The sequence below is a fragment of the Oncorhynchus keta genome, chromosome 19, assembly GCF_023373465.1.
Source record: "Oncorhynchus keta strain PuntledgeMale-10-30-2019 chromosome 19, Oket_V2, whole genome shotgun sequence".
Lineage (NCBI taxonomy): Eukaryota > Metazoa > Chordata > Actinopteri > Salmoniformes > Salmonidae > Oncorhynchus > Oncorhynchus keta.
The window spans coordinates 27,876,561-27,937,508 of NC_068439.1; the positions used below are offsets into that span (position 1 = coordinate 27,876,561).

General features: G+C 44.0%; 1 protein-coding gene and 1 non-coding gene across 2 annotated transcripts; both read left to right on the forward strand.

Moving 5' to 3' along the window:
• The first annotated feature begins 16,852 nt into the window (after positions 1-16,852).
• Positions 16,853-16,926, forward strand: trnaa-ugc (transfer RNA alanine (anticodon UGC)). Its single transcript has one exon. It is a non-coding gene; the product is annotated as a tRNA-Ala (tRNA).
• Positions 16,927-33,277: 16,351 nt separating this feature from the next.
• LOC118398029 (thyroid hormone receptor beta) lies at positions 33,278-57,453 on the forward strand. Its single transcript, XM_035792986.2, has 8 exons — positions 33,278-33,605; positions 37,661-37,761; positions 37,980-38,127; positions 41,519-41,724; positions 42,728-42,754; positions 45,203-45,349; positions 48,488-48,746; positions 52,696-57,453. Exons 1-8 carry the CDS (start codon positions 33,293-33,295, stop codon positions 52,935-52,937), a joined length of 1,443 nt encoding a protein of 480 aa, XP_035648879.1. The 5' UTR covers positions 33,278-33,292; the 3' UTR covers positions 52,938-57,453.
• Positions 57,454-60,948: the final 3,495 nt, after the last annotated feature.

Genomic DNA, 60,948 nt, shown 5'->3' on the forward strand with positions numbered 1-60,948 from the left:
CGTTATTTCGCTTTTGTCTGTGTTGCTGCTTCTTTTTAGCAATTTAATAGCCTTCCAAAGCATAGCTGGATTGTCACGAAGGTCAGAAAGGGAATAAAATTAAATAGATTGACTTTCTATAGACCTTTCTATAGAAGCAGTACATTTGTTTCTAAGGTCAGCCAGTCAGCAGTGCTACCAATGTGTCGGTCTTGCTTCAGACCAAGCTTTGTTCCTTAGCTGATTTAACTCAGCAAGATCTGGCATGAACCATGGGTTGACTCTATCTTTCATTCTTCATCTCTTCATTGGAGCATGTTTATCAGATACATAGATAAACATACTAGTGAATGGTTCAAGGGAAAATTGGAATGGCAACGGTCATTAAGGATCGTTGCTCATGGAAGGGTTTAAAGTTTCTCTAAGTGATAAGGCGTGGTTTCGTTTTAGGCAACTTTGTGTTCCTGACACAGACTATGAGACAGTGATCACTGAGGTCCGTTTCAAAGACACCACTAGTTCTGTATTTATGAGGGTTATTTTTTGAAGTATGAGATCGGAGTTGATTTAGCAGGATTCTTTATATTCAAACGAGTGGGGTCAGCAATCAGTTGAACTAAGTTCAGATCAATAAATGCTGATTTAAGACCATAAGACGAGAGAGTAATAAGCCAATCGATCTCCCCAATATCACTATATCAGAATAAGTGGAACCGAGTCAAACGTGGTTTCCATATGTTTGATGTGTTTGATACTGTTCCATTAATTCCATTCCAGCCATTACAATGAGCCGTCCTCCTATAGCTCCTCCTACCAGCCTCTGTGTGTGTGTCTATGTGTGCATGTGTTTAAATCAGTATTTGGTTTATGCTTTCTACGAAGGAGGAACCATATGGGGCGGGGAAACATTACAGAACGCTTCGATAGAAATGTCTTCAACAGACATGATAATCTACCATTTTATTTTATTTTACCTTTATTTTACTAGGCAAGTCAGTTAAGAACAAATTCTTATTTTCAATGACGGCCTAGGAACAGTGGGTTAACTGCCTGTTCAGGGGCAGAACGACAGATTTGTACCTTGTCAGCTCGGGGGTTTGAACTTGCAACCTTCCGGTTACTAGTCCTAACCACTAGGCTACCCTGCTGCCCCAACCATGTAGAATAGGGACTGTGCCAGCTCTAGTCATTACATTTCTACATACATTTCTATCTGCAACGTATGTTCCAAAGTTTGAACGATTAATCTCACTGAGTAGAATTCACCACCTGGTGTGTTTGGTTAACACACACACACGCTGGCTGGGTGGCGGGGTCAGGCAGTTCTCCTCAGTCTCTGAAAGATGAGGCCTTCCCAGTCAACTTCCTTATTCCGACCTGGGCTGCTCTCCAAATGGCACCCTATTACCTGTAGTGAACAACTTCTGACTAGGGCCCTTAGGGCTATTATGGACGCATACCTAGTTTAGGGCCAATACGGATGCAGGCCTAGTTTAGGGCCAATACGGATGCAGGCCTAGTTTAGGGCCAATACGGATGCAGGCCTAGTTTAGGGCCAATACGGATGCAGGCCTAGTTTAGGGCCAATACGGATGCAGGCCTAGTTTAGGGCCAATGCGGATGCAGTCCTAGTTTAGGGCCAATACGGATGCAGGCCTAGTTTAGGGCGTCTAGAAAGGGCGTCTCCAAATTCAAATATTTTCAGCATTATTTAGGTCGGATGTGGAGGATTTAGTCATATTATTAAACATGAATGAGCTCAAGAATGACAACTTTATTACAGTTGAATTAACTTAGTATCCATCTTTAGGGAAATGTGTGGCTGTGATCGACAGTCTGGTGGAATTCTGTTAACCACAACTGGAACATTCAAGTTGTACTCTTTCAGAACACACAGCAGGGTTTGTCTCTACTGCATGAGGCGATTGTGGTGCTTTGGTCCAACACACACACACACACACACACACACAGTGTGTTTTTCCCCTAGTGGTTCAACTCCATCTTAATGTAATGTAAAGTGCAGTCCAGAGGATTATTTTATCAGCCAAATAGTTTTTTATTATAAACACCATCTGGTGGCCTTTTGTGCGTGTGCCTTTATTATGGTTCCTCCGCAGTTGGATGATGATGATGATCAGGGCCATATTCTTCTCCTTGTGTAATGTTTTGTGTGATAAAGCTTGAAGTATGTTATCAAAGGGCCATGTTAGATAAGGGGCACAAGAGACGGTTATGAAGGCTCTGAGAATACAGCCATGTATTTAAGTAATTACATTCATTTAATGTCATGATGCATGATGACATTTTGCACTAATAACTAAATAATTACCCCGAAGGCAGATACCACACAATTTATACAACTGGAGGCTTAGCTACGTGTGTGTCATTTATTTTCTCTGGTGCTTAGAACTCAAATAAGTCTTGACTCACTATGTGTGTATTTACTGCAGTTAACATCCACCTAGTGCACCATTTAATCTGATTCAGTTTGTTTCCACCTCAGTCCCAAACCCATTTCATATTGGCTAAAGCTTTTACTGCGTGGGTAAAGGGATCGGTAGGAGTCTTGGGTAGTACATCAAAATGTACAAAGTATTCAGTTGTACAGATTTCTTTGTTTTCCCAAGATTACCATTTGTGGGCATTTATTCAACACTTATTTCATATTGTTCTGGCTAATAGTATCCAGTGAAATGACTAAAATGTACTGCATTGTAAATGGACACGGTCTGTTGGCCGAGCTTCTCTTTCTCTCTCGCCACTGTGCCTTGGTTGCTGAGATACGGGCAATGTTTATTTTTAGATGGATATATTGGTAACCTACCCAGAACATTTCAAAACCTTCAGTCAATCTCAAAGGTATTTTATCCTTCTGCACACATTTCTAAATTAATAAATAAACACAATAAATGTAATATTATGACTTTTTGATCTGCACTGTTTAACATTTCAGTTACACCATAAAACTTAAGCCTGAAACTCACTTGCTTGTGATTTCTGACACCTAGCTCTCTCAAAATCCATCCTTTACACCTAGCTCTCTCTCAACATCCATCCTTTACACCTAGCTCTCTCTCAAAATCCATCCTTTACACCTAGCTCTCTCTCAACATCCATCCTTTACACCTAGCTCTCTCTCAACATCCATCCTTTACACCTAGCTCTCTCTCAACATCCATCCTTTACACCTAGCTCTCTCTCTCATCATCCATCCTTTACACCTAGCTCTCTCTCTCATCATCCATCCTTTACACCTAGCTCTCTCTCTCTCATCATCCATCCTTTACACCTAGCTCTCTCTCTCATCATCCATCCTTTACACCTAGCTCTCTCTCTCTCTCTCTCATCATCCATCCTTTACACTGTTACGAATCCCTTTTGGCCCGACAGTCTAGGGGGGATGGTAATGAGACCCGTAACATAACTCATGCAAATTATTATTGTGACAAAGTAAAAGTGTGAACGAAATAACCACGACAACAGAAATCTACCGTCAAACTCCAGGTTTATTTATAAACACATGGTAATGGGGGGAGCAGGAAAAGGGGCTGAGCTGGACCCAAGGAAAGAAACAATAAGTATACAAAAACACACCCCTAAGCTAGACTAGCCTACTTTAACAACAGCTAACTAACTAACCAAAAATACAGTGGGTGGTCCGCCCAGTTCTAACTAGTGTATTTAACAAAGTTCACCTACGGGTAGTGTATGCCCATGGGCGATTTGTCTTGGTTTCCCCCTTTTCCCACCAGCAACAAACAAACACCATAACCAAAAACAATACTCACAGGTGATGACAAAGTGCTATGAGGTGCTTAAACAAAAGAGGGGTTAAGACACAAAGCGAGAGTGAAACACAGAGACCTACAAACATGGCATTACAGAGAGATTGAGCTCTAGAACAAACAAATGATGGGGTTTTTAAACCATGGGGAAGGAACTGTGATAGGTTAGGAAATAGGAGGAGGTGTGTCTTCTGATTGATGATTGATTGTTGACTGATTGGGGAGTGATGATTTTCACCTGTGAGGGGAGAAGGAGAGAAAAGAAACACACAGGATACCCACACACACAGGATAACTGTATCCGTAACAACACCTAGCTCTCTATCTCATCATCCATCCTTTACACCTAGCTCTCTATCTCATCATCCATCCTTTACACCTAGCTCTCTATCTCATCATCCATCCTTTACACCTAGCTCTCTATCTCATCATCCATCCTTTACACCTAGCTCTCTCTCATCATCCATCCTTTACACCTAGCTCTCTCTCATCATCCATCCTTTACACCTAGCTCTCTATCTCATCATCCATTCTTTACACCTAGCTCTCTATCTCATCATCCATCCTTTACACCTAGCTCTATCTCATCATCCATCCTTTACACCTAGCTCTCTCTCATCATCCATCCTTTACACATAGCTCTCTATCTCATCATCCATCCTTTACACCTAGCTCTCTCTCTCATCATCCATCCTTTACACCTAGCTCTATCTCATCATCCATCCTTTACACCTAGCTCTCTCTCTCATCATCCATCCTTTACACCTAGTTCTCTATCTCATCATCCATCCTCATACCTAGCTCTCTATCTCATCATCCATCCTTTACACCTAGCTCGCTATCTCAACATCTATTCTAGTGCTACTGTATTTCTGTATTGCGCAAGAGTTCACCCGAGATAGAAGTAGCTAGGTTCACTTCTCATAAATGCATGGGTCAACTACAGTGTTGTGTGCATGCGTGTGTGTGTGTATGTGTGCATTCATGCATGCAATGGTACTTCTCTCATGTTGCCCATATAGGTGTTTGAAGGGTATCCAAAGATGTGCTGTTTTGATGATGTAAGTGAGTGGCATGTGATCCAGCCAGCCGAGCAGGAAGTTGGCCCTGGAGGAAAAGAACTGTGGTTGTGTCTTAATAGACTAATGTAACATCCTCTCCTAGTCACATCATCTCCTTTCCTTCAGCTGCACTGATGTGAAAGAGCTGGAATAATGACAGAAGATACTGGGTAGACAAGACCATAATGATTTCACTTGTCCTATGTTTTCAGACCAGTGTAGATGGTGGAAGGTGATGAATCCACAGTAGACTAATGAGACACATTAACTCGACCTACATGTATATTTTACCTGTATATAGCCTGCACATTGACTCTGTACCAGTACCCCCTGTATATAGCCTGCACATTGACTCTGTACCAGTACCCCCTGTATATAGCCTCCACATTGACTCTGTACCAGTACCCCCTGTATATAGCCTCCACATTGACTCTGTACCAGTACCCCCTGTATATAGCCTGCACATTGACTCTGTACCAGTACCCCCTGTATATAGCCTGCACATTGACTCTGTACCAGTACCCCCTGTATATAGCCTGCACATTGACTCTGTACCAGTACCCCCTGTATATATCCTGCACATTGACTCTGTACCAGTACCCCCTGTATATAGCCTGCACATTGACTCTGTACCAGTACCCCCTGTATATAGCCTGCACATTGACTCTGTACCAGTACCCCCTGTATATAGCCTGCACATTGACTCTGTACCAGTACCCCCTGTATATAGCCTGCACATTGACTCTGTACCAGTACCCCCTGTATATAGCCTGCACATTGACTCTGTACCAGTACCCCCTGTATATAGCCTGCACATTGACTCTATACCAGTACCCCCTGTATATAGCCTGCACATTGACTCTGTACCAGTACCCCCTGTATATAGCCTGCACATTGACTCTGTACCAGTACCCCCTGTATATAGCCTGCACATTGACTCTGTACCAGTACCCCCTGTATATAGCCTCCACATTGACTCTGTACCAGTACCCCCTGTATATAGCCTCCACATTGACTCTGTACCAGTACCCCCTCTATATAGCCTGCACATTGACTCTGTACCAGTACCCCGTGTATATAGCCTGCACATTGACTCTGTACCAGTACCCCCTGTATATAGCCTGCACATTGACTCTGTACCAGTACCCCTTGTATATATCCTGCACATTGACTCTGTACCAGTACCCCCTCTATATAGCCTGCACATTGACTCTGTACCAGTACCTCCTGTATATAGCCTGCACATTGACTCTGTACCAGTACCCCCTGTATATATCCTGCACATTGACTCTGTACCAGTACCCCCTGTATATAGCCTGCACATTGACTCTGTACCAGTACCTCCTGTATATAGCCTGCACATTGACTCTGTACCAGTACCCCCTGTATATAGCCTGCACATTGACTCTGTACCAGTACCTCCTGTATATAGCCTGCACATTGACTCTGTACCAGTACCCCCTGTATATAGCCTGCACATTGACTCTGTACCAGTACCCCCTGTATATAGCCTCCACATTGACTCTGTACCAGTACCCCCTGTATATAGCCTGCACATTGACTCTGTACCAGTACCGCCTGTATATAGCCTCCACATTGACTCTGTACCAGTACCCCCTGTATATAGCCTGCACATTGACTCTGTACCAGTACCTCCTGTATATAGCCTGCACATTGATTCTGTACCAGTACCCCCTGTATATAGCCTGCACATTGACTCTGTACCAGTACCCCCTGTATATAGCCTGCACATTGACTCTGTACCAGTACCCCCTGTATATAGCCTCGCTATTGTTATTTTACTGCTGCTGTTGAATTATTTGTTACTTTTCCCCCCTATTTTTTTACTTAACACTTATTTTTCTTAACTTCTTAAAGCATTGTTGGTTAAGGGCTTGTAAGTAAGCATTTCACTGTAAGGTCTACTACACCTATGGTATTCGGTGCATGTGACAAATACAATTTAATTTGATTTGTATTCGTAAGCTGCAGACTCCTTCCCTGTCAGTGGCTGGGAGGATCGTGTTCTTTTGCATAAGGCAGCCATTCAAGGTGTTCGGACATGTGAACACTGACTAAACTGCTTGACTTAACCCTGGATTGTAAACTGTCATGGTGAAAACATATTGATACAGTAGTAGCTAAGATGGGGAGAAGTCTGTCCATAATAGAGAGCTGCTCAACAAGACAGGTCAGTCGTGTGGTCAGGTGCCACAAAGAGGGACCTCTGAAAATTACAATTGGCTCAGAACAGGGCAGCACGGCTGGCCCTTAAATGTACACAGTGAGCTAACATTAATGATATGCATGTCAATCTCTCATGGCTCAAAGTGGAGGAGAGAGTGACTTCAACACTACTTGTTTTTGTAAGAGGTGTTGACATGCTGAATGCACCGAGCTGTCTGTTTTAAACTACAAGCACACAGCTCAGTCACCCATGCCTACCCTACAAAACATGCCACCAAATGTCTCTTTTTATTTATTTATTTCACCTTTATTTAACCATGTAGGCTAGTTGAGAACAAGTTATCATTTGCAACTGCGACCTGGCCAAGATAAAGCATAGCAGTGTGAACAGACAACAACACAGAGTTACACATGGAGTAAACAATAAACAAGCCAATAACACAATAAACAAGTCAATGACACAGTAGAAAAAAGAAAGTCTATATACAGTGTGTGCAAACGGCATGAGGAGGTAGGCAATAAATAGGCCATAGGAGCGAATAATTACAATTTAGCAAATTAACACTGGAGTGATAAATCAAATCAAATCAAATGTTATTTGTCACATACACATGGTTAGCAGATGTTAATGCGAGTGTAGCGAAATGCTTGTGCTTCTAGTTCCGACAATGCAGTAATAACCAACAAGTAATCTAACTAACAATTCCAAAACTACTGTCTTATACACAGTGTAAGGGGATAAAGAATATGTACATAAAGATATATGAATGAGTGATGGTACAGAGCAGCATAGGCAAGATACAGTAGATGGTATCGAGTACAGTATATACATATGAGATGAGTATGTAAACAAAGTGGCATAGTTAAAGTGGCTAGTGATACATGTATTACATAAGGATGCAGTAGATGATATAGAGTACAGTATATACGTATGCATATGAGATGAATAATGTAGGGTATGTAACATTATATAAGGTAGCATTGTTTAAAGTGGCTAGTGATATATTTTACATCATTTCCCATCAATTCCCATTATTTAAGTGGCTGGAGTTGAGTCAGTGTCAGTGTCAGTGTGTTGGCAGCAGCCACTCAATGTTAGTGGTGGCTGCTTAACAGTCTGATGGCCTTGAGATAGAAGCTGTTTTTCAGTCTCTCGGTCCCAGCTTTGATGCACCTGTACTGACCTCGCCTTCTGGATGATAGCGAGGTGAACAGGCAGTGGCTCGGGTGGTTGTTGTCCTTGATGATCTTTATGGCCTTCCTGTAACATCGGGTGGTGTAGGTGTCCTGGAGGGCAGGTAGTTTGCCCCCGGTGATGCGTTGTGCAGACCTCACTACCCTCTGGAGAGCCTTACGGTTGTGGGCGGAGCAGTTGCCGTACCAGGCGGTGATACAGCCCGACAGGATGCTCTCGATTGTGCATCTGTAGAAGTTTGTGAGTGCTTTTAGTGACAAGCCAAATTTCTTCACCCTCCTGAGGTTGCTGCGCCTTCTTCACGATGCTGTCTGTGTGAGTGGACCAATTCAGTTTGTCTGTGATGTGTATGCCGAGGAACTTAAAACTTGCTACCCTTTCCACTACTGTTCCATCGATGTGGATAGGGGGGTGTTCCCTCTGCTGTTTCCTGAAGTCCACAATCATCTCCTTAGTTTTGTTGACGTTGAGTGTGAGGTTATTTTCCTGACACCACACTCCGAGGGCCCTCACCTCCTCCCTGTATGAGCCGATGATGATGTGCAAGTAGAGATACTGGTGTGCAAAAGAGCAGAAAAGTAAATAAAATAAAAATAGTATGGGGATGAGGTAGGTAGATTGGGTGGGCTATTTACAGATGGATTATGTACAGCTGCAGTGATCAGTTAGCTGCTCAGATAGTTGATGTTTAAAGTTGGTGAGGGAGATAAAAGTCTCCAACTTCTGCGATTTTTGCAATTTGTTCCAGTCACTGGTAGCAGAGAACTGGAAGGAAAGGCGGCCAAATGAGGTGTTGGTTTTGGGGATGATCAGTGAGATATACCTGCTGGAACGTGTGCTACGGGTGGGTGTTGTTATCGTGACCAGTGAACTGAGATATGGCGGAGCTTTACCTAGCATAGACTTATAGATGACCTGGAGCCAGTGGGTCTGGCGACGAATATGTAGCGAGGGCCAGCCGACTAGAGCATACAGGTCGCAGTGGTGGGTGGTATAAGGTGATTTAGTAACAAAACGGATGGCACTGTGATAGACTGCATCCAGTTTGCTGAGTAGAGTATTGGAAGCTATTTTGTAGACGACATCACCGAAGTCGAGGATCGGTAGGATAGTCAGTTTTACTAAGGGTAAGTGAAGTGGAGGCTTTGTTGCGAAATAGAAAGCCGATTCTAGATTTGATTTAGGATTGGAGATGTTTAATGAGTCTGGAAGGAGAGTTTACAGTCTAGCCAGACACCTAGGTATTTATAGTTGTCCACATATTCTAGGTCGGAACGTCCAGGGTAGAGGTCGACCGATTATGATTTTTCAACGCCGATACCTATTATTGGAGGACCAAAAAAGCAGATACCGATTAATCGGCCGATTTTAAATGTATTTTATTTTCTTTGGAATAATGACAATTACAACAATACAGACTGAACACTTATTTTAACTTAATATAATACATCAAAATCAATTTAGCCTCAAATAATGAAACATGTTCAATTTGGTTTAAATAATGCAAAAACAAAGTGTTGGAGAAGAAAGTAAAAGTGCAATATGTGTTATGTAAGAAAGCTAACGTTTGAGTTCCTTGCTCAGAACATGAGAACATATGAAAGCTGATGGTTCCTTTTAACATGAGTCTTCAATATTCCCAGGTAAGAAGTTTTAGTTTGTAAAAACGCACGAAAGTGCTGTTTGAATGAATGTTTACGCGCCTGCTTCTGCCTACCACCGCTCAGTCAGATACTTAGATACTTGTATGCTAGTATGCTCAGTCAGATTATATGCAACGCAGGACACGCTAGATAATATCTAGTAATATCATCAACCATGTGTAGTTAACTAGTGATTATGATTGATTGTTTTTTATAAGATAAGTTTAATGCTAGTTAGCAACTTTGCTTGGCTTAGTGCATCCGCGTAACAGGCAGTCTCCTTGTGGAGTGCAATGAGAGAGAGGCAGGTTGTTATTGCGTTGGACTAGTTAACTGTAAGGTTGCAAGATTGGATCCCCCGAGCTGACAAGGTGAAAATCTGTCATTCTGCCCCTGAACAAGGTAGTTAACCCACCGTTCCTAGGCCATCATTGAAAATAATAATGTGTTCTTAACGAACTTGCCTAGTTCAATAAAGATGTATATAAAAAAACAGCAAATCGGCGCCCAAAAATACCGATTTCCGATTGTTATGAAAACTTGAAATCACCCCTAATTAAATCGGCCATTAATCGGTCGACCTTTAGTCCAGGGTGGTGATGCCAGTCAGGAGGCCAGGTGCAGGCAGGGCACGGTTGAAAAGCATGCATTTCATTTTACTAGCGTTTAAGAGCAGTTGGAGGCCACGGAAGGAGTGTTGTATGGCATTGAAGTTAGTTTGGAGGTTAGCTAGCACAGTGTCCAAGGAAGGGCCAGAAGTATACAGAATGGTGTCGTCTGCGTAGAGGTGGATCAGGGAATCGCCCGCAGCAAGAGCGACATCATTAATATATACAGAGAAAAGAGTCTGCCCGAGAATTGAACCCTGTGGTACCCCCATAGAGACTGCCAGAGGTCCGGACAACAGGCCCTCCGATATGACACACTGAACTCTGTCTGCAAAGTAGTTGGTGAACCAGGCGAGGCAGTCATTAGAAAAACCAAGGTTATTGAGTCTGCCAATAAGAATACGGTGATTGACAAAGTCGAAAGCCTTGGCCAGGTCGATGAAGACGGCTGCACAGTACTGTCTTTTATCAATGGCGGTTATGATATCGTTTTGTACCTTGAGCGTGGCTGAGGTGCACCCGTGACTGGCTCAGAAACCGGAGAAGGTACTGTGGGATTCTAAATGGTCAGTGATCTGTATATTAACTTGGCTTTCGAAGACTTTAGAAAGGCAGGGCAGGATGGATATAGGTCTGTAACAGTTTGGGTCTAGGGTGTCACCCCCTTTGAAGAGGGGGATGACTGCGGCAGCTTTCCAATCTTTAGGGATCTCGGATGATACGAAAGAGAGGTTGAACAGGCTGGTAATAGGGGTTGCAACAATGGCGGCGGATAGTTTTAGAAAGAGAGGGTCCAGATTGTCTAGCCCAGCTGATTTGTACGGGTCCAGGTTTTGCAGCTCTTTCATAACATCTGCTGTCTGGATTTGGGTGAAGGAGAAGCTGGGGAGGCTTGGGCGAGTTGCTGCAGGGGTGGGGGGGCGGAGCTGTTGGCCGGGGTTGGAGTAGCCAGGAGGAAGGCATGGCCAGCCGTTGAGAAATGCTTATTGAAATGTTTGATCATCATGGATTTATCAGTGGTGACTGTGTTACCTAGCCTCAGTGCAGTGGGCAGCTGGGAGGAGGTGCTCTTGTTCTCCGTGGACTTTAGTGTCCCAAAAGTTTTTGGAGTTAGAGCTACAGGATGCGAATTTCTGCTTGAAAAATCTAGCCTTTGCTTTCCTGACTGCATGTATTAGTTCCTGACTTCCCTGAACAGTTGCATATCGCGGGGACTATTCAATGCTATTGCAGTCTGCCACAGGATGTTTTTGTGCTGGTCAAGGGCAGTCACGTCTGGAGTGTACCAAGGGCTATATCTGTTCTTAGTTCTGCATTTTTTTGAACGGGGCATGCTTATCTCAGATGGTGAGGAAATTACTTTTAAAGATTGACCAGGCATCCTCGACTGATTGGATGAGGTCAATATCATTCCAGGATACCCTGGCCAGGTCGATTAGAACGGCCTTCTCGCAGAAGTGTTTTAGGGAGCGTTTGACAGTGATGAGGGGTGGTCGTTTGACCGCAGACCCATAGCGGATACAAGCAATGAGGCAGTAATCGCTGAGATCCTGATTGAAAACAGCAGAGGTATATTTGGAGGGCAAGTTGGTCAGGCTGTGTGTTGAGTTATTTTGAGGGGACAGCTAATTTACACTGTTATACAAGCTGTACACTCACTACTTTACAGTGTAGCAAAGTGTCATTTCTTCAGTGTTGTCACATGAAAAGATATACTCAAATATTTACAAAAATGTGAGGGGTATACTCACTTTTGTGATATACTGTATGTTGAAGAGGGTGGGGCTTAAGCTGCATTCCTGTCTCACCACACGGCCCGGTGGGAAGAAATCTGTTTTTGCCTATTTTAACAGCACACTTGTTGTTTGTGTACATGGATTTTATGATGTTGTATGTTTTTGGCTCAACACCACATTCTATCAATTTGTATAGCAGACCCTGATGCCAAATTGAGTCAAAGGCTTTTTTCTCTTTCTCTCTCTCTCGCTCTCAAACTCTCTCTTTCTCTCTCTGTATGAGGTTTATGTAAGCTTTGTAATCTCTGATTCTGTTCTCTGTGCTCAGTGCTTTTGATGGTGAGCTGGACAACATCACAGAGTGTAGAACCCCTCTATCACATGCAATCTTATTCATTAGAATCTAAAAGGCAGAACTGATTCTAGGTCAGCCTTCCTACTCAGAGATTCTTTATGAGCACACACCAGATCTTAGGGTTAACTCTTCTTGACATTATAATGGTGTCATTCTTGCTCATGGAAAACCTTGTAGATGGTACTGTACTTTTCATTGATACTTCTACTTGCTTTCTACTTTGCTTATATCCTTCCCAGACTAATGTGATGAGAATATGTTAGTTTTGATAACGGCATGAACATACTATTGGACAACTTTAGGTGGATACTGTGTTATGTATGCAGTGACTATTGCCAAACTGTATTTTGTATTCCACCACGTTAGGTGGCCCACTCATCCCAGCCACTGGGTGTGTCACAAATGGCACCATATACCCAATATAAACTCAGCAAAAAAAGAAACGTCCCTTTTTCAGGACCATGTCTTTCAAAGATAATTCGTAACTTCACAGATCTTCATTGTAAAGGGTTTAAACACTGTTTCCCATGCTTGTTCAATGAACCATAAACAATTAATGAACATGCACCTGTGGAACGGTCATTAAGACACTAACGGCTTACAGACGGTAGGCAATTAAGGTCACAGTTATGAAAACTTAGGACACAAAAGAGGCCTTTCTACTAACTCTGAAAAACACCAAAAGAAAGATGCCCATGGTCCCTGCTCATCTGCGTGAACGTGCTGCACGGAGGCATGAAGACTGCAGATGTGGCCAGGGCAATATATTGCAATGTCTGTACTGTGAGAAGCCTAAGACAAGGCTACAGGGAGACAGGACGGACAGCTTATCATCCTCACATTGGCAGACCACGTGTAACAACACCTGCACAGGATCGGTACATCCGAACATCACACCTGCGGGACAGGTACAGGATGGCAACAGCAACTGCCCGAGTTACACCAGGAACACACAATCCCTCCATCAGTGCTCAGACTGTCCGCAATAGGCTGAGAGAGGCTGGACTGAGGGGTTGTAGGCCTGTTGTAAGGCAGGTCCTCACCAGACATCACCGGCAACAGCGTCATCTATGGGCACAAACCCACTGACGCTGAATCAGACAGGACTGGCAAAAAGTGCTCTTCACTGACGAGTTTTGTCTCACAAGGGGTGATGGTCGGATTCACGTTTATCGTCGAAGGAATGAGCGTTACACCGAGGCCTGTACTCTGGAGTGGGATCGATTTAGAGGTGGAGGGTTCGTCATGGTCTGCGGGGGTGCGTCACAGCATCATCGGACTGAGCTTGTTATCATTGCAGGCAATTTCAACGCTGTGTGTTACAAGTAAGACATCCTCCTCCCTCATGTTGTACCCTTCCTGCAGGCTCATCCTGACATGATCCACCATGACAATGCCACCGCGCACAGAACGAGCAGTATGGCTGATGTCAGTGTTCTGCCATGCTCAGCGAAGAGCCCGGATCTCAATCCCAATGAGCACGTCTGGGACCTGTTGAATCGGAGGGTGAGAGCTAGGGCCATTCCCCCCCAGAAATGTCTGGGAACTTGGTGCAAGAGTGGGTTAACATCTCACAGCAAGAACTGGCAAATCTGGTGCAGTCCATGAGGAGGAGATGCACTGCAGTACTTAATGCAGCTGGTGGCCACACCAGATACTGAGTGTTACTTTTGATTTTGACCCCCCTTTGTTCAGGGACACATTATTCCATTTATGTTAGTCACATGTCTGTGGAACTTGTTCAGTTTATGTCTCAGTTGTTGAATCTTGTTATGTTCATAGAAATATTTACATGTTAAGTTTGCTGAAAATGAACGCAGTTGACAGTGAGAAGACATTCTTTTTTTTGCCGAGTTTACTATATACACAGCTAGTGCGCCCAAAATAAAATAAATGGTGTGTTGTTTGGGACACAGAAACTGAAAATGCAATATTGCTGGTTTATCTTGGAGCTAGAGCATGAGCTGTGTCAGTTGTCTCAATCAGAGGAACCTTTTGTCTTTGAAGGAAAGGCCCATTGAAAAGGTCTATTCCTAAATAGATATCACCATGATGTGGTCTCTTGTACCTGTATGAAAGCATGACTTGACTGATACATGAAAGGCACTTATCAAGTCTTTTGACCATCACATCACAGATGATTAAAGTACTTGACTCCATTGTTTTAACAATCAACTTCTTTCAAACCTAACAAATAGGCAGTTCATTTGAGAGACATTGAAATAGAGTGAGCAAGAGAGGTACACAACCACATGGCTTTGACAGATAGGTGAAAGGGGAGGAGGACAGTGGGGGAATGGGGGGAGAGACCATGCTCTCTTTCTCTCACTCTATCGCTCTCTCCAGCTGACTCAGGTGTGTGTGTGTGTGTGTGTGTGTGTGTGTGTGTGTGTGTGTGTGTGTGTGTGTGTGTGTGTGTGTGTGTGTGTGTGTGTGTGTGTGTGTGTGTGTGTGTGTGTGTGTGTGTGTTCAGAGCCATTAGTATCACTGTGGTAATTCAGGACTCTATGTGCCCAAATTATAATTAGACATTCACCAAAGCGCTCAACCAAGTGATTTCCTTAAAAAAGGCCATCTGTGGACCGTGTGGGTGTATTCAGACAACACTCTGTCTCTCTCTCACACACACACTTTGAGCTTTATCACACAAAACATTACACAAGGAGAGGAAGTCTTGTTGTTCTGATTGTTAATTTACCAAGCTTGAATCGAGGAGTGTAATTGAAAATGGCCCCCATCATCATCATGGCGGAACTATAATAAAGGCGCACACACACAGTCCACCCACTGCTCCCTATATCTATCTAACCCAGACTGATCTTTCATTTATCACTGCTGTGTCAGCCACACACACACACACACAGTCCACCCACTGCTCCTATAGACTCTATCTAACCCAGACTGATCTTTCATTTATCACTGCTGTGTCAGCCACACACACACACTATCTAACCCAGACACATTTATCACTGTTCAGCCACCCACTGCTGCTCCCTATATCTATCTAACCCAGACTGATCTTTCATTTATCACTGCTGTGTCAGCCACTCACACTCACTCCACCCACTGCTCCCTTTCTATCTAACCCAGACTGATCTTTCATTTATCACTGCTGTGTCAGCCACTCACACACACACACACACACACACACACACACACACACACACACACACACACACACACACACACACACACACACACACACACACACACACACACACACACACACCTTTCTGTGAACCCCACTACAGCCAACAGGCACTCCCCAGCTACCTTTGATAAGGCTACAATTATTGTCCTGATGCCAAGTTGCATGTAGATAGATGATCATTTTATCCTTAAAATGATGTAAATAACTAAGTATAACTAGATGTATGCACACCCCATGCCCTGTACCCATTATGCACTTCACCTCCAGCCAGCTGTTCATCAAAGGAGGGGGCTATGGGAGGAGGGTTTGAGTTGTGTACAGCAAACGTGCACACTAAGATGGCACCTCTACAATTTTCTCTTCACACTCTTCAATTACCAAATTTTCCTCCAATGTAGCACTAATGCAATTCCACAAAATACATAACATGTACAGCAGCAGATTGGCAAAAATCTAATAGCGCATTATCCAAAAAGGTTGTCTCATGGAAGCCTTTATCCTAGATTCAAAGCATACACATACTGTAATTAACACTGCTGGACTGCACACGAGACCCGACTGCAGTTTAAGAGTTGTCATCAGAACTGAAAATTAGATCCCTGTCCGATGCAAGCCCGATGAGCTGAAGCCCGAGCCCAGGCCTGGCTCGACATCACAGAAATGAAATGAGGCCGATCCTGAAATAAAACTGATTTCTAGAAAACAGCAGGCTATATTGATTTAAACTGGTGTTGAGAACAGAGCGGCGGAGTTGGGTGGCAGCGGACTGAGGAGACGAGGAAACAGCTATTGGGAAGCGCAGAGAAAGGAAAATTCACCTTCGCTATCATCAACTGAATGATGAAAATATTGGAATATTGTAATTGAAGGCATGTTTCAAATTCTTGCTTATACTAAAACTCCCAAAGTCCTATACAACTGTTTTAAAGCAATAGTTGTGTGTGGTCACCTACATGATCATTTCAGCACCGTTTTGATTGGGACAGAGCCATGGCACTGCTTTAAGACAACGTGGGGGACTTCAACGTGGGGGACTCATACAGATAAATCAAGCAATGTCAGATCTTTGTTTTCACTGAATCTCCGTTTGGATATTTGGTAACAATTAGGCTGTGGAAATGTTAGCTTAATTGAGGTGAGGGCTAATGATGAGTCCCGTGTGGCTCAGTTGGTAGAGCATGGCGCTTGCAACGCCAGGGTTGTGGGTTTGATTCCCACGGGGGACCTGTATATTTGGTTAATGGATCTCTGGTTGGACAGGTGGAATTGGAAGCTCATTTATTTGCAATAATGCATTTGCATGCAATAATCTATCTATTGACTCACGTAGGAGTAGCCTTATATAGTGCCTAGTAGCCTTATATAGTGCCTAGGCTATTTTCCTATCATTCCACTGAAACCCAAAATCCTGACTCCTGTCTCGCATGAAAATGTATAACTTTATTCTGTAATCCATAGGTTGCATTATCAAAGCACGTCTCGCTTATTCATGTGAAAATACCAGGGGCACAACTTTCACTGGGGCTGGGGGGACATTCTGAAATTGCATTTTTGTCCTCCCCAGTTTTTTGATAGAAAACAAGGCAACGGTGTGCTTTAGGACCATGCGGACGCCCCCCGAATGCTAGAGGCGTCACTACAGATCCGGGTCGATCCCGGGCTGTGTCACACCCGGCCGCGACCGGGACACCCATGAGGCGGCGCACAATTGGCCCAGCGTTGTTAAGTTAGGGTTTGGCCGGCTGGGATCTCCTTGTGACGGCCGGGCACATGCACGCTGACTTCGGACGCAAGTTATACAGTGTTTCCTCTGACACAATGGTGCGGCTGGCTTCCGGTTTAAGCGAGCAGTGTGTCAAGAAAAACCTCCCTCTGCAACTGGATCCTGGACTTCCTGACAGGCCGCCCTCAGGTGGTAAGGGTAGACAACAACACATCTGCCACACTGATCCTCAACACTGGGGCCCCTCAGGGGTGTGTACTTAGTCCCCTCCTGTACTCCCTGTTCACCCATGACTGCGTGGCCAAGCACGACTCCAACACCATCATTAAGTTTGCTGACGACACAACAGTGGTAGGCCTGATCACCGACAACGATGAGACAGCCTATAGGGAGGAGATTAGAGAACTGGCAGTGTGGTGCCAGGACAACAACCTCTCCCTCAATGTGAGCAAGACTAAGGAGCTGATCCCATTAACATCGACGGGGCTGTAGTGGAGCGGGTCGAGAGTTTCAAGTTCCTTGGTGTCCACATCACCAACGACCTATCATGGTCCAAACACACCAAGACAGTTGTGAAGAGGGCACGACAACCTTTTCCCCCTCAGGAGACTGAAAAGATTTGGCATGGGTCCCCAGATCCTCAAAAAGTTATACAGCTGAACCAACAAGAGCATCTTGACGGTTGCATCACCGCCTGGTATGGAAACTGCTCGGCATCTGACCGTCAGGCGCTACAGAGGGTAGTGCGTACAGCCCAGTACATCACCGGGGCCAAGCCTCCTGCCATCCGGGACCTATATAATAGGCGGTCAGCCCATAAAATTGTCAGAGACTCCAGTCACCTGAGTCATAGCGGTACCGGAGCGTCAAGTCTAGGACTAAAAGGATCCTTAACAGCTTCAACCCCCAAGCCATAAGACTGCTGAACAATTAATCAAATGGACACCGGACTATTTACATTGATACCCCCCTCCATTTGTTTTGTACACTGCTGCTACTTGTTGTTTATTATCTATGCATATTCACTTCACCTTGACCGACATGTACAAATGACCTCAACTAACCTGTTTTCCCGCACACTGACTCGGTACCCTCTGTATATAGCCTCGTTATGTTATTGTGTTACTTTTTATTATTTGTTATTTTTTTACTGTATGGGCGCTTCTGATTTTGGTAGTATTTCCCGGGACTCTCGGCATAAATATAAATGATTCCCGGTATTGAAACTTTGTAGATTTCCTGGAAAATATGAATCCCTAATACACACCCACACACACATTGACACACCAACCAGATCGCTCAAGATCTGCTGCGAAATTTGACGTCCATGCAGGTAAGCAGGACATTAGTAGATTACTTCAAAACGGGCCACTAGGGGCAATGGTGACTACTATTACCGTACAGTAGGTTTGGGGTTTGCTAGGGCATTGTGGACGGGGCTGTCGGAAGCCGTAAACTGTGAGCTCTGGCTCCGAGGGTCGCTGGGTTCAATCCCAGTGCTAAGCCCCCTTTTTTTATTTTGGGAGGTTTCAACCAATCCAAACATGAACCTTTAACTTAATCATTCGGAAGGAATGCTTAAACGTAACCATGGAGATGTTTTTGTTAAAACATGTTATATAGTTGACCTGAACCACTTTCTGTGGTACGCAAGAATGTGCGTGTATCTGTGTGCGTGTGTTAATATGTTGTCATTGCTGCTCTCTGATTCCACTTACTGACTCTGTGCTGCCCTAACACTCCTTCAACACACACACAGATACAGCACAGCGCATTTACATCTAGCCAACTTCCATACTATACTATACAACAGCCATGATCGTTATGTGCTGGAGACAAGTCTTCTATCATGCATCGTTATGTACATAGTATGGGACCATAGGCTGCATCTTCATGTATGTCACAGTCTCTCTTTCTCTGTTGTGTGTTGTTCTCCCTGTTAAGGCTTTAGAGCTGTGCTTGTGCTTGTGTGTGTGTGTGTGGTTGAAGTTCCATCTATGTCCACTCTGTGTCGCTGTGGGAAGCATGTCTAGGGCACACTTGGCATAGGAGACCTGTTCTTCAGGGGGCCAAGACTGTGACCTATAACAACAACAGAGCTGAATCTGACCTGAAAGGCATTCTACTAACAAACTCTACTGCAAAGTTCTCTCTGTTTGAAAGAGCAACTGAGCAAACAGACTTTCCCTCCGCAATTGTTTTTGTCAGCAGACAGTTTGCTTTGCATCACTTCAATACGGTACACACAAATGAAGCCTTCGTAAGCAAATCGCACAAAACCCTTCGTATGTCTTTCAGGCTCCAATGGTGTAAGCCGACGCATCACCGTGGGGGATTCTGACAGTCCGCACACAGGTGAGAATAAGTGCCATCAGAGACACTCATCTATACACGGCTCTGGGTACCTTCTGTATAGTTAACAATGTCATACTGATCTCCTAGAAACTGACTGGGAATACAGAGAGCTAGAGAGTTACGTTTTAAGTGCTATGTTTTCTGTGAGTTGTCCATGTAATCTCCAGCTCTATCTCCCTCCAGCCCAGGCCAGTATCAGAAGGCAGGGGAGGGTATGAGAATGGTGTCTATGCCCTGAAGCCCAGCAGCATGTCAGGTAACACTTTTAAAATACATTGAAGTATTCATCTACTCTGTAGGAACAGTCTTTTTGGGGGGGCGCATGTCACAGCACAGAATGCCTCACTGGTCTGGGTCAAAATCTGTGTCTGTGTGTGGGGGGGGGGGGTTGTTTACTGCATTAAATTGAAAAGAATGTCCTCATCATCAGGGCTTTTGACCCAGGCGAGTGTGGCATGCTGTGCTGTGCTGTGCTGTCTTGTGCTGTGCTGTGCTGTGCTGTGACGCTCACAAAAAGAGACTGTTTCTGTTTCTAAATGCTTTCTGCTTCTCGTTTCCAGAGCAAGGAGACAAATGCACCACCCCCCGCTGGAAACATGAGGCCATGCAAAATGGTACAGTTCTATACCTCCCTCTCAACTATTCTGGCTGTCTATGTATCTACATCAGTGTTGGCTGCTGAGGGGAGGACAGGCTTGTGGTAATAGCTGGAACGGATCAATGGAATGGCATCAAACACATGTGTGGTAGTTGAACAACAGTGAAGAAACACTGCACTAAAGGGTGCTCTCAGAATATATTTTGTCATTAGGAGAATGACATGTACTATTGAAAGGTTTCTGACCCTATTGAACTCGATTTGATCTAATATATGTGCATGTCATACGGTTGAGGTAGAAGGAACAGTCAGTGACATTCTAAACCACTGTATAGCAGCTCACATATGAATTAGAGATCCAATCATTAAATCATTTCCCCATTTCACCTTGATCTTCCCTTTCATTCTCGGAAAGCTGTGTGTGTGTGTGTGTGTGTGTGTGTGTGTGTGTGTGTGTGTGTGTGTGTGTGTGTGTGTGTGTGTGTGTGTGTGTGTGTGTGTGTGTGTGTGTGTGTGTGTGTGTGTGTGTCCGCTGGCCTTACTGACAGAGATCTGAACTAAATAGTCATGTCTGCGTGGGAGAGAGATAGCGTCATGCCAGCTGGGTACTCTCGGTGTCTGTGTTTTATTCATGTGGAAATGTCCAGGCTGAATATGGAAACAGACAGGGTTTGGTTGGGTCCTCTCTATCACTGTTTAAAGAGGAGAAGCTCTTCTGCACACTGCGCTTGCAAAGTGTCAAATATATATTTTCTGTGCCAACGTTTCAGCCTCACAGCCTTAGGCAGAGCCATGAATGTTAGATGTTTGTTACTGTTACCTGGCAGAGGATCCGTGTGCAGTGATGAGGTCAAAGGCATTCACGTGTCACTCCTTTTGCCATGGGTAACATAGAGGGCTGCTTCTGTATTGTTGCCGGGTAAAGTAGTATAATTGTGTGGTTTTCTCTTCTACAAAAATAATTTTACCCTAAGGCTGATAGTGTGCTATTTGATGAACCCATTCATTCTATTTCATGAACCCATTCAACCCACTCGCACACACACTCCCCTCTTTTAGTGCTCCATTTTTAGGTTCCGTTTTGAATAATTCAGTTCTCTGTCTCTCATGTGGGACACAACATGCTGTCTGTCCGGTAGCTCTCACTGAAACTTTTTGAATGTCTGTCCATCTCTCTTTCTCTCCCCTCTGTCTCGCTGAGAGAGAGAGAGAGAGAGAGAGAGAGTAATAGCAATAGCTTTGTCTTACATGGCAGATAATTGTGTCAAGGCATCAGTTAGTTACTCTATCTCAAATGGCATTGAAGGACCAGAGTCCAATAGAGAACTGGTCAAAACTAGTGCATTGGGTGTCATTAAGGGCACGTCACTGCATCAGTGAGTCATTGCGTCATACAGTACGTCTTGATAGGTAAGAACAGGAGAAGGGGAATGGAGGGTGATGAAGAGACTGGATTCACATTTATTTATCCCCAAAATTAAAGTGTTTCTGGTCATCATGACTCATTCTGCCGTTGTTTTGTTGTCCATTTGGTGTACAGATGTCAGATTAGCATTAGAACATACTAACACAAATTAACAGAGCCTAAGGGACAGTTCACCCAAATGAGAAAATAACATATTTGTTTCCTTACCCCTTATCTATGGATAAGAAAAGACATCATTCCATGGTTTGGTTTTGGTTACCTGGCCACTGTCACCATACGCTAACCTTAGCGCTTTTGTCCGAATATCTTTTCAAGACAATGTACCAGATAATAGCATATTTTACATTTCTTGGTGACATTATTGAGCTACATAATCAGCAGGTCGATAATGTGTAGACATTTCCCACTGAAAAGGTATCTAGTAGTAGTAGTAGATCTAGTAGTAGGTATAACTCTGAACACGATCCGGCAGCACTGTGCACTGTTGTGGCACAAATGACTTTATGGATTACCAACAATGGAACTTCTAATTATCAAACTAGCTACCAATATTAACGGAAGTGTAAAGAATATATGTTTAATTTAGTACCAGAAAATATAGGTGTCATTAGCAGAAAGCCCCAGGAAAAGACCATTTCCTTGTTATTGTTAACACACTTGACACCTTGTGAGCTAATATAGTGATAAACCTAATAGACTTTAGTCACACTCACTTTGGGGTGAACATTGGAGTGTTCATTGAGAATCATTGAGGCTCTCCCAACGGTTTGCCTCGGCTCACCCCGGCCTTGTGAGGGGAAGGTTGCCCGGGGCCTGGTGTTAGCCTAGTGTCCTCCTCAGGTAACACGGTGTTGGACGGGGACATCTGGCTCAGGATAACACGTCACACCAGGCCCTATCCTTGCAAGACTGAAGCCTGCCATCTGAAAATTGTTGTTGACCAGCTTTGAACCCTCTGAGACCTCAAGTGATCGATCAGGGAGGGAATATATTAGCGAAAAGCCTGCTTCGCTATCCAGTATCGACAGGTGCTGAGGAACGGCTCTCCCTGGTACTGTTATACCCATATCCATAGATCCGCTGACCTTTCTGTGAGACCTCAGAAAAACAACAGAAATGGCATAATTCATGGTTATCCTTGAATGTATTAACGCATGGGAACAACAGTCACCTCACCTCTGTGGATCAGTTAACGGTTCAACCCTAGCATTATCACTGGCAATGCCTGGGTCTGGAGCAACAATCACACTTGCTCCAAAAAAGATCCCAATCTTTGGGTGAGTTTTGAGTAGATATTAGTGTTTATGTTTAGAGGGAGATATTATTTTTTCTAAAAAAAATATATATATATATATATTTTTATTCAGGAGAGATTTTAATTTAGTGAAAGAGTGATTTTATGCTGTTTATGAACAAATAGTATATCTACGGTGTGTGCATGGCATCTCAGATTGAAATGATGCCTTTGCAATACTATATTTGATTGTTGAATGACGGTTGCTGTCTTGGTGTTTGGGGTTTTAGTGGTAAGCAGCTCGAGGTCTTTGAAGGGTCTGTAGAGTCGATGGAGTCGTCAGAAGAGTGGATGCAAAAAACTCTGCTCTCTGAAACGTTTACTACTCAGTAACAGTTACTTAGTACCATTGAGATGTTCATTTCACGGTGGTGCAACCCAGTAGACCAAATAAACAAATTAATGAACCTATTATTTGATCAGTCAATTAAGTAATTGAATCTTGAAGGATCCGTTTGAATTCATCACTATTGAAACATTGTGTTGAACAAATTCATTGAGTCAACATAGCTGAGCAATTTTTTTTAAGCGTTCTTTATCAACGTAATAACGTTGCATTAACGTTGTTAGTTGGTTGAATTTGTAAAAGTAATTAATGGACACAGCTTTGGTTTAATTTCAACCCAGATTTCAACCACAATTCAATAATAGGGTTTCAAGGTTTTGATTGAATCCATGTTTGATGGCAACTCAGGCAAACAAAACAGAATATAGATCAGACATCTTTTGTGTTTCTGTAAGAGTTATATAATTCATTATTGTGTTGTATACTTGGCAATATTGGTCCAGAAAGTATGCAATCCCAAAGGAAAGTTGATCAATGTGAAGTGTGTTTATGGTCTGTTTCAATTCAGTGTAAAACTCGAATTCACTGTATGTTTTATGGTCACTTATCTTTTTTGTGTATAATGTATTTAAACTGTGTCTAAAGTCCTCTTTCTGTTTCTGTCTCTATATGTTGTCTACTGCGAGCAGCACCATATTACCAAGTCAAATAAATTATGATTGTGTAAATGTACTTAGCGAATAAAGGTGATTCTGATAATAGTAGGGTTGTGTAACGCCCTCAAACGTCAGCTTAAAAACAAGTTCTAGCTCTAAAGCGATCGATTCCTCAGATGAAGAAATAGTTACACTTGATACAAATAACATGAACAAAAAAGACAGATAGGCAACAACACCCCAAACTGAGAAAAAATACCCTTATCTAGAACAGATTGCAGAGTATTGACTGGAGTTATATTGTCTGATAGAGGACTCGGGACAGCAACTGTCAAGCGTCTAAGAAACACGAATGAGATTAAGGGCCACGGAGGACTTCACCTCATGAAAAAGTTCAACTGGTATCAAGGGCCACTTTAGGAGCAGATTTGCCTCAAAGCGCCTTACTTTTAGCAGCTGTTATGTGTTGATTGTGTTGCAGTCTTAGCCACAGTCGTCTGAGCCCACTCCGGTGTTGTGTTACTGGTTACGATAGGATGGCTGGTCACGTGGATACATATTTTTAGAAGGGTATTTTTATGGATCCATTGGCTGCATCGGAAATGGCACCCTATTCCCCTAATGTGTCTGGTCAAATGTAGTGCACTAAAAAGGGAATAGGGTGTCATTTGGGACACCTCCACTGTGGTTAAGTGACTATAGTGTGCCTCTGTCTTTGTCTCGCAAACACACGTCTGTTCAGCATCTTCTTTGATTCATTATTTGATTGTTCAGAATCGCCTTATATGCGCTTTTACCTTTTGATTCATTAGTCTAGTAATGAAAATAAACTAATTGTTATTTTGTTTGTAAATATGTGTGCATTTATGTAATAATGAATCTAAACGTATTTAAGGTTCAACACAAGGGATAATCAACCAGGGGCTATGCGTTCTCTGGAAAATTGTGAACAATGTAGAAGATGTGTTCCATGACCCGCTAGCAGAGTGGAACTTACCCTCCACAGAGTTGCATTATTTTCCAAAGAACGCATAGAGCCCCGAGTTGATTATCCCTTTTATACAATGTCTATAATTTAACACATTTAGACATTTAGAAACGGTACAAATTTGTTCAACATCCACTGAAGTAGTTAGCAAGGTTACTAGATAGGTTCAATTGTTGCCTGGCTAACCAAACCATCAGTCCTTTCTTACTATTATGAAAATCAACAATGACAATAATATTTCAATTCGACTTCTGCTTTCAAAAGCAGCTCAAACAGAATATGTATGAATGAACTACAGCCATTGAATTATACCGTGCAAATATACTGTGTGTTATAGAGAATTATGCAACGGGTGGATCTAACCTTGGATGCTGATTAGTTAAAACCGCATACTTGGCTGGGCTGTGTCTATTCCATAAATTACCACCGACTAAATCTATGACGTTGAAACGCCTATTTACTTTGTTCCATCTCACTGCGCAATCCACTGTCTCATCAGCCAAGCAATTTCTTTTAGACTAGCATTTGGTTTTCAACAGTGGAGATTAGTATATAACTTGCTGTCTGACTTTCAATATTGAAATTGGATCTCCAGCTGTCCCATAGTAATGAACAGGTTGGGACGAGACAGACAGGCAGACAGCTTTTCTCAGCCAGTCGAACTCATGAATCAGCTGGCATCATTTTTATGGATATATATAAAGAAATGTCAATAGAAAACAGGTAAAACTAAAACGAAATGCTGCTAGTTTGCAGTCTTGCAGCTTCAGTTTGAAGTGATTGTGTTAACTGTGTTGTTGGCTAGTTACTCTGAACAACAGTGATCTGAACAGAGAGCACATTTTCTATGCCAGATGAAATTGTGCCTCATTAGCTCATTGTTATGGATGTATCCAAATAAATGTCACTAGAAAGCAGCTTAAACAAATGCAAATGCAGCTACTTTGCAGTTATTCTGGCTGCACTGTTTGATGTGACTGTAAGTTAGCCGTAGTTGGCTATCAAGCAAGGGATAAGAACGTTTACTTCCGGCGCCGACAGAGATGGCCGCCTCGCTTCGCGTTCCTAGGAAACTATGCAGTTTTTTTTTTTTTTACGTGTTATTTCTTACATTAGTACCCCAGGTCATCTTAGGTTTCATTACATACACTCAAGAAGAACTACTGAATATAAGATCAGCGTCAACTCACCATCAGTACGACCAAGAATATGTTTTCCGCGACGCGGATCCTGTGTTCTGCCTTACAAACAGGTCAACGGAATGGATCGCATGCAGCGACCCCCATAAAAAACGACTTCGTAAAAGAGGGAAACGTAGCGGTCTTCTGGTCAGACTCAGGACACGGGCACATCGCACACCACTACCTAGCATTCTTCTTGCCAATGTCCAGTCTCTTGACAACAAGGTTGATGAAATCCGAGCAAGGGTAGCATTCCAGAGGGACATCAGAGACTGTAACGTCCTCTGCTTCACCGAAACATGGCTCACTGGGAAGACGCTATCCGGGGCGGTGCAGCCAACGGGTTTCTCCACGCATCGCGCCGACAGAAACAAACATCTTTCTGGTAAGAAGAGTGGCGGGGCGTATGCCTCATGACTAACGAGACATGGTGTGATGAAAGAAACATACAGGAACTCAAATCCTTCTGTTCACCTGATTTAGAATTCCTCACAATCAAATGTAGACTGCATTATCTACCAAGAGAATTCTCTTCGATTATAATCACAGCCGTATATATCCCCCAAGCAGACACATCGATGGCTCTGAACGAACTTTATTTAACTCTTTGCAAACTGGAAACCATTTATCCGGAGGCTGCATTCATTGTAGCTGGGGATTTTAACAAAGCTAATCTGAAAACAAGACTCCCTAAATTTTATCAGCATATCGATTGCGCAACCAGGGGTGGTAAAACCTTGGATCATTGTTACTCTAACTTCCGCGACGCATATAAGGCCCTGCCCCGCCCCCTTTCGGAAAAGCTGACCACGACTCCATTTTGTTGATCCCTGCCTACAGACAGAAACTTAAACAAGAGGCTCCCACGCTGAGGTCTGTCCAACGCTGGTCCGACCAAGCTGACTCCACACTCCAAGACTGCTTCCATCACGTGGACTGGGACATGTTTCGTATTGCGTCAGATAAAAATATTGACGAATACGCTGATTCGGTGTGCGAGTTCATTAGAACGTGCGTTGAAGATGTCGTTCCCATAGCAACGATAAAAACATTCCCTAACCAGAAACCGTGGATTGATGGCAGCATTCGCGTGAAACTGAAAGCGCGAACCACTGCTTTTAATCAGGTCAAGGTGGTAACATGACCGAATATAAACAATGCAGCTATTCCCTCCGCAAGGCTATTAAACAAGCTAAGCGTCAGTACAGAGACAAAGTAGAATCTCAATTCAACGGCTCAGACACAAGAGGCATGTGGCAGGGTCTACAGTCAAACACGGACTACAAGTAGAAACCCAGCCCAGTCACGGACCAGGATGTCTTGCTCCCAGGCAGACTAAATAACTTTTTTGCCCGCTTTGAGGACAATACAGTGCCACCGACACGGCCTGCAACGAAAACATGCGGTCTCTCCTTCACTGCAGCCGAGGTGAGTAAGACATTTAAACGTGTTAACCCTCGCAAGGCTGCAGGCCCAGACGGCATCCCCAGCCGCGCCCTCAGAGCATGCGCAGACCAGCTGGCCGGTGTGTTTACGGACATATTCAATCAATCCTTATACCAGTCTGCTGTTCCCACATGCTTCAAGAGGGCCACCATTGTTCCTGTTCCCAAGAAAGCTAAGGTAACTGAGCTAAACGACTACCGCCCGTAGCACTCACTTCCGTCATCATGAAGTGCTTTGAGAGACTAGTCAAGGACCATATCACCTCCACCCTACCTGACACCCTAGACCCACTCCAATTTGCTTACCGCCCAAATAGGTCCACAGACGACGCAATCTCAACCACACTGCACACTGCCCTAACCCACCTGGACAAGAGGAATACCTATGTGAGAATGCTGTTCATCGACTACAGCTCGGCATTCAACACCATAGTATCCTCCAAGCTCGTCATCAAGCTCGAGACCCTGGGTCTCGACCCCGCCCTGTGCAACTGGGTACTGGACTTCCTGACGGGCCGCCCCCAGGTGGTGAGGGTAGGCAACAACATCTCCTCCCGCTGATCCTCAACACGGGGCCCCACAAGGGTGCGTTCTGAGCCCTCTCCTGTACTCCCTGTTCACCCACGACTGCGTGGCCACGCACGCCTCCAACTCAATCATCAAGTTTGCGGACGACACAACAGTGGTAGGCTTGATTACCAACAACGGCGAGACGGCCTACAGGGAGGAGGTGAGGGCCCTCGGAGTGTGGTGTCAGGAAAATAACCTCACACTCAACGTCAACAAAACTAAGGAGATGATTGTGGACTTCAGGATACAGCAGAGGGAACACCCCCCTATCCACATCGATGGAACAGTAGTGGAGAGGGTAGCAAGTTTTAAGTTCCTCGGAATACACATCACAGACAAACTGAATTGGTCCACTCACACTGACAGCGTCGTGAAGAAGGCGCAGCAGCGCCTCTTCAACCTCAGGAGGCTGAAGAAATTCGGCTTGTCACCAAAAGCACTCACAAACTTCTACAGATGCACAATCGTATCACCGCCTGGTACGGCAACTGCTCCGCCCTCAACCGTAAGGCTCTCCAGAGGGTAGTGAGGTCTGCACAACGCATCACCGGGGGCAAACTACCTGCCCTCCAGGACACCTACACCACCCGATGTTACAGGAAGGCCATAAAGATCATCAAGGACATCAACCACCCGAGCCACTGCCTGTTCACCCCGCTATCATCCAGAAGGCGAGGTCAGTACAGGTGCATCAAAGCTGGGACTGAGAGACTGAAAAACAGCTTCTATCTCAAGGCCATCAGACTGTTAAACAGCCACCACTAACATAGTGTGTTGGCAGCAGCCACTCAGTCATTGACACTGACCCAACTCCAGCCACTTTAATAATGGGAATTGATGGGAAATGATGTAAATATATCACTAGCCACTTTAAACAATGCTACCTTATATAATGTTACTTACCCTACATTATTCATCTCATATGCATACGTATATACTGTACTCTATATCATCGACTGCATCCTTATGTAATACATGTATCACTAGCCACTTTAACTATGCCACTTTGTTTACTTTGTCTACATACTCATCTCATATGTATATACTGTACTCGATACCATCTACTGTATGCTGCCCTGTACCATCACTCATTCATATATCCTTATGTACATATTCTTTATCCCCTTACACTGTGTATAAGACAGTAGTTTTGGAATTGTTAGTTAGATTACTTGTTGGTTATCACTGCATTATCGGCACTAGAAGCACAAGCATTTCGCTACGCTCGCATTAACATCTGCTAACCATGTGTATGTGACAAATACAATTTGATTTGATTTGCCAGCCAGTATGGCAATGGAGCATTTAGAACAAACCACTGGGTCGCGTCCATAGATACAGAAAAAAAAATGATTTAACGACCGAACTGATAGAACAAACAACTAGCCGGCTTAGGTAGCAACCTTAGATTTGTGTTGGATCTATATCTTGTGGAAGGATGAAATAGTATGAATAAATTAATCAAAATAAAGTTTTTATGAAAATATGTCAATAATCATTTATTAAATCTTAATAAGTACACTGAACAAAAATATAAATGCAACGTGCAACAATTTCACAGATTTTACTGTTACAGTTCATTTAAAGAAAATCAGTCAATTGAAATAAACTCATTAGTCCCTATTCTATGGAATTCACATTACTGGGAATACAGATATGCATCTGTTGGTCACAGATACCTTTTAAAAAAAAGGTAGGGGCGTGGATATAAAAAACAGTCAGTATCTGGTGTGACCATTTGCTTCATGTGGCCTGTGGAATGTTGTCCTACTCCTCTTCAATGGCTGTGCGAAATTGCTGGATATTGGTGGGAACTGGAACATGCTGTCATACATGTCGGTCCAGAGCATGCCAAACATGATCAATGGCTGACATGTCTGGTGAGTATGCATTCTATGGAAGAACTGGGACATTTTCAGCTTCCAGGAATTGTGTACAGATCCTTGCGACAAGGGGCCATGCATTTTCACTCTTGAAACATGAGCTGATGGCGGTGGATGAATGGCAATGGGCCTCAGGATCTCGTCACAGTATCTCTGTGCATTAAAATTGTTCGTTGTCCGTAGCTAATGCCTGCCAATGCCATAACCCTACCGCCACCATGGGGCACTCTGTTCACAACGTTGACATCAGCAAACTGCTCGCCCACACAACGCCATACACACTCTGCCATCAGTTTAAACTGGGATTAATCCGTGAAGAGCACACTCTTCCAGCTTGCCAGTGGCCATCAAAGGAAATCAAAGGAAAATTCTTGCATAAATTAACCCTTTTGAATGAACTATTCTATTCTAGTCTGAAGTGAAGTCTAATTTTGACTTTAAATAGGCCTAAGAAGGCTAAACCTGATTATTCCAAGATTTGAACTGTAATGTGAATGATATTGTTGATCATCCGGATCTAATTGTCAAATTGAATTGACTCATCACGTGCTAACCCTAACCCTAACAAACCAAACATCTACCGAGACTGTCAGCTACTACTTATTCATACAGAAAAGTATTTCAGATGACTTTTCTTTTGTTATTTTGTTCTGTCTTAGTTTGTTGTTGGAGGAAAACTCGCCTCCCTGCGGACCTGGCATCCTTTCACTCCCTCCTCTCTACATTTTCCTCCTCTGTCTCTGCTGCTAAAGCCACTTTCTACCATTCTAAATTCCAAGCATCTGCCTCTAACCCTAGGAAGCTCTTTGCCACCTTCTCCTCCCTCCTGAATCCCCCCTCCTCCCTCTCTGCAGATGACTTCGTCAACCATTTTGAAAAGAAGGTCGACGACATCCGATCCTCGTTTGCTAAGTCAAACGACACCGCTGGTTCTGCTCACACTGCCCTACCCTATGCTCTGACCTCTTTCTCCCCTCTCTCTCCAGATGAAATCTCGCGTCTTGTGACGGCCGGCCGCCCAACAACCTGCCCGCTTGACCCTATCCCCTCCTCTCTTCTCCAGACCATTTCCGGAGACCTTCTCCCTTACCTCACCTCGCTCATCAACTCATCCCTGACCGCTGGCTACGTCCCTCCCGTCTTCAAGAGAGCGAGAGTTGCACCCCTTCTGAAAAACCTACACTCGATCCCTCCGATGTCAACAACTACAGACCAGTATCCCTTCTCTCTTTTCTCTCCAAAACTCTTGAGCGTGCCGTCCTTGGCCAGCTCTACCGCTATCTCTCTCAGAATGACCTTCTTGATCCAAATCAGTCAGGTTTCAAGACTAGTCATTCAACTGAGACTGCTCTTCTCTGTATCACGGAGGCGCTCCGCACTGCTAAAGCTAACTCTCTCTCCTCTGCTCTCATCCTTCTAGACCTATCGGCTGCCTTCGATACTGTGAACCATCAGATCCTCCTCTCCACCCTCTCCGAGTTGGGCATCTCCGGCGCGGCCCACGCTTGGATTGCGTCCTACCTGACAGGTCGCTCCTACCAGGTGGCGTGGCGAGAATCTGTCTCCTCACCACGCGCTCTCACCACTGGTGTCCCCCAGGGCTCTGTTCTAGGCCCTCTCTTATTCTCGCTATACACCAAGTCACTTGGCTCTGTCATAACCTCACATGGTCTCTTCTATCATTGCTATGCAGACGACACACAATTAATCTTCTCCTTTCCCCCTTCTGATGACCAGGTGGCGAATCGCATCTCTGCATGTCTGGCAGACATATCAGTGTGGATGACGGATCACCACCTCAAGCTGAACCTCAGCAAGACGGAGCTCCTCTTCCTCCCGGGGAAGGACTGCCCGTTCCATGATCTCGCCATCACGGTTGACAACTCCATTGTGTCCTCCTCCCAGAGCGCTAAGAACCTTGGCGTGATCCTGGACAACACGGTGTCCCGTTCCTGTAGGTTCATGCTCTACAACATCCGCAGAGTACGACCCTGCCTCACACAGGAAGCGGCGCAGGTCCTAATCCAGGCACTTGTCATCTCCCGTCTTGATTACTGCAACTCGCTGTTGGCTGGGCTCCCTGCCTGTGCCATTAAACCCCTAAAACTCATCCAGAACGCCGCAGCCCGTCTGGTGTTCAACCTTCCCAAGTTCTCTCACGTCACCCCGCTCCTCCGCTCTCTCCACTGGCTTCCAGTTGAAGCTCGCATCCGCTACAAGACCATGGTGCTTGCCTACGGAGCTGTGAGGGGAACGGCACCTCAGTACCTCCAGGCTCTGATCAGGCCCTACACCCAAACAAGGGCACTGCGTTCATCCACCTCTGGCCTGCTCGCCTCCCTACCACTGAGGAAGTACAGTTCCCGCTCAGCCCAGTCAAAACTGTTCGCTGCTCTGGCCCCCAATGGTGGAACAAACTCCCTCACGACGCCAGGACAGCGGAGTCAATCACCACCTTCCGGAGACACCTGAAACCCCACCTCTTCAAGGAATACCTAGGATAGGGTAAGTAATCCTTCTCACCCCCCTAAAAAGTTTTAGATGCACTATTGTAAGTGGCTGTTCCACTGGATGTCATAAGGTGTATGCACCAATTTGTAAGTCGCTCTGGATAAGAGCGTCTGCTAAATGACTTAAATGTAAATGTAAATGTTGTTAACTTCCGCCAGCGGCACGGCACTACCATATGTGTGTGACTAGGTGGTGGTGGTTGGTGAGACACATCACAGCCTTGAGTGCAAGGCTTTAATCTGCGAGAACATCACCATCTTGTTGCTGTCTGTCTGTTCCACTTCTAGGATTGACAGAGTCAGATTAGAAACCCCATGTCGTCATAAAGCTCCTGCCCCGTTCGGCTGAGAGGGCACTGTGTTTTGGGGTGGGGCCGGGCGAGGACGGGCGGGGCAGGTGCTCGATGTTGTACTGTAGGGGTGGGCCAAGGACTCAGTATATAAGACACAATCTACCAACATAGTCCCTACTTGCTCCGTACACATCTTTCTTATCATATCCATATCAATCATTTCATTATTAATTTGCCCTACTTGAACTTAACGCTGAATTAATCACGCTTAGCGCTGAATTGATACGTAACATTGTCTCCAGTCTGCTTTTTTTCTTCTTTTTTTGTTGCCTTCGTCAGCCTTTTGTATGTGCCTACCTGCCTTCGGTGCAGCCGCTGGCCATCATGAACTACTGCATGCCTGACATGTATGAGATGCCTCATGGCGTGGGCGGTGGCTACCCGATGCAGGGCGGTGGGGAGTACTGCATGTATGGAGGTGATGGTCCCGGGGGAAACGGGCACTGTGAGCCCCAACCCATGCACCAGATCCACCCTCCCTGCATGGAGCAGGCTTGGCCCCCCAGCCAGCCCTACGCCTGCTCCTACCCAGGACCCAACCCTGTGTTCAAAAGTGAATACTGCACCATGGAAGTGCCTCTCAGCCACTACAACCACTTCTCCCACATGCAATGGATGCAAGAGGTTAACAAGAAAGGTAGGGAATTGGGACTAGTGCTTATGGTAATACAAGCTGGAAGGAACTAGGGATAGTGTGATGGCATGACAAGCTGAAAGGTCGGGACTAACCCGGTGGTGTGATGGGGTGACAAGCTGAAAGGTCGGGACTAACCCGGTGGTGTGATGGGGTGACAAGCTGAAAGGTCGGGACTAACCCGGTGGTGTGATGGGGTGACAAGCTGAAAGGTCGGGACTAACCCGGTGGTGTGATGGGGTGACAAGCTGAAAGGTCGGGACTAACCCGGTGGTGTGATGGGGTGACAAGCTGAAAGGTCGGGACTAACCCGGTGGTGTGATGGGGTGACAAGCTGAAAGGTCGGGACTAACCCGGTGGTGTGATGGGGTAACAAGCTGAAAGGTAGGGACTAACCCGGTGGTGTGATGGGGTGACAAGCTGAAAGGTCGGGACTAACCCGGTGGTGTGATGGGGTGACAAGCTGAAAGGTAGGGACTAACCCGTGGTGTGATGGGGTGACAAGCTGAAAGGTAGGGACTAACCCGGTGGTGTGATGGGGTGACAAGCTGAAAGGTAGGGACTAACCCGGTGGTGTGATGGCATGACAAGCTGAAAGGTAGGGACTAACCCGGTGGTGTGATGGGGTGACAAGCTGAAAGGTAGGGACTAACCCGGTGGTGTGATGGGGTGACAAGCTGAAAGGTCGGGACTAACCCGGTGGTGTGATGGGGTGACAAGCTGAAAGGTCGGGACTAACCCGGTGGTGTGATGGGGTGACAAGCTGAAAGGTCGGGACTAACCCGGTGGTGTGATGGGGTGACAAGCTGAAAGGTAGGGACTAACCCGGTGGTGTGATGGGGTGACAAGCTGAAAGGTCGGGACTAACCCGGTGGTGTGATGGGGTGACAAGCTGAAAGGTCGGGACTAACCCGGTGGTGTGATGGGGTGACAAGCTGAAAGGTCGGGACTAACCCGGTGGTGTGATGGGGTGACAAGCTGAAAGGTCGGGACTAACCCGGTGGTGTGATGGGGTGACAAGCTGAAAGGTCGGGACTAACCCGGTGGTGTGATGGGGTGACAAGCTGAAAGGTCGGGACTAACCCGGTGGTGTGATGGGGTGACAAGCTGAAAGGTCGGGACTAACCCGGTGGTGTGATGGGGTGACAAGCTGAAAGGTCGGGACTAACCCGGTGGTGTGATGGGGTGACAAGCTGAAAGGTCGGGACTAACCCGGTGGTGTGATGGGGTGACAAGCTGAAAGGTCGGGACTAACCCGGTGGTGTGATGGGGTGACAAGCTGAAAGGTCGGGACTAACCCGGTGGTGTGATGGGGTGACAAGCTGAAAGGTCGGGACTAACCCGGTGGTGTGATGGGGTGACAAGCTGAAAGGTCGGGACTAACCCGGTGGTGTGATGGGGTGACAAGCTGAAAGGGTGTGAGGGACTAACCCGGTGGTGTGATGGGGTGACAAGCTGAAAGGTCGGGACTAACCCGGTGGTGTGATGGGGTGACAAGCTGAAAGGTAGGGACTAACCCGGTGGTGTGATGGGGTGACAAGCTGAAAGGTCGGGACTAACCCGGTGGTGTGATGGGGTGACAAGCTGAAAGGTAGGGACTAACCCGGTGGTGTGATGGGGTGACAAGCTGAAAGGTAGGGACTAACCCGGTGGTGTGATGGGGTGACAAGCTGAAAGGTAGGGACTAACCCGGTGGTGTGATGGGGTGACAAGCTGAAAGGTAGGGACTAACCCGGTGGTGTGATGGGGTGACAAGCTGAAAGGTAGGGACTAACCCGGTGGTGTGATGGGGTGACAAGCTGAAAGGTAGGGACTAACCCGGTGGTGTGATGGGGTGACAAGCTGAAAGGTCGGGACTAACCCGGTGGTGTGATGGGGTGACAAGCTGAAAGGTCGGGACTAACCCGGTGGTGTGATGGGGTGACAAGCTGAAAGGTAGGGACTAACCCGGTGGTGTGATGGGGTGACAAGCTGAAAGGTAGGGACTAACCCGGTGGTGTGATGGGGTGACAAGCTGAAAGGTCGGGACTAACCCGGTGGTGTGATGGGGTGACAAGCTGAAAGGTCGGGACTAACCCGGTGGTGTGATGGGGTGACAAGCTGAAAGGTCGGGACTAACCCGGTGGTGTGATGGGGTGACAAGCTGAAAGGTCGGGACTAACCCGGTGGTGTGATGGGGTGACAAGCTGAAAGGTCGGGACTAACCCGGTGGTGTGATGGGGTGACAAGCTGAAAGGTCGGGACTAACCCGGTGGTGTGATGGGGTGACAAGCTGAAAGGTAGGGACTAACCCGGTGGTGTGATGGGGTGACAAGCTGAAAGGTCGGGACTAACCCGGTGGTGTGATGGGGTGACAAGCTGAAAGGTAGGGACTAACCCGGTGGTGTGATGGGGTGACAAGCTGAAAGGTCGGGACTAACCCGGTGGTGTGATGGGGTGACAAGCTGAAAGGTAGGGACTAACCCGGTGGTGTGATGGGGTGACAAGCTGAAAGGTCGGGACTAACCCGGTGGTGTGATGGGGTGACAAGCTGAAAGGTCGGGACTAACCCGGTGGTGTGATGGGGTGACAAGCTGAAAGGTCGGGACTAACCCGGTGGTGTGATGGGGTGACAAGCTGAAAGGTCGGGACTAACCCGGTGGTGTGATGGGGTGACAAGCTGAAAGGTCGGGACTAACCCGGTGGTGTGATGGGGTGACAAGCTGAAAGGTCGGGACTAACCCGGTGGTGTGATGGGGTGACGGCCTGACAGCTTGTGTTGGAGTGCAGTTGTAGAATCGTGTGACAGGTGCACAAATATCTCCTTTTGATTGACTACATCTGACCTGATATTGTTGTGTTGTATGTAGTGTGTAACAGTATTTGATGTATACTAGTCTAGTTTGGCTTGAACAGTGCTTTACCTCATTTCAAACCGTTGCGGTGTTGAACCTTGCTCGTATGTGTATATATAATATGGTAATGACTCTTGATACACTATAATCGTAGTGATTCTGATACTATATGATTATTACCACCGAAACACTGAGGTCTGTGAGTTTGTCAGTTGGTAAGTAGAACCATTAGCACAGTTTGTAGTTATGTACGTTGAACTATATATTCACTTTCAAACCCTTGAAGTTCAAAGGCAAATTCAGGCCACCAACATATTATGAATCCATGGACTTTGAAAAACTTGTTGACAAATGTATGAATTGACTGTCAGCATGTCTCTGCGTTTGATTGTCCTGAACAGTGTTCTTAGCGTCTCTCATAATGATTTGCTACAGGTGGATAATTAATTGTCTTGACGACCTGAGCTCCTTCGATCAGGCTTTAGTTTGGACTAATTGCAGTAAATCCAAGTCGACCTAAGGTGTCATACCGTGCCAGAACTGACCCGGCACCAGAGGACCTGTTGCATTTTGTGCTGTGTGTGTGTGTGTGTGTGTGTGTGTGTGTGTGTGTGTGTGTGTGTGTGTGTGTGTGTGTGTGTGTGTGTGTGTGTGTGTGTGTGTGTTGATTGCTGGTGCAGGGAGAGGGCCTACAGAAAGGGTAACAGAAGGCTGGAGCGTGCCGGTTGATGGATTGGCCCGGACTTCCCTCGACTAGTATTGATCATTTATTGACCTCTGCCCCCACCCTTCCCTTTCCTTCCTACCCCCCACCTGCATTCACCCTGCTCGTGTGTCCGGGCTGGATCACCTCCCTCACTGATCCTACCTGGTTAACTCGGCTTCTTAACTTGTTAATGCTACACGCTTTAGGCCTTTTTGGAGAACTTTGTGTTGAAATGAATGATGCCAATCTTAAATACATCTGTTGGAATTCACCTCTTTGTTTCTAAGTTGCTTTGTCTAAAAAATATCATGTTCAGTGGTCTGCTTGTGGTCAAACAGTAGTAAATTAATACTTTATTATCTCATAGGGACATTTTTCTGCCAACAATAGAGGCATTCCTGGCATACATAATTTGTTGTTTCTTAATGCTGTTTGTATCCCGGAAATTGTGTCCCTGTTAACGGATCATCACAGGCCTATATGGTGTGTTTACATTTGATATATTTCTCTTCTGTTAGGGTACATCCCTAGTTACCTGGACAAGGACGAGTTATGTGTGGTATGTGGGGACAAAGCTACAGGATATCACTATCGCTGTATCACCTGTGAAGGATGCAAGGTAATACCAACAGTGGACATATGTATTAGTAACATATGTAATAATACCAACACTCTCTGACATAGTATCAATTAAAAAGGAAAAATTCAGTTGATGGAAAGAGATGATAATTAAATTCAAATAAATATTCCATTACCACTGCCACCAACCTGAACTTAGACTGATAGAATGTTGCAGATCATTGTGTTTCAAACATTCCTTTTATCTTTTTCCCAAAGGGTTTCTTCCGGCGGACGATCCAGAAGAACCTGAACCCAACGTACGCGTGTAAGTACGAGGCAAAGTGCATCATCGATAAGGTGACCAGGAACCAGTGCCAGGAGTGTCGCTTCAAGAAGTGCATCACTGTCGGCATGGCAACAGACTGTAAGTACTATTCTGCTTCGTTGAGATCCCCAGAATAACTTTTATAGAGGATGTTCCCTCTTCTAGAGTGAGAGAAAAGTATATTAATGTAGCCTAATATTAAAGTTTTCCTATTTAATTGAGAGGACATTCACTACCACTCCAATAGCAGCAAAAAAAAAAGAACGAACTTACTAGCACTACTTCTCAAAAAATGTGTCTATATATACGCTCCAATCTACCTGAGAGATCTGCTTACTGAACTTGATGACTGGCCTGCCAGGTGGCTCATCACGGAGAGCTGCTTAACCTCTCTATTTCAAAGTACAGAGATAGGAATAACTGATGTCATGACTCATCATAACAGATATAGACTGCCAACCAACCTCGTTGTTAAATGTTACTCTGTACAAATCCTCTAAAAAGCTAATACATTCTTAGATCCAAAAAAGTCATATTTTATTGTGTAATGTCTATCATTTCTATAATGTTTTCTGTTTTTACTTGAATTTGTATTATTTATTTATTTATTTATTTATTGACATTGTTTTTTTAATGACGGCTATGATGAGAATATCAGTGTAAATATCAGAGGCAGAGTGCATATGTTTTAAATTGTATCTTGTATGTATTGTAAATTGTATGGGGCTATACTTGCTTACTTACATTAGAAAATGTAATTTCTTAAAATAGATCAAGTCGGCCATCAGAGGGATACATGTAAATGTCCAACTTCAAGGTTTACATCTGGTGGCCGACTTGACCTAACTGCCAGTGGTTTGTGGAGAAAGAGTTTAAGATCTTTGATAATCATATGAAGAATTTGTGATGGGAAATAATCACAGCCACCTGGTGAGGTTAGGGCTAACGTGTGCCAGATTATCTGATGGGACCAGCTACAACACTATGTCAACAATTTTAAACTCAACCCTCTATGGCATGGTGTTGCCCTCAGGCAACAAACTACCTTTTTGGACCTCACACTATATATATATATATATATATATATATATATATATATGACTGTCTGTGTCCAATGAAATGAGGGGCTGAAATGGGTGTGGCCTTTTGTCTGGGGGTGGAGCAGTCCTTTCAGGAAGCAATGCTGCATGAGACACAGTGCCACCAATTGGTAAGATAAAATCACTTTTTAACATGTTTAAATTGAAATAACTTTATATAAAAAATATGCGCATGAGTATGTTTGATTGTTTAAAGACATTTTATTTTTATTTATATACTAAAACTGTGTTTTTTGGTTTGTTGCCTCAGGGTAACATTGTGCAGTTTGACCACTTTTGTGTGTGGAGATGTGCTCGGATGCATAATTATGACCATAGTCAATGTTTTTACTATCTACTGATACTTACAGGAAATGGACACAAGAACATTTTTTGAGTGACTATGAGGACAGTGAGCTTGAAGAGAGTCAGGAGAGTGGATCCCTGAATCAGGTTTCAGAGACAGTTAGGAGGTCAGGGGTCAGTCAGAAAAGTAATATGTGTGTGTTTGTTTGTATGCGTGTCAGTGAATGAAGAAGGGTATATTACATTTACATTTTACATTTAAGTCATTTAGCAGACGCTCTTATCCAGAGCGACTTACAAATTATATATGACACATTCAAATTTGTGCTTCCTGATTTTTTAAAAGGAGAATGCCTGTCTGTTGACAATGAGACTGGGTCTGAGGATGAAGATGTCGAAACTGGTTTACGAGGGTCCCTCTTGTGCTCACACTGGCTCAGCAGGGAATTCACTGCACTGGTACCGTTAGTGGCATCAGAATACCAGGCGTCAACTTGGTGTGTGATGATGAGCTGAAGAGAGCAGGACGTGGATCTTTTGAACAGAAGATGGCCGTGGTTGGAGAAACCACCTTGCACGTCGTGAAGTGGTACGATAAACGTTTAGTAACCCTTCTGAGTGATTACACTGGAGCCCACCCAGTCACCGAGTTTGACATGTGGGATCGCAAGCGAAAGATGATCACCAAAGTCCCCTGCCCTGCTGTGGTGAAAGAATACAACAAGAATATGGGTGGCGTGGATCTGCTTGTCTCACTGATTGCACTGTACCGGAACAAAATCAGATCAAAGAAGTGGTTCCACCGGCTGGTGTTCCACTTCCTGGATATGATCATCGTGACCACCTGGCTGCTCTACTGAAGAGATTGTGAAGGCACTGGCATGAGAAAGAAGGAAGAAATGAAGCTGTATACCTTCAAGTCAAACATCGCTGAAGGCCTATGCAAAGCATTTCGCTACACTCGCATTAACATCTGCTAACCACGTGTATGTAACCAATAAAATCTGATTTGAAAAGTGGAAAGAGTCTGGAGCGCAGGAAAGGTCGTCCAAGTTCCACAATTGCTGGTGAGTATGAGGAGAAGAGGAGAAAAGGACCCATTGGATGATTATGGCTGAAAAGAAGGGGAGATGCAAGGTACCAGGGTGCACAGGTACACCAAAAGCCAAGTGCTGGAAATGTGATGTCCACCTCTGTTTCACATCCACCAGCAACTGCTTCCTGAGGTTCCACACAGAATACAAAATCAGAGTGTGCTTTGTCAAAAAGAGAAACACTGATTTAATTAATTACCCACACAAACACATTCAGACACACTGAAACACACACACACTCGCACATATACTCGCACGCACACACGCACACACACGCACACACACACGCACACACACGCACACGCACACACACACACACACACACACACACACACACACACACACACACACACACACACACACACACACACACACACACACACACACACACACACACACACACACAGACAGTCATTTGGATGTTGGTTTATATGTTTATATGAAATGTGAGAAACATTTATACATGAGGTGTTAGTTGTAATTAGTAGTAGTTTGTTTATTTGATTGTTTGATGTTTTGACTTTCAAGCTTCTAATTGTGATTGTCAAAATACACTTTTTCCAATGCATATATTGTTTGTTTTCCTTATTCCACTTATCATATGTACTATAGAAAACCTTAATGTTTCAGTACCCTCGTAGCACATTGTTGCCCTGAGGAAACACACCAATATCTGGTCGGGGGGGACGACACATTTTATGATGGATATACTATCAGGGACCCCCAAGCTCCCAAAAAACGGGGTGAAATATCCCCCAAATAAAAATTAATGCCATAGAGGGTTAAACTGTTTTAATGTTTGCAGGTATGGCCCCTATGTGGTTTATATTGTGGACTTACTCTCTCGCTTCTCTTTCGCTTGATACTTGACAAAACCCCACCCTTCCTCCCTCCTAATCCCCTCCTCATTCGTGACTCCTTGCCCCCCTCTTTGACCCTCCCTTGCCCTACCACTTCACCCTTCCTCCTGATCCCTAACTCCTCCCCTCCTCTACCCCCCTCCCCTCCCAGTGGTGCTGGACGACAGCAAGCGGCTCGCCAAGCGGAAGTTGATCGAGGAGAACCGTGAGCGGCGGCGGAAGGAGGAGCTCCAGAAAACGGTGTGGGACCGGCCTGAGCCGTCCCAGGAGGAGTGGGACCTGATCCGTATGGTCACCGAGGCCCACATGTCAACTAATGCCCAGGGAAATCACTGGAAACAGAAACGCAAGTTCTTGGTGAGACGTCTTCTCCGTGGCTGACAGCGTCTAACCAACCATGTCTGTTCTGTGAAACATTCCCAGTTCCCACAATCCCTCTCTTGTCCCCTTCCCTACCTCCCATCCCATCCCCAACCCACCACTGTTCCCAACGTTAATATGTCCATGTTTTTTGTATCTCCTTGTAGAATGGGGAGAATTAGCTGGACGCTGGAGAAAGTGTCTTCCTCAACGCAGCAGACATTAACTTAAAACGGAACAATCCATTCCTCTTGTTTTCTTCTTTCTCTCCCCTTTAATGCAGTGTTCTTTAATAATCTAAACAAATACTAAAAACAAATAACTATTATCTCTCGCGCTTTCTTTCTCTTTCTCTCTCTCTCTGTGTCTCGTGTAGTATCTACCTTATAATTTCACTCCTCACATTTTAACATTTTTTTTTGTCATAAAGTGTAATCGTCCTCTGCAGTTTGAAGTCTGTCTCACTTTCTTTGACTCTATCCTGGAGTTTCCATGTAGAGGCTACATACATAGAAAGATGAAATTGTAATTTATTTAATTGAATTGTCATTTATTTTATGTTTTTAATTAGTAATTAGCTCCAAATTTAGCTAAACAGCTCATTTTCATCCATAGTCCCTGTGCAGGGTATATTGTTATATAGTATTATATTAGTATTGTAGTATTAAATGATGCTATATTATCATAATGTAGATCAGCTTTGATAAACTCATTTGTGAACGTTTCATAAGTATAAAACAAATGCTTCAGCCTGAGCCTAAATCTTGTCATGGAAACTCCACTTTGCATTTTGTGTACTACTCACCTGTTTTCTCTCTCCGCACTTACTTGTCTGTCATCTTCCTTTCCTCAGTTTAATTAAACTTGTTTTTTTTTTAGTTGGCTTGACACGGGTTCCTCATTGAAACGTTCTTCACAATCTCTGTTGATTGTCCAACAGGTCGAGGAAGCAATGCTACTTAATGAAATAACATGTAATTTATTCTATACTTCTGACCAGAGTGCAGTGGGGGTGAAGGAAACCAAGGTAAGAACTAATAGACAAAATATAATACTGAGTTTAAATACTATAAAAACGCTTTTCAAATCGCACCTGCTATAGCTAGCTATTATATTATGGGCTCGTGTTAAAATACAGTGCTGTATATGAGTCATTCAAATTTGGGTTTGAAAAAAAATCTAATTTGGATCCTATTTTTAGACATATCTACTACTCACACACTTTTTGTATTGCATATTTTAATTGTTTCCTGAATACCTTACCAGGCATTAAATTATTCACTACCGAAACAGTGAAAAGGTTTCTGTTAAGGGAGAACCGTGTACAGTATTGATCATTTTGATTAACCTTCTATTACAGATTAATTTGAGAAATGTTATACAAAATGTGAAATATAGTAAAAAGAGGATTTTTAATTTGACTTTCAAAACCTTTACATTTAATTTAGAGAAACATTTCACCATCAATGTCAGGCTCTGACCAATGGACAATTTTCCCTGTACTCACAGACCAAGCTTTACGCACACTGTGGCTGCATTTACACAGGCAGCTCAATTCTGATATTTTTTTTTTACTAATTGATTTTTTGACCAATCAGATCACCTCTGAAAAAGATCTGATGTGATTGGTCAAAAGACCAATTAGTGGAAAATATATCAGAATTGGGAAGCCTGTGTAAATGCAGCCTATGTCATACACACTTTGGCTGATTTGGACATGTCGCTGTGTAACCTTTTTTGGGGGGGAGGGATTAGGCTGAGGAATTTGTCCACTGTGTACCATATTGTAGCAAACTTAACCCAACATTTAGACCTCTTGGGATAACATTTAAGATATTGGCTTGACAGTCACTGGAGCTGGGTTCGAGTCCTGGTCTGGGCTACCCCGAACGGTTGCTAGATTGAAACCCTGAGCTGACAAGGTAAAAATCTGTCGTTCTGCCCCTGAACAAGGCAGTCAACCCAGTGTTCCTAGGCCGTCATTGTAAATAAGGATTTGTTCTTAACTGACTTGCCTCGTTAAATAAAGGTTAAATAAAATGAAATACCCCTGAATTCACTACAATATCATTTCCTGCATTTAAAGACAAAAGAAGCCGTTTCGTCCAATGCAGTGCATTACTTTGACTTCCAGGGAGAAGTAATTATGTGTTTAATGTAGATGATCATATCAATGTTTTTTTTCAAGAGATGTGAAGGAATACAATGGATTAACAATCAAGTGTCTATTACCCAAACATTAATGTCAATACCAAAATGAAGCAAATTGTTTCGGTCGTGGCAGTTTCAGTTTTGACCATTTAAATGTATTTTGGACTTTAATGAATCCCCATAGCTACCATATGGCTAGTTAGCTATCTTTTAGACATCCAAAAACATATATATATTATTGAGACATCATGGGGCCATGATGGAGAGGGATGTAATCCCATTTCATGGTTATAATTGGAGGGATGTGGCTTAAGGCCCATTCATTCTACAGTCTGTGTTTCAGTAGTGACATACAGTACAAAGTGGGGAAATCATTTTTCAGAGAGCGATTCTTTTTAAATAGACTAATTAGAGCAGTATCTTTCAATTTAATAATAAAACAACTAAATATGTTCTAGTGAAATAATAGTGTTAAAAAGATTACAAAAATCATGGATGACTTTATTTTCAAAAATGAATTTTAGGAGTCAGGGTGGGGTACAGCCACCTCAATAGAAAAGGGTTTATAAACCATGATTTTGTACTATATTAATTTAACAATATGTGTGTTATTGCCTTGGCAGGAATTAAAATAGATCATTATGTTAATATGTGTCCAAAGTTAGAAAATGTTCTGGTAAAAAAAAAAAATCTGTTTTAGTGTTTTATTATTTTGTCAATATGCCTATTGATCTAAAGCCAAAGCAACAGAATCGGGGGGTTGCTGTACACAGTGCTTTGTCCTCTGCTACTCAACTCAATCTGGGCTCTTTGTTTATTTACTTGCTCTACTCTCTATCGCTCTTATGTCACTTCTGGTCAGAAGGCATGTAGTTGAATATGTTATGATAATAATAATAATACCGTATCAGTGGATAACCCTAGTCAAAGACTCTGCCGACTGAGTACGAGAAAATGAATGGCTTGCACTTTCCCTCCTTTTTAAGTTTCCCTCCGCCTTTCCTCCTTGTCCCTCCTGAACAATCACAGTGGAAACGCCATCCACTTTGTTTTCCTGTTATGCTGTTATACTCGTTGACCTGTCTCACGCTTATTGGAGAAAGAGGAGAACGTGTTGTGTGTGTGGTCTGTCTGTCTATCTTTCTAGCTGCGTCTGAGTTATCACCCTCCTCCCTGGATAGGGCACTGGTCAAAAGTAGTATACTATGTTAAATAAGTACTGCACTATATAGGGTGCACTCTGTCTTGTGGTCTTTTAACAGTCTGTCCCTGTCTCGCCCTGTTGAACGTACCTACATCCTCCCTCTTCTTTTTGTCGTTTCAGCCCGAGGACATTGGTCAAGCGCCGGTCATAAATGCACCTGAAGGGAGCAAAGTGGACATTGAAGCCTTCAGTCAGTTTACAAAAATTATCACCCCCGCCATTACCCGAGTGGTGGACTTTGCCAAAAAGCTGCCTATGTTCTGTGAGGTACGTAAGCAAGGTTGTTTTACTTTATTGAAACTAAAATAAATTATTTAATTGTTATCAAGCTATATTTATTTTGGGGGGATGTGTTTCATATTTTTGTTCTCTTCATATGATTGAATTCCTCATTATTTATTATTGAGGATGGTAATAAAGACATTGGTTATAAAACACTATAACTGTCATGTTCTGACCATAGTTCTTTTGTATTTTCCTTGTTTTAGTGTTGGTCAGGACGTAAGCTGGGTGGGCATTCTATGTTGTGTGTCTAGTTTGTCCGTTTCTATGTATGGCCTGATATGGTTCTCAATCAGAGGCAGGTGTTAGTCATTGTCTCTGATTGGGAACCATATTTAGGTAGCTTGTTTTGTGTTGGGGTTTGTGGGTGGTTGTTTCCTGTCTTTGTGTTCTCTGCACCAAATAGGACTGTTTCGGGTTTTGCCACATTGTTATTTTGTATTTGTATAGTGTTCACGTTATCGTCTTTTATTAAACATGTTGAACACGAACTGCATTTTGGTCCTCCTCTCGTTCGACGGAAGAAAACCGTTACAGAACCACCCACCACAACAGGACCAAGCAGCGTGGTAACGGGCAGGAGCAGGAGAGGCAGCGATGTCAGGATTTCTGGACATGGGAGCAGAATCTGGACTATACAACTTGGGAAGAGATGGACAGGTGGGCGGTCGACCCAGGGAGAGTGCCGGAGCCCGCCTGGGATTCGCTGGAGCAGTGCGAGGAGGGTTACAGGAGAATGGAGTTGGAGAAACGAGCACGGCGGCGCGGTGGGAAGCCCGAGAGTCAGCCCCTAAAATTTCTTGGGGGTGGAACACAGGGAGTATGGCGAAGCCAGGTAGGAGACCTGCGTCAACTTCCTGTGCTTACCGGAGAGCGAGAGGGACCGGGCAGGCACCGTGTTATGCTGTGGAGCGCACGGTGTCTCCAGTGCGGGTGCATAGCCCGGTGCGGTACATACCAGCTCCTCGTATCGGCCGGGCTAGAGTGGGCATCGAGCCAGGTAAGGTTGGGCAGGCTCGGTGCTCAAGAGCTCCAGTGCGCCTGCACGGTCCGGTCTATCCAGTGCCACCTACACGCATCAGCCCTCCGGTGGCAGCCCCCCGCACCAGGCTTCCTGTGTGTGCCCAGAGCCCAGTACTCCCTGTTTCGCTTCCCCGCACTCGCCCTGAGGTGCGTGTCCTCGGCCCAGTACCACCAGTGCCGGCACCACGCACCAGGCCTACAGTGCGCCTCGCCTGTCCAGAGCTGCTAGAGTCTCCCGCCTGTCCAGAGCTGCTAGAGTCTCCCGCCTGTCCAGAGCTGCTAGAGTCTCCCGCCTGTCCAGAGCTGCTAGAGTCTCCCGCCTGTCCAGAGCTGCTAGAGTCTCCCGCCTGTCCAGAGCTGCTAGAGTCTCCCGCCTGTCCAGAGCTGCTAGAGTCTCCCGCCTGTCCAGAGCTGCGAGAGTCTCCCGCCTGTCCAGAGCTGCTAGAGTCTCCCGCCTGTCCAGAGCTGCTAGAGTCTCCCGCCTGTCCAGAGCTGCTAGAGTCTCCCGCCTGTCCAGAGCTGCTAGAGTCTCCCGCCTGTCCAGAGCTGCTAGAGTCTCCCGCCTGTCCAGAGCTGCTAGAGTCTCCCGCCTGTCATGAGCCGCCAGTCTGCAAGGAGCCGCCAGAGCCGCCAGTCTGCAAGGAGCCGCCAGTCTGCAAGGAGCCGCCAGAGCCGCCAGTCTGCAAGGAGCCGCCAGTCTGCAAGGAGCCGCCAGAGCCGCCAGTCTGCAAGGAGCCGCAGAGCCGTCAGTCGGCCAGAAGCTGCCAGAGCCGTCCTGAGCTACCCCTCAGTCCTGAGCTACCCCTCAGTCCTGAGCTACCCCTCAGTCCTGAGCTACCCCTCAGTCATGAGCTAACTCTCAATCATGGGCTAACTCTCAGTCATGGGCTAACTCTCAGTCATGGGCTAACTCTCAGTCATGGGCTGCCCTTCAGTCCGGAGCTGTCCCTCAGTCCGGAGGAGTTTCCTCAGTCATGAGGCACCCCTCAGTCCAGAGGCGCTCCTCAGTCCAGTGGGGCCCTTTGTTAGGGTTCCTAGGCCAAGGTCGGCGGCGAGGGTCGCCACTCAAAGGATGCTAAGGAGGTGGACAAAGACAATGGTGGGGTGGGGTCCACGTCCAGCGCCGCCACCGCTGACAGATGCCCACCCAGACCCTCCCCTATAGGTTTAGGTTGTGCAGTCGGAGTCCGCACCTTGGGGGGTGTACTGTCATGTTCTGACCATAGTTCTTTTGTGTCTTCCTTGTTTTACTGTTGGTCAGGACGTGAGCTGGATGAGCATTCTATGTTGTGTGTCTAGTTTGTCCGTTTCTATGTATGGCCTGATATGGTTCTCAATCGGAGGCAGGTGTTAGTCATTGTCTCTGATTGGGAACCATATTTAGGTAGCTTGTTTTGTGTTGGGGTTTGTGGGTGGTTGTTTCCTGTCTTTGTGTTCTCTGCACCAAATAGGACTGTTTGGGGTTTTGCCACATTGTTATTTTGTATTTGTATAGTGTTCACGTTATTGTCTTTTATTAAACATGTTGAACACGAACTGCATTTTGGTCCTCCTCTTCTTCAATGGAAGAAATCTGTTACAATAACTTAAACAGAAACATCAATAGCATAAGCAAATTCACTAAAATAAAAAATAAAATGAGAGAAAATGTTCAAACTAAAAATTGAAAATTAATTAAATATTTAGTTTATAGTTAAATCTACATGTTGTGAATTATGTTCTTGTTTAGAGCTACATTTCTACTGGTCTGTCATAAAAAATATATACAAAATACTTAGAAATGGTCTCGACATGTAAACTTTTTAAAAATCTACATAATTAATCATATATTAAACTAAACTGAATTTATCCATGTTCAAAAAATAGCTAATAAATAAAAAATACCATGGAATGTAGAGTTCAGTTTGTAATAACTGCTAACACTACTAATATATATGAACATAAACGTTCTAACAATTTCTGGAGTTTTACCTCTCCTGCACATTCTCCTATTTTCCCTTTTAATTCTTCAAATCATGTCAGTCGTTCATCTTTATGTGCAAAAAAATCAATAACAAAATATATAACGTTTGCTCTCTGTGTTTGTCTCTCTCCTCCCAGCTGCCTTGTGAAGACCAGATTATCCTATTGAAAGGCTGCTGCATGGAGATCATGTCTTTACGGGCGGCCGTTCGCTACGACCCCGAGAGTGAGACGCTGACACTTAACGGGGAGATGGCCGTGACCCGCGGCCAGCTGAAGAACGGAGGCCTGGGTGTGGTGTCGGACGCTATCTTTGATTTGGGCTTATCGCTGTCTTCGTTCCACCTGGACGACTCTGAGGTCGCTCTGCTACAGGCCGTCATCCTCCTGTCCTCCGGTGAGAGGGAGGGAGACAATCTTGCCGGCACACAAACACACGTTACTTCACCATACTAGCAGACATCTGGCCCTTTGTTTTCTCTACACGCAGGTTTATGGGTTATATCACCACTGTGACAAATACACCTAAAAGCTTTTTAATTGGGTCATGGCCATTGGAACTGAGGGGCCATAGTCTTGCAACAGTTCCATCGACTTGTAAGCTGACAATATAGAAGATATAGCTTTTTTACAGATAGTTCATTCAAAGATATCCTTCAAAAGGTGCCACTTTAAAACATTTGGTGAATTCAAACATTTCCAAAAGAGTGTTCTTTATCAATATTCTATTTTGTGTTGTTATTCATTTTTATTTGGTCACGACCTGACATTTTAATCTTGAACTAGTTGGCAAGATGACAAGTAGGTCACATTACAAGTAGATGAGGTAGGAAATAGGAATACATTGTGGGTGAGATAGTAAGAGAGCGGGTGACCCCTGAGTTCAAACAGATATAGAATTGGTCTAACAGCACGCCATATTAACCCCTGGTCCCGTGTGTAGAAAGAGGATTTACATTAACGATATATCATGAAACGTGCGTTACACATCTTTAAACACACATGTAGATTTGGCGATAATATGAGCTTATAGATGTTTATACCATGGCATTGTTGAACACTTGTTTCTTATTGGCTTGAAGGTCATTCTAGAGCGTGCATTATTTCTCTATAACGCATAATATTTGCAAGGTAGAATTCAATGGCACATTCTTACATGTTTGAGCTGCTTTGGAAAGCAAAAGTCGAATTGAAAACGTTATTCATTACAAAACCCACTGATATTGCCAACTACTTTAATGATTGTTTCATTGGCAAGATTAGCAAACTGTAGGCATGACATGCCAGCAACAAACGCTGACACTACACATCCAAGTATATATGACCAAATTAGGAAAGACAAACATTGTACTTTTGAATTCCGTAAAGTGAGTGTGGAAGAGGTGAAACAATTATTGTTGTCTATCAACAATGAAAAGCCACTGGGTCTGACAACTTGGATGGAAAATGAATGAGGATAATAGCAGATGATATTGCCACTCCTATTTGCCATATCTTCAATTTAAGCCAAATAGAAAGTGTGTGCCCTCAGGCCTGGAGGGAGGCTAAAGTCATACCGCTACCTAAAAATCGTAAAGCCCCCTTTACTGGCTCAAATAGCTGACCAATCAGCCTCTTACCAACCCTTAGTATACGTCTGGAAAAAATGGTGTTTGACCAGATACAATGCTATTTTACAGTAAACAAATTGACAACAGTCTTTCAGCACGCTTATAGGGAAGGACATTCAACAAGCACAGCACTTACACAAATGAATGATGATTGACTGCGAAATTGATAATAGAAAGGCTGTTTTGTTAGATTTTATTGAGGCTTTTGACATTCTTGATCAGTCTGCTGCTGGAAAAAACGTATGTGTTATGGATTTACACCCCATGCTTTGTGGATAAAGAGTTACCTGTCTAACAGAACACAGAGGGTGTTCTTTAATGGAAGCCTCCAACATAATCCAGATAGAATCAGGAATTCCCCAGGTCAGCTGTGTAGGCCCCTTACTTTTTTTCAATCTTTACTAACGACATGCCACGGGCATTGAGTAAAGCCAGTGTGTCTATGTATGCGGATGACTCAACACTATACATGTCAACTACTACAGCGACTGAAATGACTGCAACACTTAACAAAGAGCTGCAGTTAGTTTCAGAATAGGTGGCAAGGAATAAGTTAGTCCTAAATATTTCAAAAACTAAAAGCATTGTATTTCGGACAAATCATTCACTGAACCCTAAACCTCAACTAAATATTGTAATGAATAATGTGGAAATTGAATAAGTTGAGATGACTAAACTGCTTGGAGTAACCCTGGATTGTAAACTGTCAAGGTGAAAACATATCAGTAGCTAAGATGGAGAGAAGTCTATCCATAATTAATCGCTACTCTGCCTTTTTAACAACACTATCAACAAGGCAGGACCCACAGGCCATAGTTTTGTTGCACCTGGACTATTGTTCAGTCGTGTGTTCAGGTGCCACAAAGAGGGACTTAGGAAAATTACAATTGACTCAGATAAAGGGCAGCACGGCTGGCCCTTAAATGTAAACAGGGCGCTAACATTAATGATATGCATGTCAATCTCTCATGGCTCAAAGTGGAGGAGAGAATGACTTCATCACTACTTGTTTTTGTAAGAAGTGTTGACATGCTTCAGCACCGAGCTGTCTGTTTAAACTACTAGCACACTCGGACACCCATGCCTACAAGACATGCCACCAGAGGTCTCTTCACAATCCCCAAGTACAGAACACACTATGGGAACCGCACATTACTACATAGAGCCATGACTACATGGAGCTCTATTCCACATCAGGTAACTGATGCAAGCACGAGCATCAGATTTAAAAAATAAAAAATAAAAATATAAAAATATACCTTACTTAACAGCGGGCACTGTGAAGAGAAAAACACAAAGTTACAAGTAAAATTGTTGTATGGTGGTATTATACATTTGTATTGTAGATATGTAGTGGTGTAATAATGTTATATGATGTACTGTTTTATCTTTTGTTTTATATGTAATGTATGTGCCTTAATGTGTTTCGACCCCAGGAAGAGTATCTGCTGCCTTTGCAACAGCTAAAGAGTATTGGCATTGGCATTGTTGAATTGATTCTCATAATGGCAAGCTAGGCCTGAAGGTTTGGTTAGCTAAACTAGGAAGTCTGTTTTCGTTTGGTTACCACAATAACTACTGTAGCTAGCTATCTAGTAGACTTGCTGGCTACTTCAGTGAATGTTGAACATATTTCTAGCAGCAAATGTGTTCAATTATAGCCATGGTATAAAAGGGATAACGAACTCTGAACTCTGTGTTCTCTTGGAAATAATGCAGCTCCATGTCGTTCGTTTTTTTCCATAGAACGCATAGCCCCTCATCGATTATCCCTTACTTATTACTTCTGATGTACACTTAACTTGTACACGATAAATATTTATATATTAAATATATTTATTCATATACAATAAATTATTAGCAAAGAGTTCCTGTAGCTTACCACATAAAACCAAGAGCCAGCCTCCCGTGAGACATGTAACAAAACAGTCGGTAAGCAATGAATCAGTCGGTAAAGCCAGTAAGTCAGTGTCTGCCATCCATGTTTGATTAACCACAGTCAGTCACACGTCATTACTGCAATTAAACAGTCAGTAAAACCTTGGTAAGTGTATAAAACAGTCAGCAAAGCCCAAAGCCAGTAAGTCCGTGTGTCCTGGCCTGTTTTCATGTGTGATTAACCACAGTCAGTAACATGTCAATACACTGCTGTTAACTTCCACCAGAGGTCTTTTTAAACCCATTAAGCCAATCTTTTACATAGCGATCATCAGGGATTACAGAGCCCACCCTAGGAAAGGAAACCATCTAATGATGAGACTACAATAGCTGTCCGGGGGATTGACGTTCAAAATCAATAGCTTTGTGCTGGGGCCACACATCTCCCTCCCTCCGTCTCTAAGACAATACCTTCTCTGTTTTGGAAGCCATCGATCTATCATATCCCCATGCACAGATTGTCTGCATTGACTTTTATTGTTGTGAAATCAATGGCAAATGCGAGCCAATCTGCTATTTGTTCTAATAATTCTGTAGCATACTCAAAACTCAATATTTTATAAATCGAATGTTCTGTAAATCTATCGCACATGCAACCCCTGGAGTGATTAAAACAAGCTAGCAACAGATTATAGGACATCCGATTAATAAACGTATTGAGTTTTAAAGGTATAGAGTCTATCTCCAATGAGATTGTGTTTGTACATTAGGGTTGGATTAGTATATAGTATTTTTCCATCTACGCGACAGTACTAACATACAGTACAGTATGAAAACTCTCTCTCCCTCCCTCCCCAGACCGTCCGGGGCTGACCAGCGTGGAGCGTATTGAGCGCTGTCAGGAGGAGTTCCTTCTGGCCTTTGAACATTACATCAACTACCGCAAACACAAGGTGGCACAATTCTGGCCTAAGCTGCTGATGAAGGTGACGGACCTGCGGATGATCGGGGCGTGCCACGCCTCCCGCTTCCTGCATATGAAGGTGGAGTGCCCCAACGAACTTTTCCCCCCACTCTTCCTGGAGGTCTTTGAGGACTGACTGACAGACGGAGGGACAGACGCGCACGCACACACCCTGCCAAGGTGTGTGTGGTCGGGGTGTGTGTGGGCACCTGTCGAGGGCTACGACAGTGGGCCTCAGAGTGGCTCTCGGCGTCTTGGGACACGTTGGAACTCTCATTAGCACTACTGAGTCATTTCATTCCATAGCTTTGGTATAGCCTAGCCTCTCAGCCTAGTTTTTATGGATGGAACCATCCCTTACGATGCGGGTACAAGTGAACAGCATTTTCTTTTGGTTTTTATTTTGTAAATGTTTCACCTCTCCTCAGTTACTTCTCTATAGGTTTTTTGGGTTAATTGTACAGTCAGTCAGTCGGCTTATTGGTGATTATGTCTAGTTGTTGTCGTTGACAGCGCTCGTTCAGTCAGTCATATGAACCATGCAACTTCTAGTGTTTCATTTTACTCCAGTTTATTATTGAGTGCTGACTCCACCAACCCTGAGAAGGTCAGTACTGTACAAGACAGTGGCCGACAGCAGAAGCCAGTTAACCTGCATTATTCCATTCCCTTCCTTTTCGTATTCTCTTCCTACGAGACTTCCCCAGTCAGGGGATGTGTAGTAGCTTTCATATAGGTGTCCCTCTGGTGCTGGTGTTCTGTGAGAGCTATATCTATACCTGCTCAATGCTGCCATTCTAACACACTCTTACTGTACTCACATCATTCACACCATAGAAATGGGCAATGTTCTGTAATGGGATGGCTATTCTTATTCTATTTCTATGATTCACACCACAAGCTCCCACCTTGTGTAAACCTAGGCCCATTTCTAAACAATGGCAAGGCACAACACTAAACAACTCATCCATGTAGAAAAAGCTAGCTAAAAGACGGCTTGTTTCTCCTCTTCTGTGTTAAACCTAAACGATCAGGACAGATATATAAACACACTTTGACACGAAGTCAGGAAAAAAGATTAAAGCCATTCAATAGCTATCTCTTTTTTTTCATGATGCCACTCATGCAGTGCCAAAAAAATTGGGAATTCATCCAATCATTTTGGATTGTTTCCCGGAACCAGGGTGCATGATCTAACCTGATCTGATTGGCTATCAGTGACTTCTTCTAGAACCTAGAACATGCTTCCGACTCTCATTCACGTTCTAGAGTGTAGACTTGCATCATGAAACAGAACGTTATTGAAACAGAGAGAATGTTCTTGTTGTTGTCACCATGGCGTGTAGTTCCTGAGCTGCAGATGGACAAATCAGACAGACAGACACTGTGAGCTGTGATGCTGGCAGAAATTCCTCCTGCTCACAAGATTCCATGGGAACTTTTTAACTATGTTCAAGCGTCATATTATATTCTCAACATGTGAGTTACTGAAAGTGATCATGATCCTCCTATAAGGACTGGTTGTTGCTATGATACTTGCTAATTGGCTGATTCATGCCTGTATGACTGACATGTGGGTAGAGTGAGGGGGTCAAACCCTTTCTATGTTGACCACAGTCAATGGAATTCTGAGTCAGAGGAGAGAATCGCTGCCACTAGGGGTGTCACACCCTGACCTTAGTATTCTTTGTTTTCTTTGTTATTTTAGTTAGGTCAAGGTGTGACAAGGGGTGTATTGGTACACTATTTATACCGAAACGTTTGGTACGGGGACCTCGGTTCGGTCCACACTGTGAACCCGAATTAATAGATAAAAAATATCTTGAAACAATAAACTACTAGGCCTATAGGTTAGGCCTACGCTGCGTTGTATGCCTCTTGAGTAAATCTGAGCTGAAAAAAAAAAAACATTTCAGGCTATTCAGTTAAAACAACTAGAGCCTATGCACACATTGTAGGCCAATTAAAATTAGAATGTTAATTGCCGCATTTCAAACTGTCCTTTTGTGAGGCGCAGCCGGGAGCTAGTTCTGTAAGATGGCAAGTGGTGGGGTCGATAAACCAGGAGGATTCTCCATCGACAGTTTGGGAACATTTTGGCTTCCCAGTAGATTACAATGGCGGTGGACAGAGAGAGTATATCGCCACTGCTCAACCAGAATAGCCTATGCAGCTGCCAACACCTCAAACATGTTGACACATTTACGCCAACACCATCCCAGTATTCTTACCATAGGAGCAAAACGGAAACGTTAAAAAAAACTCCCCCCCCCCCTCAATTTTGTCTCCCCTCTGCATTCAAGCAGCCCCCGCAACTGATTCTGACCGGGCCAAAGAATTTCTAAGAGCGAAAGGTATGTTTATAGCCACGGATATGCGCCCATTCTTGGTGGTTGAGAACAGGGGTTTTCAGCACCTCATGAAAGTGCTTGAAACACTACGAAATTTGCACTGTTGCACCCATTTCAGCAAACGGGTAGTACCCGCTCTATACAAGCAAGCTAAAGACAAAGTTGTCAATGAATTGGCCAATATACCCTGTGTTGTGCTTACTACAGATGGATGGACCTCCAGGGCAACAGATAGCTACTTAACAGTGACACCCCATCACATTACCCGAAGTGGGAAATGAGAAGTATCATGTGCCCAATTTGAGAGGCACACAAATGCGTGCCTTTGTGTCTTTGTAAGAAAACATTATAGCATAGGTCTCTCTATATACAATGTCTGAGCCATATTTACATATTGATTTCACACATTAATTGCACTTTTTAGTGTTGTTGTTGATGAGTAAAAATACTGTGTTGGTATTCCTGATGGTGCTCTCATCAGGCATTATAGGACTCATGATCATGTATGGAATCAGGAATACCAACACTTTGTATTTTCTTAAATAAACCAAAATTAACTACAGTAAATGTTAGCCTGTCACTTTCCCCACTGTACCGAAACCCAATGGAATCGTGACCCCAAAACCACAATACATACAGAACCGTGGGTTTGGTGAACCATTACACCCCTAGCTGCCACATTCATTAAAAAAAATATGATGCAACATCAGCAGGGTACAGAGAAAAACTTGATGATAAAAAAAGCTCTTTATTTTGGTTGTATATTTCTTTAAAAAAAAGTTGTATGATATTGTGGTTTGTTTGCAACAGTTAAAAAAAAATGTATAAACTTTGCGTAAAAATCCAACTATTATAAGCTTCACACTACTCCTCAAAGCAGCTTGTGTTTTCTCTGTAAAAGTGATGCCTTTCATAAAGCAATAGACTTCACCGTGTTTAAATGACTAGGACCTCACAATTCACACAAACTGCACAGTTAACAATGCGCAGACAATCAGAGAGAGACAGACAGGTAATTGGAAACAGGAAGTGGCGCAGGGTCCAATTACTTCCTGGTTTACAAGTTGAATGGGGACACGGGCTAAGTCAATGGCCCTAGAATGAGTTGTGACAATCAGCATATTTGAGGCAATTTGTTTGAGACAGGCAACGGCGGCGCAGAATGGCAAGTCTTGATCACATAATGAGTAGTTATTTGGAATGCAAGGTGATTTATAGTCGTCTGTAGTTGATCTCAAACATGCACTCTGCTGAATGTCACCTTATTCCACAAGATACTTCTTAAAGCGCAGGTGTGGTATTTTCGCAAGAGTGGTCACTCTTAATAACTCAGTTACAAACCAATAACAAATGTTGCACCAATAGAAAAGAAGCTATTTTACAGTACTACAGAGGATAAGGATGTATATTTTCAGACTGCAGAATTTTTTTACAGATATTGTATGCATTATGAACATTTGACTGTTTTACGTAAATAACGGGAAAAAACAATCTTTCTCTCAATTTCATTGCAAAACCACAATGACATACTGTTCTAGATTTGCTTTAGATATAACTATGTGAACATCATGAACTAGTAAGATTCATAGACAGATTGAAGTGTTAGTTTCACCTTGACAAAATATCTGTTGGTTACTGTATGGAACTATATCAGTGGTGGCTGGTGGCACTTTAAATAGGGAGGACAGGCTCATAGTAATGGCTGTCATGAAATGAATAGTGGTCTCAAACACATCAAACATCTGGTTCCCATGTGTTTGATACCATTCCATTCACTATTATGAGCCGTCCACTCGTCACCAGCCTCCTCTGAACTCAACATATACTACAAAGTTGGCCAGGACAATTTGAATAAGAACCAGCTCCATTTCTGAAAGCCAAGCAAATCCACTCACTGTTAAAAGAATAACAAATTATTTACTTGTGTGTTTTCTTGACTTAATGTTTTAGCAGACAAATACCAACAATATGTTTTTCATGATGTAGTAAACGTTTATCAATGATATCCGGAATATTGGATGACAAGTCTTTGGAGAGAAAGAGTGAGAGAATGAACTTGTGGTGTTAGTGTAATTGATTGAGAATGAGTCTGTGGGTGTAGTGTTTTTGTACCAAATTGAAACGTGTTGCACACAGCGTTGCCTATGGAGTTGAATCTGACCTGTTTTGACTTGGGTACCCTGGAAGAAAAGACAAGTTGCACAAAAAATATAATAATTATGAATTTGGATCCTCATGATTATGATGCCATTTGCACGTAATGTGAATTGGATCTTGAGAATAAAGATGGTTTTAAGAAAATGTCCTCTGAACAGTTTTTTGTTTGTAAAATGTGTCTCACACCACGGCGGCAGGTAGCCTAGCAGTTGATAGCGTTGGGCCAGTAACCGAAAGGTCACTGGTTCAAATCCCCTAGTCAGCAAGGTGGAAAAATCTGCCATTCTTCCCTTGAGCAAGACAGTTAACACCCAACAACAGATGCTCCCCGGGAGCCGATGACATTGATTAAAGACCCATTTCGGTTGAATGTAATTCAGTTGTGCAACTGACTAGGTATTCCCCTTCCCAAAGGACAAATTCAAAATGTCGCTCACAGAAAAGGGAACAAACAAAGTCACTTCAACAACCAAAACTGATTTTTTTTCAAAAGGTGCGTCCACTGAAAGTTGGCACACAACTAATAAGGGGTTTCTAAAAGACACACACCATGAGTGCGCATTACATTTACCCCAGAGAAAACAAACTAAAGGAGCAATATGGAGCAAGGGAAAACAAAACTCGGGCTTCTTCCTGGCTAACTAACATGCGGTGTAGCTCTCCCAACATGTCCTCTCCAACTGATGCACTGAGCCAGCACAGATGTAACACATACTGACCAATGAGGTGACTCCAATCAGTGCACGCCTCAGCTAACATGCTAACCAACTTCGAAATAGAGAAACCGAAACACATAACACAAACTATCTTTGGATTAGATTTTTGACAGTCAGATCTACTATATACTGATCATGATATTGCAGTGAAGATGGTGTTTAATGACAATTCAGTTCATGAGTCAATGTGATAATTGTGCAAATCACCTGCCATCCATGAAAGGCTCAGAGCCCTAAAATCCGCTCTCTTTTTGTATTTTTTATTTTGTCATTTTACCCCCTTCTCGTGATATCCAATTGGTAGTTAAGTTCTTGTCTCATCACTGCAACTCCCCAACGGGCTCGGCAGTGGTGAAGGTCGAGTCATGCGTCCTCCGAAACATAACCCACCAAGCCGCGCTGCTTCTTAACACCTGCTCGCTTAACCCGGAATCCAGTGGCACCAATGTGTCGGAGGAAACACCGTTCAACTGGCGACTGAAGTCGGCGCCCGGCCCGACACAAGGAGTCTCGCTAGAGTGCAATGAGACAAGGAAAGCTCCCCGGCCAAACCCTCCCCTAACCCGGATGATGCTGGGCCAATTGTGTGCTGCCCTATGGGACTCCCGGTCACTTCCGGCTGTGACACAGCCTGGGATCGAACCCCAGTCTGGAGTGATATCTCAACACTTCAATGCTGCACCACTAAAAGCCTCTCTTGAATGAAACTGAAGTGCTACAGGTGTGGTATCTTAATTTGATCCCTTTCTCACAGCGGAAGAATAATCCTGCAGCAACTGGAAATGTGAATTATTGTGTGGATTATAATTAATGGCCATTTGTGTAGGGGTTGATACATTTTTGGTTGGGGAAAATCAAGTCTGGCATTTTAAAGTGGAAATTACAAACTTTAAAAGCCTTTTTAAACCTTATACACTACAAATGTGCATTTCCTGCACAACAGGGTGATCAAATTAAGATCCTACACCTGTACACATTGCCAAGGCCACAGGATATTTGTTTTTCCAGACCTTTTTGCCCTTTTCAAACCAATCATTAATTCAGTGCTTTGCCTCGGTCAGAATGAAACCTAAGGTAGATTCAGAGCACGCTGACATGAGCTAGAGCACAGATGTGTTAGGGGTCATCGCTTTATTCATCTCAGCCATTTCACCCAGGTCATAACAGGCACGGTTAGTTAAAAGCACATACTTAGAATGCAGTTTGCATGTGTGGGAGTGCGTGTTTGAGTGTGTGCGGGTGCGCGCACACGTGTGTTACCCTATTTGTGTTGTTTTATAGAAAGTGGAAGGACTAAGGAAGGAAAGGGTGTGGTAGACACAGATCAGTTAAATTTTTCCCTGAGATGTTGTTTTTTCAAAAAGCCGTAGAATGAGATCCTCAGTTATGCTGTAGTGGTGTTTCGTAGTGATGTTTTAGCTTGATTTCAAAAAGGTCAGAGTTCAATTTAATAGAAATAAAAAACAAATGTTAAATTTACACAAGTATTCAGACCCTTTACTCCATACCTTGTTGAAGCACCTTTGCCAGCGATTACAGCCTGGAGTCTTCTTGGGTATGACGCTACAAGTTTGGCACACCTGTATTAGCGGAATTTCTCCCATTCTTCTCTGCAGATCCTCTCAAGCTCTGTCAGGTTGAATGGCGAGCATCACTACACAGCTATATTCAGGTCTCTACAGAAATGTTTGATCTGGTTCACATCCGGGCTCTGGCTGGGCCACTCAAGGACATTCAGAGACTTGTGGTTGTCCTTCTGAAAGTTTCTCCCATCTCCACAGAGGAGCTCTGTCAGAGTGACCATCGGGTTCTTGGTCACCACCCTTCTCCCCCGATTGCTCAGTTTGGCTGGGCGGCCAGCTCTAGGAAGAGTCTTGATGGTTCCAAAAATGATGGAGGCCACTGTGTTCTTGGGGACTTTCAATGCTGCAAAAATATTTTGGTACCCTTCCCCAGATCTGTGCCTTGACACAATCCTGTCTCGGAGCTCTACGAACAATTCCTTTGACCTCATGGCTTGGATTTTACTCTGACATGCACTGTCAATAAAGCTACATTTTGTTCAGTGGTTCATTTTCTATAAAAGGATAGACATAGACAGCTACAGGGTCAAAGATTCACCTTGTATCTGCTGCCTGTAAAAAAAACAATAACTATTCTTTCGGTTGGTTATAAGAGCAACACTGCTCTCTGCTGGTGGAAGGTTGTACCAGGCCCAGGGACGATGGCATCATTCTAGCGGGGTTGCATTACATTATTAATTTCGTTCAATTCAATAATTCGATTTTGTACTTGAATTGTTAAAAGCTAACTCTGCTAGTAAAGTAAGTTTGAGAATTGCTATCAAGAGAAGTGCCTTTTTATAGCTATAACCAGTTTTCCATCCAACATTGAAAGTAAAAGTAGGCTACATGTCATGGCAGGCCTGATGGAAACAGCTCATTTGTAGGTAAACTTTCCAAACGTCAACAAAATACGCTAGACAATGTGGGATCTTTTTGTGTCAGTAAAATGTATTATACGAGAAATGGCGGTGGAAATGCTTATATGAAAGTAAACTTGGGAGTCAGTTGCGCGGTCCTCCCACTACGACTCGTGAAAGCATACAGTTTATTAGGCTACAGATTAAATAATTTATGAATTTCACAGGATTATGAAAAGGAAAGGTGATGAGTTTGATGCTCCTTTCCAATAAATAACGTTTTATTCTGGTGTTATGATGATCGATGCTTGGCTGCCATTTAATAAATAAAAATAATATTGCTCTTTTGTCCATATTAATCTCATCCACTATATCTAAGAGTTGTTGGCTAGAGCGCATGTGCCAATACCAGATTGGGCACATTCGTTATATAACACCATTTTTGTGGTGACAAAACCACCAGCCGAGTAGAAAATGCGTTGGAAACCAAACTTGAATTTT

Coding starts and splice junctions, on each gene's coding strand:
- LOC118398029 (XM_035792986.2), top strand. CDS start 33,293: ATGAACTACTGCATGCCTGACATGTATGAGATGCCTCATGGCGTGGGC. Junction 42,755..45,202: donor TGGGGGTGAAGGAAACCAAG/GTAAGAACTAAT, acceptor TTGTCGTTTCAG/CCCGAGGACATTGGTCAAGC. Junction 45,350..48,487: donor AGCTGCCTATGTTCTGTGAG/GTACGTAAGCAA, acceptor CTCTCCTCCCAG/CTGCCTTGTGAAGACCAGAT.